The sequence below is a fragment of the Lycium barbarum genome, chromosome 10 (genome assembly GCF_019175385.1).
Source record: "Lycium barbarum isolate Lr01 chromosome 10, ASM1917538v2, whole genome shotgun sequence".
Taxonomy (NCBI): domain Eukaryota; kingdom Viridiplantae; phylum Streptophyta; class Magnoliopsida; order Solanales; family Solanaceae; genus Lycium; species Lycium barbarum.
This window is the reverse complement of record NC_083346.1, coordinates 74141905-74213993: the sequence shown is the minus strand read 5'-3', so window position 1 is coordinate 74213993 and position 72089 is coordinate 74141905. Positions and strand designations below refer to the sequence as shown.

The following is a 72089-nucleotide window of genomic DNA, read 5'->3' as shown; positions in this document are numbered from 1 at the left end:
AAAAGTATCAAACCTCTTCATCACTATAGTTTAGGATCAATTAGTGATGATGTTGGATACACGTGCTTCCTGTACTCACTCTACACTTGCTGCACCTTTTGTGTCCAGGTTCGGATCCGGATACCAGAGTAAATTGAGGTTCATATTTCCTTGGAGTGCACTTCTTGGGGTTAGGGTGAGCTGCTGACAGTTCCACGGCGCCAGACTCCTTCCTATCTTTACTTTTTGCCCTTTAGTACTTCAAACAATATTAGTATTATTCAGACTTGTATTCATATTAATGGCTCTGTAGTTGTGACTTCCAGATTTTGGGGAATGTTTCAAACTTAGACATATTTTGTATATATGTACTATTAAGACTTAAGTACTTGGGGTTGTTTTGACTTTATTTTTGCATTTACTTTATGTTATCTTGACTCGTATGGATTTGGGGTTTTTCCTAAGGGTTGGGTTGGGCGCCCTAATGGCACAAATGCAATTTTGGATCGTGACAAATTTGGTATTAGAGCTCTAGGTTCAATGGTCTCACAAGTACATGAGCGGTGTCAAGTAGAGTCTTACGGATCGGTACGATGACATTTGTACCTACCTTCGAGAGGTTATAGGGCATTCAGGAAATCTCACTTCTTCCATTCTTATCGTGCGTTCTTGAACTTATCGAATACTGAGTTTCTTGTTTCACTTTTTCTCATAGATGGTGAGGACTAGATCGACCGCGGCTGGAGAGCAGGAGCCCGCACCTGCACCTATGTTGCTAAGGTTGTTATTCAATACAGGGTAGGGGCAAGGCAAAGGTAGACTTCAAGTAGTGGCACCAGCCCGAGGCCGAGCACCAGTGGCACCTCAAGCCGTGCTAGAGCAGTATCTCCCAAGCATGAGGTGATTGAGGAGGATGAGCCAATTCAGGCTGAGGAGTTTAGACCAAGACAGACACCTCCGAGTTTCATTTCTACACATGTGCTTCAGGACACCTTAGTTTTCATGTTGGTCTTCTTAAGAGTATGGCTCAGACGGGTATTCTACCGGCTACTTCTGATGGATCTCATACCAGGGTGGGAGGATAGACTCCCAATCATGTAGTTGCTCCCGGATTTTAGACTCTAGGCGCTAGGCCAGCACCTGCTGTGGCTTCCCAATTCTTAGATGTGCTAATGCCAGGCCTTTCTCTACCCCCAGACACTCAGCCCACCATGTCTGTGGAAGAGCATAAGATGTTTGAGCGTTTCAAGAAAATGGATCCTCCCAATTATGATGGAGACCCCGAGGATGACGCGTATAAGTTTTTGATAAGTTTTATGAGAGGTTGCACAACCTTAGGTTAGTAGAGTATCGTGGGGTGGACTAAACCACTTTTCAGATGGTTGTACCCGCCAAGAAGTGGAAGAGGTCGTTTGTAGAGACTAGACTAGCAGGGTCCCTACCTTTCACTTAGGCTTCGTTCACTCAGGCATTCTTAGATAAGTTTGTATCGCGCAGTGTGAGAGAGGGGAGGAGGCTGGATTTGAGAGGTTAAGCCAGGGGCATACGTCTGTGACGGAGTATGAGACCCAGTTCCACACATTGCCTCGCCATGCTTTGATGATTCTTTATGATGAGGCTGATAGAACCAATAGCTTGATTTATCCATATCATTTGATTACAACGCAGATGGCTGCCACAGGGTCTTCTTTTTAGCAGATTGTAGATGCGGTTCGGGAGGTTGAGTTTATTAGGCATGAGGACTATGAGGAGCGGGTGATCACGATGCCCCATTTTGTCACACATGTAGGTAACTCATTTGGATGTAGATGGCACTTTACTGAAGGCCATCACCGTCTAATTGCTAGGCCAGTTGTTACAGCCATGCCAATATCTAAGAGGAGTCAGTCATCACGTACTTTTTATGGTTCAGGACTGTTGTCTCAGAGTTCTAATAGGCCATCAGGTCTTGGTGGACATTCAAGTGCCAGTTCTTTTTTTAAGGGAGCCACGATTCCCAATGGTTGTTTTAAGTGTGGAGACATTGGGCATTTCAAGAGGGATTGTCCCAGACTTAGGCGCGGTGATCAGTATCAGAGTTCATTGACTTCCGTGCCTACGATAGTTGTACAGTCGACTAGAGGTGGTACTTAGTGTAGTAGAGGTGGTTCTTAGGCAGCTAGGGGTGGTACTCAACCCAAATTAAGTAGTGGCCGGGGGGTACTCAGACTTTGGGTGATCATGCTCATTACTATACTTTTTCGAGTTGACCTGAGGTAGAGGCCTCTAATGCAGTTATCACAAGTATGCTTTAGATTTTCCATCATTTCACGAAGGTATTATTTGATCCAGGCTCTACCTATTCATATGTATCTATCTACTTTGCTTCGAGTTTGGATATGATGTGTGATTCTCTAGACTTTCCTATCCATGTTTCTACACCTGTTAGGGATTCTGTAGTGGTAGATCGAGTGTATATGTGTTGTATAGTTACCTTGATGGGGTATGATACCCAAGTTAATTTGAAGGTTTAGGATATGGTATATTTTGACGCTATCCTTGGGATGGATTAGTTATCTCCGTATCTAGCGATCTTGGATTGTCATGTCAACACAGTTACTTTAGCCGTGATGGGTATTCATATATTGGAGTGGAAGGGTGCTCTTAATTAGTATCCGAAAAAGGGTTATATCATCTGTTAAGGCTCAAAGGATAGTGGAGAACTGGTGTCTCTCTTATTTGGCATATGTTCGAGATACTAGTTCAGAGACTCCTCCACTAGAATCGGTTCCAGTGGTGAGGGAGTTTCCAGAGGTGTTTCTAATGGATCGTCCAAGCGTTCCACTTGATCTTGATATTGATTTCTATATTGATTTGGAGCTAGAAACTCAGCCCATTTCTATCCCGCCATATTAGATGGCACTGGCCGAGTTGAAAGAACAATTGCAAGATTTATTGAACAAAGGGTTCCTTCGGCCTAGTGTTTCACTATGGGGTGCTCCCGTGTTGTTCGTGAAGAATAAGGATGGATCTATACGCATGTCTATTGACTATCAACAGTTGAACAAGGTGACCATTAAGAACAAGTATTTGATTCCTCGCATTGATAATTTGTTCGATCAGCTTCAGGGTGCTTCCATCTTTTCTAAGATTGACTTGGGATCTGGTTATCACCAGTTGAAGATTAGGGTCGAGGATGTTTCTAAGATAGCTTCCGGATGTGTTATGGCATTATGAGTTTTCTGATTTCAGTTGAGTTGACAAATGCTACCACAATCTTCATGAATTTGATGAATAGGGTGTTCAGACCCTACTTGGATTCCTTTGTGATTGTCTTCATTGATTATATCTTGATTAACTCTCATAGTAGGGAGGAGCATGAGCAGCATTTGAGGATTGTACTTAGGATTTTGAAAGAGAAGAAGCTTTATACCAAGCTTTCAAAGTGCGAGTTTTGGCTTAGTTTGGTAGCATTCTTAGGTCATGTGGTGACTAAGGAGGGTATTATGGTTGATCCTAAGAATATTGAGGTGTCTCGTGATTGGATTAGACCTGCTTCGGTCACCGAGGTTCGTAGTTTTATTGGTCGTACGTGCTATTATCGGTGTTTTGTAGAGTGGTTTTCAACATTTGCATCCTTGTTGACCAAATTGACTTAGAAGGAAGTGACATTTCATTGGTCCGATGAGTGTGAGGTGAGCTTTCATAAGCTCAATACTTTGTTGACTACTGCTTCGATTTTAACCTTACCCATCGAGGGAGAGAGCTTTAAAGCCTATTCTTATGCTCCGAGAATGGGTCTTGGGTGTGTTTTGATACAGAAGGGAAAGGTGATAGCTTATGCTTCGAGGCAGTTTAAGGCACATGAGAAGAACTACCCTACTTATGACTTGGAGTTGGTGGCGGTAGTGTTCGCTTTGAAGATTTAGAGGCATTATCTTTATGGGGTGCATTGTGAGGTATTCACAGATCAGCAACCTTCAATTTATTTTCAATCAGAAGGATCTTAATTTGAGATAGCGTATGTGATTGGAGTTGCTCAAGGATTATGACATGACCATTCTTTATCATCCGGGAAAGCCCAATGTAGTGGTGGATGCCTTAAGTAGGAAGGCGATGAGTATGGGCAACTTAGCATTGTTGCAAGTGGAGAACGTCCTTTTGCTATGGATGTTCAGTCTTTTCCCAATCATTTTGTGAGACTTAATATTTCGGAGCCTGGTAGAGTTCTAGCTTGTGTGGTGGAACGATCTTCCTTATTGGAGCAGATTCGAGCTCATCAGTTTGATGATGTGAAATTGTGCAAAATTCGGGACAAAGTGTTGCAAGGTGTGGCTAAGAAAGCTATTCTTGATGGTGATGGTTTTTTGAGGTTCAAGGGCCGGATTTGTGTTCCTAGAGTGGGGAATTTGACTCGATTGATCATGGAAGAGGCCCATTGTTCGAAGTACTCCATTCACCCAAAGGCCACACAGATGTATTGTGACTTGAAGCAACATTGTTGATGGTGTCGAATGAAGAGGGACATAGTGGATTTCGTATCTTGGTGTTTGAAGTATGAGCACCAGAAGCCCAGTGGTGTGATTCAGAGGATACCCATACCCAAGTGGAAGTGGGAGCGGATTGCTATGGACTTTTTGGTAGGATTTCCACGTACTTTGGGCAAATTTGATGCTATTTGGGTCATTGTGGATAGTTTGACCAAGTCTGCCCATTTCATTCCAGTTTAGACTACCTACGATTCAGAAAAGTTGGCCAAGATTTACATTCGAGAGATAGTTAGATTGCATGAAGTGCCCATTTCTATCATTTTAGATGGAGGTACTCAGTTTACGATCATTTCTAGTGACCCTTGCAGAAGGAGTTGGGCACTAGAGTGGAGCTTAGTACAACTTTTCACCCCCAGAAGGATGGTCAGTCTAAATGGACTATTCAGGTTCTTGAGGATATGTTGCGAACCTGTGTGATTAATTTTGGTGGTCATTGTGATTAGTTTCTACCTTTGGCGGAGTTTGCTTACAATAATAGTTACCATTTGAGTATTGAGATGGCACTATTTGAGGCATTGTATGGTAGGAGGTATCGTTCTACAATTGGTTGGTTTGAAACTTTCTAGGTTAGGCCTTTGGGTACAGATTTGTTAAGGGATTCTTTGGATAAGGTGAAGTTGATTCAGGGAAGATTTCTCACAGCTCAGAGTAGACAAAAACATTATGCGAACCAGAAGGTTAGTGGTTTGGAGTTCATGAATGGGGAGCGAGTTTTGTTGAAGGTTTCACCCATGAAGGCTGTGATGAGGTTTGGGAAGAAAAGGAAGTTGAGTCTAAGGTTTATTGGTCCGTTTGAGATTGTTCAGCATATTGGGGAGGTAGCTTATGAATTGGCTTTACCTTTGAATCTTTCAGGTGGTCACCCAGTCTTTCATGTTTCAGTGCTGATGAAATACCTTTCGGATGGTTCTCATGTGATTTTGTGGGCTTCGGTGTTGCTTAATCAGAATCTGACTTTTGAGGAGGAGCCGATAGCTATTTTGGACAGACAGGTTCGGAAGTTCAAATCGAAAGAAATAACTTTAGTGAAAGTGCAATGGATGCATCGTCCAGTTGAATAGGCAACTTGGGAGACCGAGTCAGATATGCGATCTTGATAACCCCAGTTTCTTAAGGATTTAGGTATTTTTCTGTCTTTTACTGTTCGAGGACGAACGCTATTTTAAGTGGTATCTGATGTAACGACTCGATTAGTCGTTTTGAACTTTTTACCTTATTTTCCCCAAAATATCCTTCCTGTAGTTTCATCTAGGTATTTATGACTTCCAAAGATGCGTGATACAGTTCCCAATTCTATCGGGTGGGTTTTGGATTAGTGTTAGTGAAATTAGAGTTTTCTAAGTTAAGGAAATGGAGATGTTTGACCAAAGTCAACATCGAGGGTAAATGCATCATTTTGAGAGTTTCGTCGATTCCATTAGGTCCAGAATGTCACTTTTCACTTAGTCAAGCCTGTCCTGAGGTGTTCGGGTGTGATTTGGGGCATTGGTTGGAAAGTTAAGTTTTTGATACTTTGGAGTTGACCTTGGTCAACCCCGGGTCAAGACAACCTCTTTTGGGAACTTCGAGTGCGAGAGCAAGTTCTTAGCGTGTTTTATGATAGAAATTCATATTTGATTTGTGTTCGGGGGATTCCGAATAAGTTTTGGGAGTTTGATCAGAATTCAAAAAACCAGATATTCTGGTTTTTAGCTGTTGCTGGTTTCCTTGTATGTGTTCGCATAGAAAGATCGTGTTTGCGAGGCTTTGTGGCAAAGATAGGGCGTGTTCGCTAGCTATGGCTCGCATTCGTGAAAAAAGAATGAGATCTGGGCTGGGTTAGGCTGACCTATCGTGTTCGCGGTGGCTGTGTCGCAATCGCGAGGAGTGGGCCGGGTCAGGGTCGCGTTCGTGTGACTGGGCCGCGTTCGCAATGAACAAATCAAACCTGGACAGGTTTAAAACCCCCATTTCATATTTTATTTTCCTGAACCCATTTTAGAAGTTATAGAGCTCGAATTAAGGTGATTTCAAGTGCTAAATTCAAGCTTCATCATTGGGGTAAGCTCCTAACCTTAATCTAAGTGATTAATAACGATTTCTTCCATTTATTTATGTTTCTAATCATGATTCCTAAGTAGTAAATTGAGGGTTTCCATGGAAATGGTCTTTGATGAGAATTGTGAAATTGAAGGCTCAATTGGGATTAAAACTTCATGATTTTTTAGGATATGGACTATCTAGGCTATGGGTAAGACGAATTTAGGCTAAAATTCCAGTATTGCCCTTGGGGGCTCGGGTTGCCTTTTTGGGTTAATTTTTTGGTTCCGGACTAAAGTATAACAATATGGGTTTTTTTGGATTTGTGTAACCTAATAGAGTACTATTTTTTACCATGATGAGCTCTTTTTCACGATAAAATTATTGTTTTGACCTTCGGGGTTTGGGACAAGATTTTGGGTTGACTTTTTGGACCCAAACTCTTTACATGGCAATATGGGTATCAATAGACTCGTAATCTCATGTAAATACTGTATTTGAATAGATTGGGCTCGTTCGGAAGCTCTGAGTAAGGGGAAAGCCACAGAGTGACTCTTTGACTTCGAATTCAGACAAGTCAAGTTGAGACTTACTAGACCCTTTATGTAGTGTTATGTGTTGGTTAATCTAAATAAGGGGCGTAATAGGGAATTGGGGTCCCGTACTCATGAGTTTACGAGCACTTTTGCGGGTACTGGTGTATCTTTATTGGCAACTAAAATATGAAGTAAATATGAATTGTGATAGAGGTTATATGTTTAGCCTTCGAGCCATGAGGAATGGTGGATAAATCCATTTAGGTTGGTATGTTTTTTATTTACTTGGGCTATGATGGCTACAATTGACTAAATACTTGTGAATATTGACTTGAATTGCATTCATCAGTCCACACCTCGTCTAATATATGAAAAGGGCATGTATACTTGACCTTGACTTGATATTGTGCATATTCATGTTGTACGCATATCCATTCATAGCTTCATGATATCTTTAGTATTTGACTGATGAATATACAAGACAGGGGCCTGGGAGGCGGATATTGGATATGGTACATGGAAGGAGTGATGATGATATTATAGCCACACAACTGAGACCTGTTGTAATCTGGGAGACCTGGCATTCCGGGTAGGTATATGGACCTCATGGGTCACATGAAACCTACTACAGGAGTGTGTGTACACCATGCACATGGCATTGCATTGCATATTATTCACTTGCAATTGCATGCATTCCTTTACATCGCATACCATTTGTGCTTTTTTGACTTAATTTCATGCCATATGTGCTTAAAGGATACAAAGATGAGATATTTATGTTGGTACTTGTCGTAACTACTATAACGATGGGATCTTTACACTTATACTTGCCTTAACTAAAGAATATACTGAATCTTTACGGCTATACTTAGAAAGAAACGGACTATACGAACTGATTGTGTGTATGCACCTTCTTTGTTTGTTGAATGCTTAAAGATTGTGGACTTTGAAACTAACAAAGCAAGAAGAGGAGTATCGGAAGTACCAACCCTCATCATCACTATAGTTTAGGGTCGGTCAACGATGCTGCTGGCTACACGGGCTTCCCGTACTCACTCTACACTTGCTGCACTTTTTATGTGCAGGTTCGAATTCGGATACCAGAGTAGATCGAGGTTCATCATTCCTTGGAGAGCACTTCTTGGAGTTAGGGTGAGCCGATGATAGTGCCACGTCGTCAAACTCCTTCCTATCTATACTTTATGTCTTTCAGTACTTCAGACAGTATTTATGTATTATTCAGACTTGTATTAGTGGCTTTATACTTGTGAATTCCAGATTTTGGGGAGTGATTCTGACTTAAACATATTTTCTATCTATGTACTATTAAGACTTAAGTACCTTGGGTTGTTTTGATTAAGTACCTTGGGTTGTTTTGACTTTATTTCTGCATTTACTTTATGTTATCTGGACTTGTTTGGATTTGGGGTTTCGCCTAAGGGTTGGGTTGGGAGACCTCAGGGCACAAATGGGATTTTGGGTCGTGACAGTATTAGAAAAGGGGACCCCATGTCCCCCTATATTGTCATCATATGTATGCAATTGCTTTCAAACTATATTATTTACCAAGTAGATATTGGGTTATGGGAACCTATTATATTATCCCCTAAAAGGCCTCCCCTTTCTCACCTGTTTTATGTTGATGACCTTACGATGATGGCTAAAGCTAATTCTAATACTATCAACGTGATTAGGAACTGTATTGATTTGTTTTGTGAACTATCTAGCCATACTATTAAAAAAACCAAATCTAAAGATTTATTCTCTTGGAGTTGTTCTGACCAGTTCAAGTAATATGCAGTCTCCTTATTGGGTATTTCCACTACTAACAATTTTGGTAAATATCGTGTTTTCCCATCCTTAACAATAATCCTAAGGAAGTTGACTTTCACTATATTATTGATACCATGCAACAAAAGTTGGCCAGTTGGAAGACTAAGTTTCTTACTCCTTCGATGTAACGACCCGTTTGGTCGTTATTGCGTTTTCGGCTCTTTTGACCATTTCCCGAGCTTGGCTAGCTCACTTTTGATCCAAGGGTACCGTTGACATATTTCCCGAGGTATCTAGATTCTATTCGAGCGACTTTTTGTGAAATATGGGTTTTAAGCGAAAAAGAGTTGACTTTTGTTTACTTTTGGATAAACGGACCTTTTTTGGAAATTCGTCGATTCCAAGAGGTCCGGATGGTCATTTAGAACTTGTGTGTGTATCTGGTTTGGTTCCCAATGCACTCGGATGCATTTTGGGACTTGGATTGAGAAATTGGAATTGAGATATCGAGGGTTGACTCGGTCAACGAGACCTCTGTTGAAAATTTCGAGGCCACGAGTGCGTTCGTAGCATATTTTTATGTGGGTCTGTGTATGTGGTTTGTGAGCAGATGGCCTCGGGAGTGGTTCAGGATTTCGGTTGAGACTTAGAAAAATTATTGGGTTTCTAGTACCTGGTGTCCGCCAATACGGAACCAGTGCAGTCCCAGCGGCACCGCTGTTGTGGTGGGATGACCATTGGGGCTGCAAAGTCCATTTCTTCCCAGATCGCCTCGACGCCGTGGCGGTTTGGGCCTGTTATTTCATTTAATGAAGTGTTATAAGCCATTAGTCTATCATTTAATACCATTTCAAAAATAGAGCTCTTGGGGTCTGTTCTTGGAGAATTATTGTGAAGATTCTTGGTGGTAAGCTCTCCTAACCTTCTTACTAATTCATTGTTCCTAATCACCTTAAGGATTCCCCTTTCCTTGATTAGCTCCTAATAATGGAAGATTAAAAGTAGGTTTTGATGGATTCTATATCTAGGGATATTAATGATGAAATTGATGGAGTTTATGCTAGATTTTGATGAATCTAAGGTTGTTAATCATTTATCTTCCATTGTTAGTGTTGAATTCTTGAATCAAAGAGTTAGGGTTTATACCCAAAATTGGGGGTTTTGCTTGAATTTTGAAATTAGGTGAATCCATGAGTTAATTTAGCAATTAGTTATTGGGTTATGATCACCTAGTACTTAATTTGATATTTTACCCTCGAGTTTATCGTTTTGCCCTTGTGGGGCCCGTTTTCCCAAATTCTAGGGTTGGATTGACCTAAATTGAATGATAGTAATATTAGTATCATTCTTCATGATTTCTAATCTAGATTTTGAATATGCCTAGACTTCTTTGATATTGAGGCTCAGCAGAAGGGCAAGGCTATAAAGTGATTGTTGGTGTTATTGTTTGGCCATCCAGGTAGGTTATGGCTTATCCTTGGTGAGACTTCATGTAGCGAAGCATATATTCAGATGATATTGTCAGAGACAGCATGTAAACCTTCGGGTATGAAGTTGGGTTGGATATTGTTTTAGGTTGGGCCCTGTTGCGTGATTGGGTCTAGCCACACTGTTGTGTTGTGACTTGATTGTTCTATTGTGTTAGCTTGATGCCACGTGTTGTTAGTAGATACTGGAATCTGTTGTTCCATCTTGATTGTGATATTATAGTATCTTACGGGTTGATGTTGATACGAGGATAGAATTCTATATGACTTGTGTAGTTTTTTATGATATTGTTGGTGTACCCAGGGTGGTACTTGTGACACTGATATATTGTTGGCGTACCTATGTTGGTACGTGTGACATGATATGTTGTTACTGTACCCATTGTTGGTACTTATGATATTAAGCTGATTCTTGATGTTGACATATACATTGCACTCATTCTCATTCGTCATGATATACTGTTGATACACTGTTCGTACTTGATGAAACACTGTGATGAGCTCGGCTGAGTTTTTAAATGAGAGTGATGTGAGAGTCCGATATCCGATGTTAGTACTGGAATCGTGGATGGAGAGAGTGCATGGACTCCGCGGGTCCCCTAGGGTGGTGCCGGTGAGAACCCCTGTGGGCAAAGATCCGGATCTCGTCTGTCTGTTGGGCAAAGATACGGGACGAGTGGCACTTAGACTTCGCGAGTCACCTTGGGTTGTGCTACCGAGATGTTGATATTTTTGTCTGGAGCACATGTGTACATAGCATTTGCATGGCATTGCATTGCATTCATACATTAGTGCATTGCATTGCATCACGGCTTATATTGAGATGATTTGGTATTTTTACTTGTGATGTTGGATTCGGATTGGACATATTGAGACTTGGCACATTTGGGATTAGATGCTCTATTTAGGCGATTACGTGTACTTGGTTGATCATGTTTGACTTATACTTGTTGATTTATCTTCCTATCTTGCTTTATAGTCTGAATTATGTTAGCTATACTTAGTCGGCCTATGATACCTACCAGTACTGTGGTTTTGTACTGATCTGCACTTGCTGCATTCTTTTATGAATGCAGAGTACCAGGTTGGGTCTTCCTCCATCTCTCGTGGCTGATAGTCGCCTTCAGCATTAGCATCGAGTTTCCAGGGTGAGCACGAGTCGTTCGCCGCCTTGAAGACTCCTCTTATTATTATGTCTTACTTTTCTACTCTGAGACATAGACAGATTGATGTATTATTATATTCCAGACTTGTATTATTTCATTTAGATACTCTTGTATGACTTAGACCAGACCCTGGGGGTATTTTCCTTATTCCGCACTATTTCTATTGTCTATTATTGTGAGACTTACGTAAATATTTCTATTCCGCTTACTTGATTTAATTATTTATGTCCTTACTTATCGTTGGGTTGAGGGTTCGCTTACCGAGGTGGGAAAGGTAAGTGCCCACACGACTTAGTCAAATTGGGTCGTGACATTCGGGTAGGTTAACCCTTATAAATACTACGCTTAATGCTATCCCCGCCTATACCATGCAAGACATTACGTTTCCCTTAAAAACCCATAGTTAGATTGATAGGATTCAACGAAATTTTATTTGGGGCACTACTAATGATAAGAAAAGACTTCATTATCTTAGTTGGTCAAAAATCACTACGCCTAAGGAGTAGGGGGTTTGGGAATTAAACAGACTTCACATAAGAATTTATCCCTTCTTACTAATCTTGCTTGGAGACTGTTGACCAATCCTAGGAGTGCTTGGGCTAGCTATTTAATCAATAAATATAGTACTAGGTTTTCTTCCAATAATTGTTCGTTTATTTAGAAAAATATTCTCAAAGGGTGGAATATTTGTTCACATAGTATTAACTGGGAAGTGGGGGATGTCACTACTATCAACCTCTGGGAATACCCTTGGATCCACCGAGCTACAAACCTTAGGAGTTTAATTCAGGGGTCTCTTAGTCATACTGATATTAACCAAACCATTTCCTTCTATCGAGGCAAAATGATTGGGACTGGGACAAGTTCTCTTTTCACTTGCCAATAGACATTAAGGACATGTTGGAAAATGCATACCCTAAACATAATAGATTCCCTACAGAAACTCCAATCTGGGCTCTATCCCCAAATGGCTTATTTTCATCTTCTTCTACTTATACCATCATTAATTCCATGGAGGAAAATATCCCGGATACTAATTGGATCTGGGACTTGGATACCTTGAATAAGATCAAATTTTTTCTTTGGCAATGTTGGCACCAACGTTTACCTACTAAAGAGTATTTACATAAGCTTACTGTCACCACCAATAATAAATGTTATCATTGTCTCAACTCCATTGAGTCCATTACTCGTGTTATTGGAGTGCCCTTTAGCTTCTCATTTCTGGCAAGCTTTAAATGTGACTATTATCACAAGTGCTTCTACTAAGCATTGGCTTATATATCGCAGGGATAGTGACTTTCCAATCCCCGCCACCCCAATAGGATAGAAGATCTTCTACACTTCTGCATTATGGTACCTCTAGAAAAACAGAAATCACAATGTGTTTAATAATGCGTCCAGCACTGCTCAAATTTCCTAGGTTGTTACTCGGGCCCAAGAATATTTTTTTTACACTACTAACCCCAACCCCAATTGAAAAATCTTTAAATCCATTAGGGTCAAATGGTTTCCTCCTAACAGAGGAAGTTACAAGCTGAACATAGATGGTGCTTTTAAATACAACCAACAAGCTGGAGGAATAGGAGGTTTGATCCGGGGTTGGACAAGCAACTAGATAGTGGGCTTTTTTGCGAAGGCATATGCTATTAACAATATGTAAATGGAACTTAAGGCACTGGTACAGGGCCTTAAATCAGCAGTTGAACACCGGTGTTTTCCAATGGAGATAGGAACTGACTCCACCGAGGTGATCAATAGCATCCATTCAAATTCCCCACTGTATAACGATCTCGTCTCTCAATGCAGGTTATGGATGCAGAAATTGGAGAATCCGCCGATCTGCCACTCCTTTAGGGAAGGGAATCAGGCCGCTCATGTTTTTGCACAGCAAGGTCTGAATGCAGAAGAAGAGGAGGATCAGCAAGTGTTTTTGTGTAGTCCCCCAGCTTTTGTAATGAATCAAGTACTAGTGGACATCGAAGAGAAGTTTACTACTAGAAAAGTCTCTTCCAATGCTTGTAGTAACCTAGTTAAGTTAGGTAACCTTAGTGTTACCAGTGCTAATATAATATCTAACTAGTGGTTGTGTCTTGCCATGGAATGAAGAATGGAAATGGGTCAATGAGCAGGCTAGAGGTAAGCATGCTAGAGGGAGGATATTGAAAGCTGGCCTTGCAACTGTTGTCTATAACATTTGGATCGAAAGGAACACTAGAGTATTTCAACACAAGAGCAGGAGCATAGATGACATCCTCTTAGCCACTAAAACTGACTTGTGTTATCGTTTTAGCAGTAATATGAAGTTTTTTTATTTTATCTGTTCATTGTAAGGTTTTCGGTGACATGGGTAGTTGTTTAGGAAAGTGAACTAGAGGTTTCTGTTTATAGAGATGGGCTTGAGTCTGGATGATTCTCCCCTGTTTTGTAACTCCGATACTTAGTAATGAATGAACATACGATTTAATTGCCAACAAAAATAAAATAAAATATAAATAAATAAAACATCGTTTGACAATTCAAAAAAAAAAAATCCAGTTATATATAAATAAAGGTAAGTAATAAGATACATGGTATTGATGGACCCCTTTAGTTTTTCAACCGTTCTTTTTCAAGGAAATACAATAGAAATAAATAAAGTGACCCAATTGCTTGGGGATCGTAGTTTCTAACCATTCAGGCAACGACGTTAATGTTGCCAACTATAGATTTCCCGAAGAAGTGAGAATGGAGGGTTCAAAAAAGAAACAAATCGCCGCAATAAAATGTTTACTATTCTGTTTAAAGTCTATTTTCACTAACAAGGTAACATGTGATTATACAACTTCACTGGTTTTAAGTGTTAATTTGCAGATAAGGGATTCAAAATCTAAATATCTCATTGTATGTATCAGGAAGGTCTACGCATTTGAAATGTGTATAATGCAATCTTAGCACAAAGAGTATCAAGAGTCTTCTTTTTTAGGATAAGTGGTTGGAATGGGGAGAAAGGATCACGGAATTTGCTTATTTGAAGACATTCACTTTATATATTTTATGTTAAAAATTATACTTAAAATTTTAGTGATGATTTGTTCTTGTTGATTTTTTTTATTATGGACCATGTTTGTCTACGACGAATTCCATGACTTAAATAGTCATCATCTTTGATAACCATCTGGTCGACCTTAATGATCCTCCCACTTCTCGGTTCTTTATAATGCCGGAATCCCTTTCGTCGCATGGTTCGAATTATTTTCCTTTCTGCTAGACGAAGTCCGGTATCAAATCAAATGCTCGTACATCTCAGATTCACTATAAGTGCTTCCTTTATTGTCTTTCCACTTCTACCTTTTGTGACTAGTAATTCCCTGGCTAGTGAATTAATGGGGACAACGAAATTCATTACGCTCCTTTATGGAGTGTCCGATCATACCTCGCTCCTTCAACCCTAGTATTGTTCCATAATCATCTTCTTAATACCTTTGTAATTCTTTTTGCTCTAAGTTCCCAATTCCGATTCACGTCTATATTATACCATTAAAAGTTAATATTCCACATATTCCTTCCTACGATTCATTCTTTCATTTGCTTGGCTCGTTTGTCCCGTAACTCACCTTAACTACTTGTCTGCATCACAGCTATGCATCGTAGTTCTTCCAGTGTCCTGCCGCCTGTTCCTATCACGAAATCCTTATAAAGTATACTATTTCCCTTCTTCTTTTGGTCAAGCCTTCATCTTTCTTTTTGCCATGACGGCTAGTTCATATTTATAAATATCCCTCGTGTATCATTATTTCCTTTATGACCGGATCTCTATATTCTTACAGCGGTTCTTATCCCATGTAACTGATATATTACCTTTTGGTCAGCTTTGTCAACTTATTATCCTCTCTCTTGTCCTTGGTGATTACTCGAATTCCTTCAACCAGTCCGTTAGTGTATCCTTCCTACTTTCATCCTCAGGGATTTTGAGTTCCTTTACTCCTGATACTCTTCTCCACTTGCCATTTTATCACATTAACCCTGGAGTTCGTAGAATATCCTTTTGGAAGTGTAAATCCGTTTTATCTCTAAGTTACCTTTTGGAAGGGCTTCTTCTTTTTCGAGGTAATTGTGGCGTTTTATTATAACTAAGCATTCACCTCTTTGGGTACCTCTCCAAGGCCAGAAACCCTTTAGCATCTTCGCAAAATCCTGCTTATTCTTCCTCAATTTACCTTACTATTCGTTGTTACTGCCCTTCAGTCCCACCTATCAAAATCTGTTTTTGGGCCCTATACATTCGTCCTTTCATCACACACTACTATACTCTATTTTGTCCGTATTCTTACTTTTGAAATTCATCCAAATGGTTCTCTACCTCCACCATCGTCCTAAACTCTCTCGGAAGCTCTATTTGACCCTAGTTAGTAACATACTCCTCTTGCTCCCACTTCTCCTTTCTTCAGGGTGTCCTACCCTTCTTGCTCTTATATACTCACTTTCTTTTTTTCCTTGATGTTATTGCGTCAAGCTTATCCGACTCTATCCCTTAGAGAAAATAATGTCAACTTGCTCTGTAGCACTTACCACTCGAACTTCAATACCCTGTGCAATCAGTACCTTTCACATATCGCAACGTTGATTATCAGAGCACACCCACTGACTACGTAACCACGCTTAAGATATCATGTACACCTTTTCTTAACATCTTACTTACAAGGTATCCCCGATACTACTCAAATTCGTCCTAATTCTGTAGCTGTAATACGTCTTCTCTCTCTTTACCAAGCAGGTCCGCCTTATCTCTTATAATCATTTAAAGCTTCCAACCGTAAGTTTCACATGCTTCTAATTTCCCTCAAGCTATTCTAGTTCCTCATCCTTCTCTTATTTCTGAATTTATAGGACTCCTTAGCACGCATCCTAGGGGGTCACCCATCCTAGTATTACTCTCGTCCAGGCACGCTTAACTTCGAAGTTCTGATGGGATCTGGTGCGTTAGTGCTGGTATGATTGCATCCATCCTGCTGCGTGGCCTTTCTCACGTGACCTAAAACAAGCTGAAGTTCTAACGGATCCCAATAAAATTCCCGTACTGCGTCTCCCTCCGGATTGGAAAGGTCTCTTACTCTCCTGACCGAACAAATGTTGGCTTAGTCTTCGGAACTCCCAATAACAACCACCAATCAATACACACAACTGTCTTCCATTCCTAATGGTGGCCAAACATCTTAGCCGCATTTATCCACAAATACTTCAGTTATCGGGTTCTCTAAAACTCCCATTTGTTAACTATTAATGATATTATGCCATAATGATACACACATACGAATTCCAATAAAGGAAAAACTCATATACCGGTAGCCAGCCTGTCCTGCTCTTGGTCTGGAGGGCTGTAAGGTGAAGTATCCTCCTCAGCGTCCTCTCGCCATCTACTGGTCTGGCCCTCCTCATCGCACCCATCCGAGTCCGAGGGGTATGAATATCCTGGCTATTCCTGATTTAGCGAAGGCCAAGATAAAGGGTTAGAATAATCAGTGACACTCACAGGCGTATCTGCCCTAACATAATGCTCCACCATAGGAGAAGCTGGAGGGGTCAACTCTGGTACAGCCTCGGGAGCCTCCTCCACCGGCGTCTTATACGAACCCTCGGATAGGTCCGTCTCATATCTATCTTCCGACGGGTCCTCCTCCATGGAAGTCAGGAACTCTGGGCGGATCGTCTCGGGGTCCTCGGAAGGGTCTATCTCAATGGAATAGCTGGGAATCCTCCTGCTCGGTCCTGGAATCTGGGGTCGCGAATCCACCCTGGGGGCCTTCCTGGCACCCCCTCTATCTGAAGCCGATCTCTTCATCTCTCGTCAAACTGCTCCTACCTACAGGGAAAGAAGGTCAGAAACGATCTTTCCTAGATTCTGTCTCTATCGCACGATCTAAGATAGAAAGAAAGGTCAATGATTCCTAAATGCCCTGCAACCTCCTATTTATAAATGTGGCCGGCTTCACACCCATAAACAGGACTCTACCGGACACGATTTGTAGACAACCCTAGGACGAACTGCTCTGATACCACTTTTGTCACGACCCAAACCCATGGGACGTGACGAGTGCCCGACCACTATTGACCAGGCACCCCTAACCTCGTACTTGCCATATACTGGATAACCTGGTGGCCCATTTATAACTTATATCTGAATGATAGCATCTGCTGTAAAATTTATGCAATAAACTCTACCTCAACAACTCATAAACAGTCCATATGGATATATATACATAGGCATGCGTGCAAAGGATGACACCGCAGTCCGACATGGCCACTGCATGTACTGTACATAAAATAAGGGACCACAAAGCTCCATGACACTCCCATTATATACAACTGTCTACAGACCTCTATGGAATATCAATTGTAGAAAAAACAGGACAAGGCCCTGTCGTACCCACATATCTATATACCAAAAAGGGCTGCAGCTCCGGACCACTGGAGCGCACTGACTACGGCTGAGGGGAGATCCTACTGGTCTGGATCGTCTGGCTGGCTACCTGATCCTGCGGGCATGAACACAGAGTCCACAAGAAAGGACGTCAGTACGAACAGTGTACTGAGTATGTAAAGCATGAATAACAATATAACAAGAGGTATGGAACATAACATGAGATAAAGAAATAACCTGTACATATGTTTGCCTCTTATGGCGGATGTCATGCATACTAGTTTTATCTTCTTTTAAACAACATCATAAATACATACAAGTAAACTGCCCGACCATATAGCTGCGGTGTTATGCTGCCCGACCATTTAGGCACGGTGTTATCATCATTAGCCCGCGTCCAGGCCTCCCGCGTCCGGGGTACAAGCTGCCCACTGCAGTGGTGTGTCTGCCCAGCCGCCTATTGTGCGGAGCGGTGTTATACTGCCCGGCCATGTAGGCACGGTGTTATTAAAAATACATACATATTTATAAAGCATGCATGAGAGCCCAAGTGAAAGCCACAACTCTATCGGAGTGACGTAAGGTCGTAACCTCCGATTTATCTTATGGAATAATCGTCATTGTTGTATCTCACCTCGAAGGAACAATTCATAAGGTGGGATGGCCAATAATGGATAACATCAAGGAAATTATGAAATAAGATCATTAAACTCGTAATAGCATTACTTCATAAGCTTTGGAATTTCTGAAAAATAGAATCATCATCATTATTATCTTCGTAAAGTATTCTCATCTTTATCATCATAAGAAACTCTTAGAATCATGAACCTCTAACTTTTGAGGATAAGGACATTATGGAAAACATCTCATCTTAGTATCATAGGAAGCCTTTAAGAATCATGAACTTCTAGCTCTTGGAAGTAAGAAGGTCATGGAAACATAACATAGGAATCATGCCTTTTGAATGAAAGGGACTAGCCTTAACATACCTTTCGGTCTCCTTAGCGACTCAACGATTATCCTTCCAAGCTTGTAAATCTACATATAAACCATTCATACTCTTGTTAGACTCAAGGTCATACGCCCATCTCAATTTCTTAATTTAATTCCATTTAGAATCTGCCGAAATTCGGGCAGCATCTCCCCTGTTTATATGCGTAGCCCGAAATCACAATTCAACAACCAACAACATCAGCAACATCATTACCAACACCAATAAACGTCGTAAAATATCTCTCACGATGTTTTCCAAATTCCTCAACTAACCAACTCATTATACGACTGTTTCATGGTTTTTCCTTCGTAAATAAACGGAAACTAATATTAATAAGAAGAGATTCATACCTTACTCCCTCTATTATTGCAATATCTTCACTTTCCACCTTGGATTTTAACCAAAACTCGTCGCTATACGATTTTATAATCACAATTGTACGCTGTCTGGACCAAAATCTAGGGATTATACTCGATTTGCGTCAAAATTTGGTGAGTGGAAGTTGGTGGAAGTTTACAGAGGTTTGGGATGGCTTAGAGGATGTTTTGGATGAGAAAATAAGGGGGTAACCCCTTTTTATAAAGTCTGAGGATCGGGTTGGACCGACTTAAAAATTGCTCAGCGCGTTCGCGTCCCCTAGTGGCGCGTTCGCACTGAATTGGCCCTTGGTCCTCTGCGCGTTCGCGCCACTCCCTGGCGCGTTCGCGCAGACCATTTTCCTGGCCTGCCAGCCCGACTTGCAACACCCATATCTCCTTACTCTGATGCCGTATTGATGAGCGGTTTGTCGCATTGGAAACTAGACTTCGTGAACTTCACTTTAGGCTTTTGCTCTGCCTCAAAACTCCTCGTATACTAAAAGATATTCTTCCTCCAAGTTGGGGCCAAAATTGCCCTCCTATTTTCTCCGAAGTCCAACAAACTTGGTTTCCCATGATTCACTTGCTCTCTGATCTTCCCATGGCTTATTATATGAACTAAACCTTCATACCCATAAGATAACCGCGAATAATCTCATATGCCTCCCAGAAGGTAGCTCGAATCTCAACATGCAAACTACAGGGTGTAACATTTGAACTACTTTGCAATGTAAGTACTGCAATTAGCACTAGCAACAAGCGATTCAAGATTTGCAAGAAACAATATTCAGATGCAACCATTGTTATTGTCACGACCCGACTAGGGGGCCACGACGAGCACCCGGTGCTACCTCACCCGGGCACCCCGTTATCATGCATATCATAACATCTAAGTGAACCATAATTCATTTCATGCATTTTAAATCATTAATCAAGCTAGTCCCATTGGACGATCATCATCAATTAACATATCATGGGCATCTATGCCATGTCAAATATACAAGGCCGACGAGGCCAACAAAAGATATACAAAACATAGGCCGACATGGCCAAACATCTCTACCCACATACACATGACTACGAGCCTCTAAGAGTATGACATATCATGAGCGGGACAGGACCCCGCTATGCCCATAGTTATATACACAAAAGAATGAGTACCCAAAAGATATGGCTCCGAAGGAAATGGAGCTCTCTATGAAATCTTCAAATAGGCAGCTATGGGTCAAGTCTGTCTCCCTGTGCACCTGCGGGCATGACGCAGCGTCCACAAACAAAAGGACGTCAGTACGAAGAATGTACTGAGTATGTAAAGCATGATTAACATTGATATACAACATAATGAACAATATATGGAATAGCATAGGAGGGGAGACAATAATATCATCATCATCATGTCGCTTACTTACTCACATCGTCATTCGTGCCCCATAATAAAACTCGTACCATGCTTGTGCTCGTATTAGTGTACATGTCCTCATTCGTATTCTTATACATAGTCTCATCACATTCTTTTACATAATATATACATACATAATCATTTCGTATACATGGCATTTACATAACGTACCCGACCTCATTGGATCAGTATTTCATATACATACTTGGCCAACCAAGGCTCAATGTTACTCATACCTGGCCCTACCAAGGCTTCAGGGTTATCCGTACCATCTGCAGATGTGTGCGCGCGTTTCGAAATCGTATACATATTCTATACATATTCATACCCATATATTCTACCCGGCGTTATAAGCTCGGGGTTTCATTATAGCCCTTCAGGGGCACGTATGAGCATAACAGCCCGTAGGCACTCTTAGCATCATTATTATCACCATCATCATTACTATCATTATCGTTATTGTTACTTCTATATCGTAGTCCTACTCGTCACCTGAGGTGCGTAGCGCATTCGTAGTACCAATCAAAGATAGTGAGCTTATGAGCTCGGAATGTGAAACATTTGTAGTCAACATGCTCATATAGAGGGATTAGGAGTTTGGCCAAAGAACCATGCCTTATGAAAGAAGGGTTAGCCTTACATACCTCTTTGTCGAATTATTCTACACTTGCACGTACTCCTTCGATGCTCACGTTTTTACCTTCATTAAGGCCATACTATCATTAGTATCGATAACTAGTGCACATGGCTAGAACTAGAGAAAATTGGACAGCATCTCCTTTATCTATACAACATTTGTCCATATCATAATTCAACCCCAAACGTCAACAACACATTTATAATATCATTTCCATGGCCATTAATCATCTACATTATCCACATTCTCAATTCACTTCCATTTGTCCCTATTTAGGGTCACAACACCCAACTTCGTTCATCCATATACAATGTTTATTTCATGATCTTAACGTCATTTATAACACACTCATATCACAATACAACAACAATCATGATTCAATTCAAACTGTGTCTCAAAAACGTCACTATTCATCATTCATGTCCTAGTGGACCATGTTTTCTACAATCCATGCATTTTAATTCTCCAATACCGTAAACATCATATAAAAATCATGAATCTTACCTTAGAAGTTGTAGGGACAAGCTTTTGTTGATAATACTCCACTTTGAGTAAAACCCTAGTCTTTCTCCATTGGGTTTCTTGACTTTAGATGATCCTTGATGGGTTTCTACCTTGGATTTACTTGTTTAATGTGGTTGATGGATTAATACCCTTGAAAACTTGTACAAAAGTTGTAGAGAGATGTTTTAGAGAGAGAGAGGAAATGTGGAAATGATTTTCATGAACTTGGTCTTTATTTATTAAATCATCACCGAACTGTCGGGTTCCATTATACGGTCCATTATACGGTCCGTATAATGGTTATACGGTCCGTATAATAGACCGTGAAATGGGTCTGCCCAGCACCCCTTCACTGTGACTACTTGACGGTCCGTTATACGGTCCGTAAAACAGTTTTACGGTCCGTATAACTGACCGTAAAACGTTACTAGTGAGCAACCTTTCACTGTGACCATTCGACGGTTCGTTATACGGTCCGTATAAATTTTATACGGTCCGTATAACTGACCGTAAAATTACGGTCCACTATACGGTCCGTATAACATTATACGGTCCGTATAATGAGCCGTAGAACTCATCAGTCACTGAACTTAGTTTCGCCACTTCGTTTGATCTCCGATCCTCATGGAACCTTCTTAACACTTGTTTAACACTTCAATACTAATCTAAGGGACGTTATAACTCTTTCCCAAAATGCCCTTAAGTCATCATTAACCCGATACTCGTATTTCGCTAGTTCATTCACTTGCGTACCAACGGAAGATTTTTCCGAGGTGTAACAGTTATAGTGACTATTCTCATGCCTATGTGGCTTTTATGCAATGCTAATATCTCATAGTATCTTCCTGAGTAGTTTGACTATTCTCTTTGCTTCAGTAAAATTATTTTTATATACATATATGAAATTTGCAGAATTTTATTATTTTAATTTCGGTGCAAAATGTTTTTGTGGAATCAAAGAAATTTTGTCCTCAACCAACCAAGTAATCGCATTAGCTAAGAGCCAGAATTGTTCATTTAATTGAAGACTTAACTAAGAATCATTGGAGCCAGAATTGTTCATTTAATTGAAGACTTAATTAAGAATCATTGGAGTTAATTTCAAGTAGTCTGCACTTTTATTTTATTTTCGTTTTAATCAAAATCTTTTGATTATATATTTGATGTATAATTGTTGGAAGACATTATCTTTGGCAAAATAAAATAGAAATGTTAATATGGATCCTTGGTAATGATTCCCTATTGGATAATGCAATTAGTTTTTAAATTTTTATTTCACCAAAAGATAATTCTATTTTGAATAAAACACTAAGATGTATAGAATTTACCTAATACTTAGGACTTTAAATTTAATAGAGGAGTCCAAGTCAAGATAAATAAGAATAGAAAGATACAAACTATGGAGTACTTGGAGTCATATTTTCATAAATGACAAATTTAATAAGGGACTAAAGTCATAATAACATAAAAACAAAAAAAAAAAATAGAGGTGTCGTCTATATGAGACTTTCTTTTTATATCCAAATTTATTTCTTAAATGATCATCGAATGTAGTGTCTTTCATTTAAAAAGGCAATGCCCCTAGCAATAGGGGAAGAGAGGAAATGCGGGCTTCTTTCATTCACTTGAGTTTTGTTTTTGCAGAGGGCATTTGGGCAGCAAAAGGCATAAGGGGAGTCGATTGAACAATTGAAAATAGGTGGGCAAAATTATTATTTTCATTTACATAAAAAAAATTCACTTATGTTTTGTTATGTCACTGAAAATTCTCACTCAAGTCGAAAAATAATATATATGATCATTTTTATTGACATGATACCAAATATGTTTTTGGTCATGTCTTTTTTTTTTTTCCTTGCAACTTGTAGTCACTTGTTTACAACATTTGTATTAGCTCACTTAATTGTCAATAAACAAGCTCTCGCGATAAACAATTAAGTCAACAAACTAACACATAATGCATTCATAAAAATTTAAGTATTGTATTGTATCAATTATCTATATTTCCTGCAAAAAAAAAAAAAAAATCCCAAAAATCAAAAATCATCCTAGATATTGCTTCCGAACTTAAAATTAAACCATTTATTTTAACAATATATATACAAGTAATATTTATCATGCTAATATTTTTCTAACAATGGATAATGGGATGTACATGCAAAGCATGTACATACTAGTTACTATAAAGACACGAAAATCCATTAGAGGTGGGCGTTCGATTTTTCGTTTCGGTTTTATCAAACTTCGGTTTGGCTATTTCAGATTCGGTTTTTTGAAGGTGGACACCGAACACCGAACCAAACTAGTTCGGTTCGGTTCTTTCGGTTTCGGTTTTTTAAAGTTCGGTTTCGATTTTTTCAATTTGGTTTTTTTGATATAATATTATAAGCGATTCCATTGACACTAATTCATATTCTCAAAAGCAATAAAACATAAAACTGATAAATTGAAATCAAAATCAAACAAACAGGATACACAAGAACAGAAAACTATAATCATGATATAGGATTACTAGGTGTCTAGGTGTTATATACATACCGTAAGAATAATTAAGAAAACACATAAAGGACATACATTAATCCTAAAGACACATCCTAGTTACCTTTCTTTGTTAAGGATATTTGATTTTCTCAATTGAAGTGAAAAATTAGGGATACAAATGCAAAAGAGGACTTATTACAATTGGGTTTTTTTTGCTTTAAACTTAATGGGTCTGGACTATTTTAATTTTTTTTTGGGTAATGTATTAAATTTCGGTGCGCGTTCGGTTTTTCGGTTCAGTTTTATCAAACTTCGGTTCGGTTTTTTGACGGTGGACACCAAACACCGAACCAAACTAGTTCGGTTCGGTTTGTTGAAGTTTCAATTCGGTTCGGTTCGGTTTTTCGATTTTCGGTATTTATGCCCAGCCCTAAAATCCATAGCGGAATGTTGATAGACTTCTTAACCCTTTGAAAATGCATCTCATGCTGAACAAATTTGTAACTACAATCAATAGTTTTTTAATTGCATTGATAATTGTTAGGAGTGTCTTTATACTTTGAAGACAATTTCATTCCTTCAGGAAAACGGCCTTTTTTATTTTCCTTTAGGTATGATTTTAAAGTTGAAAACAATTTGATTCTTTCTTGAAAATATACTTCTCTTTTATTTGTATTAAATTTTATGAATTGAAGATTATTTGATTCCATCTTCAAAAGCCGTACCAAATGGTAAAAACTTGTCCGCACCGAGTGTTTACACCAAGATAGTCAAGTTAATAATAGAATACAAACTACAACTTATTAGGAGTCTATTTTAAATTTTTAAAAAATAAAGAAGTCAGTAAATACTTTATTAGTTAATTTTTAACGGTAGACGGAAGATTATAGTAGGGCTGCCGTAACTTCTTTGTTCTTTAATTCCCTGCACACACCTGCTTCTAGGTTGTGTGACTTGATTCTCAAGTTTCTTGCCATTTATTCTTATTTTTTACGTAAATTCAAAACAACACACGTAATCAGAAGTTCAGATTAAGAGCCAATGGCGGAACCAATATATACCTAATGGTGAACATTATCCTAAAATATGTTTACCTCTATTCCCTTGATTGAGTTACCTGATTATGAATATGCAACCTGTATCTTTTGCTACACATGATGTTTTAACTTATAGTTAAACATATAGTGTAATTAGGTGATAGGCTAAATATTGTGACCCCTTTCTCTCTGGCCATGAAAACAAATGGTTAGGTTGCGTGAAGATTTCTCAACCAAATGTGTTATCATGCAACTGTGGAATTTCTCAAACAATCATTTCCTTACCTTCTATTTGGAATTTCATCTTATGAGTTGTGGTTCAAAATTGTGTGCTAGACAATACATTGCAAATTTAAGTCCCATTCAAATGCAAACTTTTAGCATGCTAGATTGTAAGAAAAAATAATTTTTTCAGCACTTCTCATCTTTCTCCCTATTTTGTAGTATTATTTATTATTCGCGTAGTAGTTTATTCTTCAAATTTATTACTACATATTGCGTCATTTGTTTATCTTGCAATTGTAAAATTCACGCAAAGTATTCTTCCCCAAGAGACCAGCGGACAGTATACTATGGGAGTCGAGTTTCACAAGTAAACATAGGAACTTGTAGCTAAGCAGTAAACAAATTACAAATATAATTACGATAAAGTTTATAATTCTTTCATGACGTGTAACAGTGTAATTCTACAAAACAAAGTGTAATCTTGTGAAGTTTTTCATCTGTTAATTTCATATAAACTTTGGTATATAAAGCTAAGTGCTTTTTTATAAGTTTAAAATGTATATATATATATTTTTCAAAGTTAGCTAAACTAAAGTAGATATAGATGGTGGAAGGAACTTTTGGTAAAAAATGGACAGTTTTCACATCACTATTACGATCGGGTAAGTGCTAGAATGTTGAAGGTATTTAATTATTATTTTATATATGTAATATATGTAAACTAATACAATAGTTAACTATGGTTAAACATTAAGAATTATAGTTAAGCATAATGACATATGTTGGGTGTTTATTGATTAGGTATAAACACCTGGTGTGTTAGCTAAGTTAATCATAGAAGACAAACTACAACTTATTAGGAGTCTATTTTAAATTTAAAAAAATTAAGAAGACAATAAATACTTTATTAGTTAATTACCTAACGAAAGATTATATTAGGGCTGCCTTAACTTCTTCGTTCTTTAATTCCCTGCACACACCTTCTTCTAGGTTATATGACTTTTCAAGTTCCTTGCCATTTATTCTTATTTTTTGCGTAAATCCAAAACAACACACACGTAATCGGAAGTTCAGATTAAGAGCCAAAGACGGAACCGACATATACTGAATGGTGAACATTATCCTAAAATATGTTAACCTCTATTCACTGTTAAGACCGGATAAGTGCTAGAATGTTGAAGCAATTTAAACATTATTTTATATATCTAATATATGTAAACTAATTTATATATTTAATATATGTAAAACTAATACAATAGTGGACTATGGTTAAACATTAAGAATTATAGTTAAGCATAATGACACGTGTTAGGTGTTTATGATTGGGTGTAAACATCCGGCGCGGGCAAATTTTTACCCGAATGTTTACCCTTTTTTACTTGCATGAGGAATTTTTGGAATGTTTCCTTTACCTTTTCTTTATTTACATTAGGAATTTTACGATTTCTTTTTTTTTTTTTTTTTTGACATCGGGTACAAACCTTAGAAAATGGCAAATTCATTTAATTCTATGTAGGAAAGAACTCTTTGCTTCTTTACATGAAACTTCTTCCGGGTATATGCATCTAAATTTCAAAATTGATCGATCTTATTTTCTATTATTTAAACTTCAATATTACAAGATGATTGCATTTCTTACAAAAGAAAAAAGAAATAATTCTTTTATAAAAAAAAATTATAATGTCTCCCTTTGCTTTACTTTGATTTTGTAAAAAATTAACAGAAATACACGTAAACTCTGTACGCGCAGAAAGACTAGTCCACGTATAAACACAACTGCTACGTGTCATCTATCAAGGTTAACTAAAACAATAAAATATGAAAAGAATGGCAGTCCACTCCAGCAACAAGAATAGACAATAACGGCAGAACCTAGGAATAAGTAAATGACCATGAACGCAAAGTTTAAGAAGGGAGGATGACTAAAATGCAATATAGCAAGAACAATAACGTCAAACCTGTATATGGTGCGCACTCTTCTTTACACGACTTCAAAGAGGAAAATAATGATGGATGACAATAAAATAGCTTTAACATAATTTTTCCATAAGAAGGTTTTCTTCACCCTCCCGCATTTTACTTCAATTCCTATGTACATAAGGTTAAGTAAACCAAAAAAAATCAATAAATAACAAGAAGTTTTTCCTTAAGAGACTCATCAACTACCGAATACTCTACAATTTCTACACGTCTGTCGATACAATTACAGCCTCCTCCCCTGAGTCCGCACAGTGCACTTTTCTCTTGTGCACTACACACCTTAGGTTGCCATCTGCATTCTATTCAGGATTTTGGGTGGCATGAGTTTCTTGACCAGGTGATCCTGCAAAAACTTGAGCATGGTCTCGTACATCTCGAAATATAGAGAGAAAGGAGTTTAGACCTTCAGAAGAAGCACCGCCTAATATCCACAGCAACAAGGAGCTGAATGAATTCATAGACCCCGGGTTAGCTCCAGTTTCAGACTGGCGGGTATCAGGTTGCCCTCCAAGTTGAACAGGATTACCAAACTCATCTTGGTTTCCATTCCCTTGTCGATCTGGATCAATTCTAGGCCCAGGACCAGGAGGCATATCAACATTAGTTGGAGCCCCAGGGCTCCTTGCATTTAATCTTGTGATGTGCAAAGTTGATGCGAGAATCGTAGAGGAGGTGATATGAAAGTCAGGATGCTGCTGAAAATGTGAGCGTCTGCTTTGCATAAATCTCTGCAGAGCTGGAACCTGAACAACAAACATACAGGGGACAGATCCCAAAATATATTAGTAGAAGATTATTTTCCTTCTTTTTTTTTTGAAACTTGTAAATTGTATTCCTCAGTATTCAGGATATGCTGGAGACCATCAAAAAGATTTAAACTGAAGACAGAAAGAGTAAAAGAAATACTTACATTGATCTTAATAAATCTACAAACTGATCTATATCTTCTAATCCTATTTCTTTACACCAAAAGTAGAAAGATACTATACAATTCCATTTGACTTTCTGAATGAAATTTGATCTATCTTCAAAACACCTTTCATTCCTTTCTTTTCAAATAGTCCACCAAATACGATGAGGGATCATCCTCCACCATTTTTTCTGGCTCTTGCTGCCTCCTCTTCTCATCCAACAAGTTAGTAAATCTGCAGTATGCTCAGGCATAGTCCAGTTAGTCTCTGTCAGGTTGAAGAACAAAGACCAAAGCTGTGCTGTGAATTTGCAGTGAAGAAAAAGATGGTTGTTGGTTTCATTTGTTTCATTGCAAAGACAACATCTGGAAACTATGATGCATCCCTTTCTCCTCAATACTTCATGTGTTAAAGAAGCTCTCTTTGCCACCAGCCAAGTGAAACATTTCACCTTGGTTGGGGCTGGACACTTCCATATTTTGATCCAAAATTTTGGTTGCTCCCCATTCTGCACCATGTCCTCCTTTTTGTAAACCCTGTTTATAGTGAATTGCCCATCAATATTGTGTCTCCATCTCAAAGTGTCTGGATCAGAGGTAGTGCCATGAAAATTCCCAATTCTATTCAACAGAGTAACCACCGTTTCCACCTCCTAGTCATTCAAAAATCTTCTAAAAGTTAAGTCCCATGCCGGAGCACTCAAAACTTCATATATAGTGACCTCCGGATTGTCACTTAAAATGAATAGATCTGGATAAACTTCCATAAGAGGGACTTGTTCATTCCAAGCATCTTTCCAGAACTTTGCTTTTTTTTCCATCTCCTACTTTCATCTGCAAGTTCCTTTCCAGCTTTGGCCAAAGAGCTCTTAGTGTTTTCCAGACTCCAACACCATAAGTATCATTACTCACATTAGTACACCATGGATTGAGTTCCCCAAATTTGCATTTAATAACCTCCTTCCACAGTGTATTTTCCTCACTATTGTACCTCCATAGCCATTTCATCAACAAGCTATTGTTTTGTGATCTCAAGTTTCTGATGCCCAAACCACCCCTCTTTCCCCTGCATTGCTATCTGACATTTCACCAAGTTGTAACCTTTGCCCTCTCTATTCCCATGCCACAAGAACTCCCTTCTGAGTCTATTTAGTATTTTCTGTATATTGGAAGGTAAAGGGAACAAGGACATAACATAAGTAGGCAAAGAATCTAGGACAGAGTTGATAAGAGTCAACCTTCCTCCTAGAGATAAATATTGAGCCTTCCACCTAGCTAGTTTTTTTTCTGTTTTCTCCACTATACCATCCCAGATTTCCCCTACTTTGTATTTTCTTCCTAGAGGCATGCCAAGGTAAGTTGTTGGCAAGTTCTGCACTTTACAACTTAAAATGTGAGCAAGATTTTGTACGTTTGGCACCTCCTTTATTGGAAACAAACTTGTTTTCCCCCAATTGACTTTCAATCCAAAACAGGCCTAAAAAATTGTCAAAATCATTCTACTGTAACCAATCTGCTCAACCTTAGGCTCACAGAAGATCACTGTGTCATCTGCATACTGCAAATGACATATTTCCTTCATCTGCCCCCTGTTATTACCTAATTCAAAGCCTTTGATCCACCTGTTTTGCATAGCTATCCTTATCATGCTATCAAAACCCTCCATTGCTAGTATAAACAGAAAAGGAGACAATGGATCACCCTGTTTGAGTCCCCTTTCGGAAAGAAAAAAACCAACAGGTTCTCCATTCACAAGAACAGAGATTCTGACAGTTTTTATGCAAAAATCTATCCATTTCAACCATTTCTCCCCAAAGCCCATTTGTCTCAGCATGTTGAGCAAGAATTTCCAATTGACATGGTCATAAGCTTTTTCTATGTCCAGTTTACACATGACCCCTGGTTCTCCACCTTTAAATCTGAAGTCCACACATTCACTAGCAATAAGTGCAGCATCCATGATTTGTCTCCCTTTTATAAATGCCATCTGATGCTTGTTCACCAAACTGTTAACTACCTTCATAAGTCTTTCAGCCAGTAATTTTGCAATAATCTTGTAAATACCACCAGTGAAGCTTATAGGTCTAAAGTCTTTCAACTCTGAGGCACCTGCTTTTTTAGGAATCAATGCTATGAATGTTGCATTGAAACTCCTCTCAAACTTCTGATTATCATGAAAATACTGGATAGTTTTCTATATATCAACTTTTAAGATCTCCCAGAAAGCTAAATAAAATGACATAGGAAATCCATCAGGCCCAGGAGCCTTCTCCATAGCACACATTTTAATGCTCTCCAAAATCTCTGCCTCTTCAAATTGCCTTTGCAACCACTCTTGCTCCTCCACAGAAATCCCATTGGCTTCATGTAACACCAATTCTGGCCACCAGTCTTCTGTTTCCTTATAAAGATTCATGCAGAAGTTTTGGATAGCTTCTTTAACATCCTCTGAGTCTGTCACCTCATCCAGAAAGCTAAATAAAATGACATAGGAAATCCATCAGGCCCAGGAGCCTTCTCCATAGCACACATTTTAATGCTCTCCAAAATCTCTGCCTCTTCAAATTGCCTTTGCAACCACTCTTGCTCCTCCACAGAAATCCCATTGGCTTCATGTAACACCAATTCTGGCCACCAGTCTTCTGTTTCCTTATAAAGATTCATGCAGAAGTTTTGGATAGCTTCTTTAACATCCTCTGAGTCTGTCACCTCATCCCCCCCCCCCCCCCCCCCCCCCATTTAGGCAATCGATGGAATTAACCCTTTTATGAGCTGTAGCAATCCTATGGAAGTATTTAGTGTTCTTGTCTCCTTGGTTCAACCACTGTATCCTGGACCTCTGCTTCCATGTTATCTTCTCATTTCTAGCTACTTCCTCAAATTCCAAGGCTAAATTTGATTTCTGGATTAACTCATCATCTGTGAGAACTCTTTGTTCTTGAACTATCTCCCAATTGGCCAGTTGATTGAGAATGTTTTCCTTTCTTTGCTTCCAATTGCCCCTGTTATCTTTGCTCCACTCCTTCAGCTTTGCTTTTAGCATTTTTAATTTTTCAGCCAAAACAAAACAAGGTCTCGCATTGACATTGAAAGAGCCCCACCAAAGTTTCACTTTCTTCCCTCTACTCCCATCCACCAACTTTCAAATTTGAAGTAGGACTTTTCGAAGTTCATCTCTCCATATGATAACATGATGGGATTATGATCAGATCCTATCTTTGGCAAAATTGTTTGTTTTAAAAGGGTAAATTGTTCCTCCCAGGTTGATGAATGAAGAAATCTATCAATTCTTGAGGCGCTTCTATGATTTTCTCCCCTCCTCCATGTATAAGATCCTCCTAATAAAGGAGGATCCACAAGCTCCAATTCTTCAATGCATTCAGAGAACTCTGACATTGCTCCATTGATTCTGAAACAGTTTGCTCTCTCATTGGGATACCTGATGACATTAAAATCACCACCCATCACCCAAGGCCCTTCACACCTTCCCCTCATTGCATACAATTCCCACCACAATTCCCTTCTTTCAACTTTTTTACAGTCGGCAGTCGGCATATACTCCTGTCAAAAACCAAGTGAAATCAGAATTTTGATCAGACATTTTACATGTTATGCTTTGGTTGCCACATTCAACCAACTCCCCTTCCCAAACCCTCTTATCCCAAAGAATTAATATCCCTCCACTCCTACCTACAGCCTCCATATGCACCTCCCCTACCCATCTATTATCCCAAATACTATGGATAAGGCTATTATGCTTCCCCTCAACTTAGTTTCTACTAATAAATACACATCTGCACCCCATTGATTAATCATATCTCTGACTAACCCCCTTTTGCTATTCTCATTAAGCCCCCTTACATTTCAGGATACAATTTGTATCCTCATCGATATGTGATAGCTAATTTCCTCCCTCTAACTCCAGGTTCCCCATCCTTGAATTTCATATCAAAAATAAGATTTTTGAGTTCTTTTAGAACTGTGTTTTTGCTGCTGTTTGAAGCTTTGTCCTTTCCTGCTTGTCTCTCCATGTACCTCTTTTGGTCTAGCTTCATACACAAAGCATATGCTTCCTTCTCGCACCCCCTAATAGCTGCTCCAAAGGCATGGCCTAGTTTGATCACATTGAGATGTACCCATATAGTGGCCCTTGTCTCGATCATCTCCTCTGATAGATTCTCTTCGATGATCAAGGGAACTGGGTTATTGAAAGACACCAATTGATTGTCGTAGATTTCCAGAAACGAATATTCTTCTCTGTTTGTATCCCTATCAACTATCTCCACCTCAATTGATAGAGAATCTTCCCCTTGCACCAAATTTTCTTTTTGAATCTCCTGGATGTTTTGATTCCATGAGTTTTGAGACTCAGAAGCCATTCGCATGTTTTTTTTCCAGTATCCCATCCAAAATCGAATGTTTAAAAGGCTGATAAGTTTCTCCCCAGTCCACATTAATGAATTCTGAAAAAGGCTCTGTAAAAATAGTCTGCTTGGGCTTAATTGAAAGGCCCACTTGTTGAGAGTCCTGGGCCTGTGAAGAAAGTTGCTCATTCAGACCCAAATCAAAGTTTGTGTGCCCACTTTCATTCAGAGTCAAATTGAAGTCTGTGGCCCCACTTTCATTCAGATTCACATTAAATACTTTGACCCCACTTACATTCAGATTCAAATTGAAATCTGTGGCCCCACTTTCATTCAGATTCACATTAAAGTCTTTGACCCCACTTTCATTTAGATTCAAATTAAAGTCTTTGGCCCCACTTCCACTTGCCACGTGACTGCTGGTCATCCCTATTACCTTTTCTATGTTAACATCGATATCCGATGTTTTCCAGTTCTTTCCCCTTTCCTCTTAAGGATTGAGAGTCTCTGTCTTTTGCAGGCTCATCTCTGATCTCTATCTCAACAGCTTCATGCTCGCTGTCACCTCGAAGGACGTTATCCTCCCCCCGATCTGTACGTTGCCGGCGCCTCGCACCACACCGGAAGAGAATATATCAATCTGTCGTCCTCTATCTCTATCTTTGTCGGAATCTTCTCCTTTGGCCCTTTAACTTTAATTCTTGCCCATCTCAAGTGATTTTTAATTTCAGTCTCCTCTTCATTTTCTAACCACCCCCACATTCATCTCCTATTATCTTCATCACCTCTTTATTCCATAGCTGTAATGGGAGCCCTAGTACCCTAATCCAAAACCAATCAAACCTCGTTTCATCTGGGAAGGCTCCTTTTATTGGTGACCACCAGTCAAGCTTCAAAATCGAACCTTATCTCTTCCACTCCCCCATAATAACATGTTCAGCAGCCTTCCAGAAATTCGAATAGAAAGAGATACCCGTCCATGTCATAAACCTGTATATTTTGTGCCCCTTTCCACGTCTGTTGGGCCCATCTACGAACATCGTTGCGAACTGGAGCATCTTCCCCTCCACAGAACCTGCCGACAAGACATCTGCGCAAGAGGTTGTTATCATCAATGTCTGATGAAGTCTTCAGTTTCAAGTCCTCCTTAACTACTACCAGTTCTTTTTGGCTCCATTTATTGTTATGTAAAGCTTCCTTGTAATTCCCCTTGCCAATGATTGTATTGAGATTTGCCTCCCCTGTTGTAATAAGTACACCTTTTGTCTCTGCATTCCTGTTAATGAATGTTTCCAATTTTGGTACCAAACTCCCCCACCCCTCATTGAATGCATTTTCTGGGATAATAATCACTGATCTACTCTGCCCCTTAACAGAAATAACCAGTGTTTTGGACGGCGTGCGGCGACTAAAGGCGACAAGGGCCTGCCTCGCCTTAAGGCGCGGCGCGCGGCGAGGCGCTCGCCATTTTGAAGGGCGGCGCCAATAAATACCAAAAAATTAAAATATTTAATTGCATATGTAAATAATCAAAATCTCACTAGCAATAACAAATTAGCAAATATTTCAATTCAAAAATTAAAAGTAGATAGTAGATACTAAAAGTCCATAACTTGAACGAGTCAATGACTCAATAATTCATAAGTGACAAGACAAGCAATACTAAAATTAAAGCAATAGTGCAATACTAAAAGTCTATTCAAATTCAAGATCTTCAAGATTTCCAAATTCTTGATATCCAAGATTCTCAACATTATATTGCTCCTCATCTTCTTCCTCCTCGAGCTCGGGCTCGGTCTCGGTCTCGGTCTCGGACTCGGAGTTTTCATCAATTAAGCACCGAGACCGAAGTGAGCTTGTAGCAATAGTAGCTACTCTTTTGCCCTTGTTATGTGACCTTGAACTTGAAGAACCACCCCTAACACTATAGATATTCTCCTCAACTCCAGACGCCCTAGAAACAGTACCCCAATCAAGATCACATCCCTCGTATACTAGTTCCTCTTCTTCATTTTGGGGGCATCCAATTAACCATTCATTTGCTTCGTCAATATTATCCAACAAAATTGGATCAACGGTATCGCCAACATCATAACGACGTCTCAATGTTCTATTGTACTTAATGTACACTAGATTGTTGAGACGCGATAGTTCAAGCCTATTCCTCTTTTTGGTATGAATCTGCGCATAAGTTGTAGAAACTAATTAGTAGATACTAATAATAATGTATATAGAAATTAGAATATAATAAATCTTCTTTTCACATGTTCAAACACGCTCCAATTTCTCTCGCATCCGGATGCACTACAAGTTAAACTTGATACTCTTATGGCAAGCTGTTGCAAGTTTGGAGTATGATTACCAAATACCGACCACCATTCAGTTATAAAAAAAAATTAAAGGTTTAATAATTATAAATAAGTCAAATAACTTAAGTAAAGCTATAAAAATAACTAAATCAACCCACTTACAAGGGGATGTTTTGTCTCTGTTTCTTATAGCCTGAGGCATACCAAAAGTCCCCAATGCATTTTTATACATATGAAGCTCTTTGATGAGAGCATCTTGTGTTGCATTAGGGACCATCTTATTAACACATTCAAAGTAACCATTCCACACTTCTGTTGATAAAGTCTTATTTTGATAATTAGTGTAAAACATTCCCGGGTTCAAAACATGGCCTGCTGCATGCAAAGGTCTATGAAGTTGGTCCGTCCACCGCCGATCAATGATTTCGAAAACTTTCTCATATTGCTTCCGATCACCATGAAAACCCTTTTCAATAGCTTCTTTGGCTCTATCCATTGCTTCATAAATATAGCCCATTGATGATTTTTTTTCTCCATCCACCAAGCGAAGCGCTACTATCAAAGGTGAACCAACTTTAAGTGCCCTAACAACATCATTCCAAAAAGATGTAGAAGTAAGATGTCTGACAACTTCTTTTCCCAAAAGTTCCTTTGCAAATCTACTTTCTGTCCATTCGGTTGAGAAGATCATAGTTCTCAAGTTTTTCTTTTGCATGTAAAAAGATTGCAAAGTTAAGAAGGCCGTTGCAAATCTTGTCTTAGCCGGTTTCACCAAATTTCTTTGGTTTGTATATCTTCTCATCATGTTCAACAACAATGGTCTCATTGCTATGTAAGAATGTATCTTAATGGCCTTCTGAAAAACTGTAAAAGGATTATTTCAGTAGCTAAGTAATAAGTAATAAGCATATAGTAATATAGTATAAGCTATAAAGAAAGTTAGAGCTATTTTTTTTCACCTGAAGCATACGGGTTTATTTTGAAGATGTCACCAAACATCAAATTGATACAATGGGCAGCACATGGAGTCCAGTAAATGTGCGGGTACACACCCATTATCATGTCACCGGCTTTAACATTCTCGCTAGCATTATCGGTAACAACTTGTATAACATTTTCCGGTCCAATTTGCTTAATAGTCTTCTCAAACAAGTTGAACATCTTGGTGGAATTTGTAGATTCATCACTAGCATCGACTGACCCAAGAAACACACCACCTAATGGAGAATTGACCAAAATATTGATGATCATTTTTCCATTTCGTGCTGTCCACTTGTCCATCATAATTGAACACCCAAACTCTGTCCATATCAATTTATGTTCCTCAATAATCTCATCTATCTTCTCCACCTCTTTTTTTAGATGAGTAACTCTAATTTCGTGATAGGTAGGAGGTTTCATTCCTGGGCCATATTGTCCTATGGCCTCAATGTATTTATCAAAACTTTTGTGATTTACACAATTAAAAGGGAGCCCTGCATCATATCCCCATACTACAAAAGCACTTACAGCGCGATCTCTTAGCAACTTCTTGGATGCATCAGACGCTGCCGTGCTACTGCTTCCCTTCCCCTTTGATGTTTGCGGGTAATAAAGATTCATGGGACCTTTCACATTGGCAGTCCGTGCCGTGGATGATGCATTGGATGACATTTTTTGTGTTTTTGAGGGAGGAGGCCTCATTTCATCATCTTCATCAGAGAGATTAGCCAAGGATGGTTGGTGCAACATTTGAGTTTTTAACAACTGTTTACTTTCAACATACTTTTTTAATTCTTCCCTAATTTCAGGAGGACAAGTTCCACATTTTTTTACATTTCTGTAACCACCAATCAAATGTTGTTTGTGTCGAGTAATTCCGCCATTGAAAGTTTCTCGACAAAAGATACATGTGACTGAATCTTTTGTTGGGCCTTTGGCACCATAATTCCAACCTATGTCTTTTTTGCTAGCGTCCGACGATTCCATTGAATTTGAACCTACTGTTTATAATTGTATAACAAAATTTAAACAATTATTGAACAGAAAAAATAGGAGCAAAACAACCACTGTCTCACTGGTCCAAACAGAGAAAAAAAAACAGAGGAAAAAACAGAGGAGAAAATAACAGAGCAATTAACAGAGGTGAAAAAAACTGAGGGTAAAAAAACAGAGGAGAAAAAACAGAAAAAAGAAGAAGAGAATAGAAGAAGGAAAAAAAAACAGAGGAGAAAAAACAGAAAAAGAAGAAGAGAATAGAAGAAGGAAAAAAAAAACCAGAGGTGGCCGGAAATAGGCCAATTGTCGCCGGAAAAAAAAGAAGAAGAAAGAAGAAGAACAGACGAAGAAGCAGAAGTCGAAAATACAGGAGGAAGAAAGAAGAAGAAAGAAGAACTGAAGAAAAACAAGAAGGAGAAAGAGACATACCTGAAACTTTCCACTAAGAACTTAGTGGAGCTTTTATTTATTAAATAAAGAAAACAAATTAGTGTCAGACAACAAAACGGGAAAAGGGGACATGAAAAGAGTCCTCCACTTTATTTAAGTCCTCCACTTCTTTTAATTGTTTTTTTTTTTAAATTCTGGTCGCCTCGCCTTTCCAGCTCGCCTCGCCATGCGCCATTAGCGCCTTTCTCGCCATTGGCGCGTCTTTTGAAGGTCTGCTCGCCATGGCCATGAAAGGCGCAGCAGCCACGCCTTGCCTCGCCTCTCGCCAAAGGCGAGAAGGCGCTCGCCTTTAATAACACTGGAAATAACTGATATGAATCGTCCATATTTATTGAACTTCTGAGCACAATAAATATTTGTCGAGAAATCCCGACATCTCCATGATTTGAAAGATTTCCCCCTGTTCTCTGATGCTTCCTTTAGCCTTTTACAAAGCCAGAGTAAAGCTCCCCTACTCAAGACCATGCGTCTGATCGACAATCTTGAGCTCTTAAATATATAGACATAGATAAATTCCCACCTAATTTAAAATAAAGCCAGGAATTCGAACAGAGATCAAGTTTAAGCAAAAACCGTCCAGCATCAATTAGTAGTAAACCTAGTTCAAGGAGTGCTAGATTTGCTAGGACAGCCATCTAGGCAGAAAAATATGGATCAAGCATGGAATCCTCAAAGCAAATACATTCAAGCATGAGGTTATCATTATCAATCTGAAGATCGTAGGCAATATGAGCACACTGTCAGACAATTATTAGCTGTTTAAGTCAAGAGGAACAGTAGGGTAATCATCTTACTTCAATTAGTTATCCCTCTTGCGTTTCTGTCAGGGGAATTCATTCCCAAGGACATAAATTTTGATTTGACGTTTTATCTCCACGGGGAGAAGTAAGAACAACAAAGTGCGCTCAAAATGTTTAAGAAATCAGTCTTTTTTTTTTTCTCACTCTGTTTTGCTAGCACCTGCAACCATGGACATGACTGTACAGGATCAAAGGAGTATAATACACAACCTCAAGCATTCAATTCTATCACAGGTAACTTCAGATGAACTGTACTGTTGAAAGTAACAGAAAAATACAGGAGATATTCACACCCACCAAGCAGATATAAAGTAATCATAAGGTTTGCTAGTGTCTAAACTAGTTTAATTTCACATATCTGCTAAAACAAAGAGACTCTCTAACTACTAAAAGTATCAAAATTTGCATCCTACCTCAAAACGGTTCCAAAAATATAAAATAAGGTGTTGCATAAATGCAGCTGTTGTCGAGAGTGCCAGATAAGAAAAACCTGAGAAGATAAGACCATGTTGTCAGATAAGGAAGAGTAAGCAAAATCTGAACCTCAAGAAACCTCAAGTAATTTGGACATACCATAGCTATATGAAAAGAAGTAGATGTGGAAAACCAGAAAGTAAAGCAAAAAGAAGCGTGGAAAGTACTTCATTGATATTGGTGTGCGTACACTGCAAGAAATAACCAACATTTTAGAGAAAGAATGGTACATGAGAAATAGAATTCTTCGGAATAAGTCATTATTTTTAACTACACCTCTTTAAGATAGCAAAATAATTGTTGTACTCGTAATTATGATGGGACGCGCATGAGACCAATGAAAAATGAATTTATTACAAGTTAATACCGGCTAGGGGAAAAGTATGAACAGTAGGGAACAAGTATTAGAAATTGCTTCCCAAGACACCTAACTGAGGTCCCTTCGGGGCTTCAGCACCTCCTCTCTCCGGTGGACTTCTTCCATCAGAGCTCATCTCCATTTCTTTCTTTTTAGGTAATCCAGACTTCATGGATAACATATTACATTTTTGTTTAGGGGGTAAGTCATACAATATTACTGAATCAAGGTCTAAGGCGGAGACTTAGTTCGATTGGGTTGAAAGTGCAAGACATCACATGAGAACAGAGGCGTATCTAGCACTCTAGGTAGGGGTTCAATTGAACCCCTAACTTTCGACGCGGAGCATAAATTTGTGTGTAAAAAATTATTAAAACTGTAATAAATAATTGATATGAACCCTTACTTCGAAAATATAATAGATTAAATGCTAAGAATCTTAAGATTGAACCCATAGAGTTTAAATCCTGGATCCGCTTCTGCAAGAGAAGATTGGTGTTGAGCAAAGTGCACTGTTACGGATCTGAAAGAGACTCAGGAAAGCGTCTGGAAACAGGGGAAAGACCTTTAAATCTTGGCGTTGCAGAGATTATTCGACAAGTCTTTATCTATCTCAGAAATTCAATCAATATGGTAGGTCTATTTCAGTCATCTCTGTCAAGGGGAAGGATATAGCAGTAATCATCTTACCAGAGATAATGTATACAATGAAGGATGGAAAATGTTGGTCACAAATGAGTGCTTCATTAATAGGGATCTTTCAGTACAGAAAACCAGACTACCCGGGGATACAGAAAAATTCTGGACATTAGAGAAGGGGAGTTGCAAGGAAGCTTTATACAAGAATAGGTGGACACAGAAGGAGCCAGTGGTAGGGACTGAGGTGGGCTCTCTAAGAACACACTCGCAACTTGATGACAAGGATCTCCTGGACAATGTTTGATGAGGAAATTCTCCGGCGAATATGACTCTCCCACTCGTAACGATATAAGGAGATGGGCTCAACAAACTTGGAAAGGTGCTCAGGGGTCCAAGTCTATGATATGAATGACTTTAAATTCCTGTCTGAATTTCAGTCGAGGGCAGCAGCTGGACATGTCCTAATGGAATATTAGAGGAGACAAGGCCGACAGTTAAAGTTGCAGTGAAGGCCGCCGACGGCGGGTGCCTTCCCAAAACATACCAACTACGGCTGATTCTGGATTCGAGTGGTAGGCCTACCCCTGCATCTCTGGACAAACTCGATCTTGATGAAGATAGGGGAAGGTGTGGTGGGTGGCTAGAGACAGAGGAGGAAACTGAGCTCAAAATCATCCCAGATGGGCTCGTGTTCGTGTCAAAGGCCTAGTGGAAAAGATTTTGGCCAAGATCAATATCACCGATGGAGATCTTATCTTCTCGTTGTCAATATGGATGGGAGCTCCGGCGACTTAACAGAAGCTAGAGGGGAGGGGGGTTTGAGGTGAGGTCCTGTCTAAACCTACGAGGTTTGGTGGAGGGAGATGTGACATAGGAATGGAAGAGGAGCAGGTCTGTGTTACGGGCTCCAAGGGCACCTATAGAGGTGATAGGGAAGGGGTATCATAACACGTGGTCACGTGCGTGCATTTAAATGAGCTGGATCCATCAGTCTCTTTAAATCCAGGCCTTGGGCCTCACTTTTTAAAGGAAAACAAAAGGACGTCGGGCCTTTCATATTTGGACCAAAATAAGCCCAAAAAAGAAATTCCTTCGGGAGCCTTTTGTTGAGAATGTAAACAAGGACTCAGGCACAAAGGCCTCGCCCGATGCTTATTATTATAAGGGAGAAGTGGAAAACTGCTTGGCAATGGAGTGTGTTGCTGACTGTAGCAGCAAATTACCAACAGGAAGAGCCGACCAATATTTAAGTCCTGTAAGCAACATGCATGGGGATTCAAGACTTTTCTCACTGGCAAGGGGATTGAAGAGATGTGGTTGTGGAGTGTGTGTGGGGTTTTTTTTTTTTTTGGGAGGGGGGGGGGGGGGGGGGGGTGGTGGTTTTAGGGGGTTCTCACAATTGAGGCATGCGGCACTGTAATATTATCAAGTTGAGCCAGGAATCTGGAGCTTCTTTTGAGGGCAGCGAAAAGGAAGCCTATGCTTTATTTATGAAGTTGGATCAAAAGAAGACATAAGGAAAAGAAGATTGCCCTGTTAACAAAGTCTAAAAGTGACAAATATCAGGTACCAAAGGAAGTAAAGAATCTGATTTTCGATATAAAATTCAAGGATGGGGAGCCAAGAAGTGAATCTAGAAACAGGGGGAGGAACACAACCACTATGAAACCATGAAGGTGAAAATTTTGTCCAAGAATGTAAGAAGGCAGAACATGGATAGTAAAAGGAGATTAGTAAGATCCATGGTGCAGCAATGGCGGGCAGACATTTATGTATTAGTGGAGACAAAATTCGGGGGTCAGTGGGAAGCTATTTTCACCAGTTATGGAGAAATAGATGGGTAGAGGGAGCCTGGATTGATGCTATAAGGAGAAGTGGGGAATTGTTGTATTATGGGACAAGAGAGTTTGGAATGGGGAATATGTGGACAGTGCGGATCAAATGCTTACCTGCAAATTCTCTTGGATCAACCAGGATCCGAATTGGTACCTCACTGCTGTCTATGCTGACTGTGGTCAAGGGAAAGAAGGGAGTTGTAATGACCCTCCCGGTCATTATGGAAAATCTAGGATCACCCTACCAAGTAGAATCCTTCCAATGATAGAACGAGCTAATAGAAACTCAAATGTAGAAGTCTAAGAATTGAAAACTTGGCTTTTTGTGATTATTGTTTGATGTTATTGAGTCCATTGGAGGGTGACGTAGGAAATTAGACCTCCGTTGGGGATTCCAAGGCCATGGGAGAGTCTGTATGGTGTTTTTAAATTAATGTGCATGTTTTGTTAGTGTGTGAGGCCTCGGATGAAGTGTTGGGTGGTAGAGTGAAAAACTGTGAGAAAGACAGTTGCGGCGACGGTTTGACCGCCGCAGCGGTCGATGAGGGATAGTAGCCCGGTTTTAAACACTTAGTTCCGAATTCTTTATTCATAAGACTCTAAAACAGTTTCCAAGGAGCACCTAGGGTGAAATTCTAAGCTAGGGCAAGAATATTCTTGAGAAGTAAGTCTCAACCATTCCTTCCTTCATTACGCGTTTATCTCTAAGATTATCATCCTTCTAATGGGTCTACAATGGTGAATTGGGAATAGTAACCCTAGAACTTAATAGACTCTCAATAGTTGGTGAATTATGATTGTTGTTGTGGGGTCTCGCTTGATGTCAATCAAAACAAAGCGATGGGAAGGAATGAAAGCATTCGACTACTGCATGATCCCTGTTTAACCCCCTTTTTTCAACATACTAAAGGCCCCGCCTATTTCAACAATGAAAATAAAGGACTTCCTTATCCGCTTGGGTTATCACTTTCTAATCAAGAATTGAATCATTAGAGACATGAACTAAGTGAATTGAGACTTAGGGTTTCATAAAAATGGTAGCTTAACCATAGAAACTGCTTGTAAGAGATAACGTGATTGAATAACCTTATAAATTGATAATTTGTGGTTGCTAAAACCGATGTTAGGATGATTTGCGCCTAGTAATCATTCGCCCACTAGAAAAGGGGTAAGGTGGAAGGGTGTTCATTGAATTGATATTGTTGGCTAGAGTGATTGTGACTTATTTAGCATCTTAATTGCTAGACTTTGAGTGTTCCGAGACATTACGGAAGGGGAAGGCTATAGCAGAGTAATTTGCATTGTTCCAGCTCTGCAGTTGAGGTAGGTTACGGTCTACTTGAGTTAGACTTTGATTAGTTGATTGTATGTCTGATGAAATTGATAGGAGAAAACATGTCTAGTCTTCAGGCATAATGTGTGTGGTTGAATTCCTACATGCTATTGATTGGGTGATTATGTGGGCTTAGTGCCACTATTTGCTGTGTTGTGACCTACCGTCTGATGATAATTGTGGTGAAAAGTTAATATGATCTTCTTGATGAAATTGAGATACAAATTGTTAATCAATTATTGAAAGTGATGTGACAAGAAATATATATATATATATATATATATATATATATATATATATATATAGAAAGGCTCATTTGACCGGGGGTGAGGATGTGACCTAGTTTATAGGCTCGTGTTCCGAGGTTTGTTCCGGAACGAGTGGTACATGGACACCATGGGTCATGACTATTGGGCAATGACATCAATTAGCATGTGTGTACACGAGTGATTAGTGACCGAGTATTGAGAATGTTGTTGGTAGACTTATTTCCGTTGTTTGCTTCCGTTGACTTGAATTTTGATATCATTGGATGACTTGCTTGTTAATATCATTGGATGACTTGATTGTTAATATCATTGGTTGACTTGTTGTTGGGCTATCTGATTATGTGTTGTTGACTGGTCTATCTATCTTATTGATTTTATGATTCGTGCATGATACTAATCTTAATCGGCCTATGATATCTACTGGTACATAGTGTTTGTACTGATACTACCTTGTTGCATTCTTTTGAGTGCAGATTGTGATCCAGAGACTGCTACCCGACCTCACATTTAGTGTTGAGGCCATTTGCTGACAGATTGAGGGTGAGCTTCTATCCATGCCAGGCAGCCCGAAGATCTTCTTTATCTAATGTCTATTTCCATTCCAGACATTAATGGTTATTTATTTCAGACAGTATACATTCCTTAGACATGTTTTGGATAAGAGTCATTGTACGGTGACTTTCGGATTTTGGGGTTGTAATAGTTAGGACTTCCTCATTTACGTTATTATTTTATGGCATGACTATTTATTGATTACTCTTGTGCTTAACTGTTATGAATTGGTTAAATAAAAATGGACTTGAATGAGTAGATGGTTAGGCGTATTGGTTCGCCCACTAGGAGTTAGCATGGGTGTCAGTCACGGCGGGTTGGGTCGTGACAGGAGTTGTGGTGGGAATTATCAGCAATCAGGGGTTGTCAGTGTAAGGGTCTTGGGGTAGTATGTGGGTGACTTCAACGTCACTAGATTTCCTTCTGAGAAAACTGACTGCAACAGGATTACTGAAGCTATGGCTGAATCTTCTGCTTTTATCAATGACCTGGAGCTGTTAGATCCTCGTTTATTTGAGGGATCTTATACTTGAAGAAGGGGGGAAAGACACAGATGTGCTTCCAGGATAGACAGAATTTTATACTCTGCTCTTTGGGATGAGAGTTTCTCACATATTAACCAAATTGTGCTACCATAACTGGGTCTGATCACAATCCCATTATGCTAACATGCGGAGACTGGACTTTTAAGAAGACTTACCTTAAATTTGAAAATTGGTGGCTCAACATGGAGGGGTTTAAAAGTAAAGTGCAGGGCTGATGGGTTTCTTTCAATGTGACATGCAGACCAGACTTCAAACTTGCATCCAATTAAGGTTACTAAAGGGAAAACTTAAAGAATGAAGCAGGGAGAAGAGAAGTAACGGGAGGGAGAAAAGATCAGATCTTGGCCCAAGTCAGTAGCTCGGAAATTATCCAAGAGCAGAGACCATTGATGGAAGATGAACAACTTCAAAAGGATCACTTGGCTATGAAATTTGAAGATGTAGCAAGGAATGAAGAAATTGTTTGGAGACAGATCAAGGTCCAGTGGATAAAGAATGGAGATGAAAACAGTTTTTTCAAAGGGTGGCCAGTGCTCATAAGAGATTCAACACAATTGATACTCTGAAGGTTGAGGGAGAGGATATCATTGATCCTATGGGCATAAAGAATTCCATCATGAACTTTTATCAGAAACTATATAGAGAACAGAAAATGGAGGCCAGACTTTAACATTCAAGGAAACCTATGTATTTCCATAAAAGAACAGGAATGATTGGAGAGACAGTTTGAGGAGGAGGAAGTGTTAGATGGAATCAAATTATGTGTTGCTGATAAGCACCTGGACCACATGGTTTCCCGATGGCTTTCTTTCAAGCTTTTTGGGATATTATGAAGGATGATATACTTCAAACCTTGAAGAACTTCCACTCTCCGCATGTATTTGAGAAAATCTCCAATGCAACCTTTGTGGCATTGACTCAAAGAAAGTGGGAGGCACTGAGCTAAGGGATTTCAAACCCATTAGCCTCATTTCTAGGATTTACAAAATCATAGCCCAAGTGTTGGCTGAAAGATTGAAGAGGGTGGTTCATAATTTGGTTAGTAAACATCAAATGACATTCATAAAGGGAAGATAGGATGAAGGTTACGAGTAGAACGAATACCTTTTCGAGTGGCAATGGAACTCTATGTATGTAGACAGGTCCACAATAGGCAAAGAATCTGGTGTCGGGCGGGGATCGTCTTGACCGGATGAGGAGTGCAGACGATGATGATAAGTCAAGAGTGGTGGAGATGGAGGTGAAGCTAAGGAAGACGGAGTTGTAAAAGGTGGAGTGGGATGATAGACGACAGAAGAATCCCCAAAAGATGAAACTATAAAACCCCAAAGATGCCTAGATGTTCAGTAGAAGATGTAAAGTAGGGCTGCCCTTCAAAGAAGGTAACATCATCAAACATAAGGTATAGCTGGAGGTCAGGGGAGTAGCATCGATTTTTCTTTTGTACCCTCGAATAAACGAAAAAGACATTATGAGCACAAGGAGCCAATTTGACTTTCCCTAGAGTGAGGATATGGACAAAAACGTGTGCTCCCAAGGACATGTGGTGGGAGAGAGAACAAAGTTGACTGAAGGAAACAAAACAGATTATAGAACCTGATTTTGAATAGCAAAGTAAGGCATATGTTAATCAAATAACAAGATGTGAGTACTCTTTCCCCCCAAGAACGCAATGGAAGATGTGCTTGTACGACTAAGGTGCGGCAGCCTCAATAATATTCCTATTTTTTCTCCGCAACCCCATTTTGTTGTGCAGTGTCAGGTCAAGATGTCTGATGAATAATTCCATGGGAAGACACAATTGTTGAAATTGATATGATAAATATTGATGTGCATTATCACTACGGAAAGTGCGAATAGAAATACCAAACTGATTTTGTATTTCCGAAATATAGAAAATAATTCAGAACAATCGTTCATTAAGAAAATCCAAGTACACTGTGAGTATCATCAGTGAAAGTAGAGCAGACTAACCAAATGTTGATAGAGGTACTCCAAAAGGGAGATGTGTGGCCGTTTAGTGGAGCACCAGATCATTTTCAATTATTATGCTAGTAAGTACCATCTTCCCTTCTCTTAGCTAGTTAATTACCCTGCTATCCTTAGGCAAAATCGCAGGCAGTATATATGGGGACTTCAAAAAGCTTCAAAGAGGTGGTCAAGTTGTGTTCCCTCAATCAACTAGATATAGACCCGACTATCATCACCCAAAAGGTATATGACCATCAGGATATACAGCACTAGAGATGTTTCCCAAGTTGCATTAATACTAGTATGAAAGAAGGATGGAAGACCAATATCTACATTTTCCTATACAAGGATCAGCTTTTTCACTGAGCCTGTGTTGCATAGGACAGTCAAACAGCATTAGCGCTTTAGATTATCTGGAAGTTATATAACTTGGGTAGCTACCAAGTACAATTGGAATTTGTCATTTTTTAACAAATAGAGAGTAGTAATCCGTGTCTATGTGCATGAGAGCGCGTGTTACACACACACACACAGAGAGAGAGAGAGAGAGAGAGAGAGAGAGAGAGGGAGAGAGAGAGAGGGAGAAACCTGATTAATGTAAACAGTTCGCACAGCCAAACAAAAATTAACACCATGAAAGCCAGCAGCTGATCGTCATAGAACTCGAACAGAAAAAATAGGATGCCTATCATGATCTGCATGTCGAACTCTAAGTTATATCTGAATGGCCTTGAATATATAACCAACATTCACTGACTACAAACCAGACATACATGTAATCAACTGAGAAATGAGCAGTCTGCTTACCGGTACAAAAACAAGGGACTCAATTACGTGCACAAAGATCAATTGAAATGTTGGAAGCCTATGTCGAGCATGATGCTGTAGTTGAACTGCACATATTTTTACAGTAGAAATGTCTAAGAAAAGGATAAGAAAAGCTTACATCAAACAAATGTAGAAAGCAAGTAGTGGATGCTCAATGACTCCATAATTGGAGACAAGATTAACAGGATATTTGTACATGAAAGTTGAGTGCTTCATACTTTGGCAGCAGCATGACCATATCTTTCTTCCTTCTTTTTCATGTTTGACATGTAATTGTTATAACATTAGAATATGATTGTAAATTATCCAGATGCCAAAATATATGGGGAAAAAAAATCCATTTGTAGCCAATCATTTATCTAATATTTATGAATTATGGGTGAACGACGGGAATTGAACCCGCACATGGTGGATTCGTCACTGCTATAATTTCACGATATAAAACGCAACTGCAGTTTGTAGCATCAAATATACAAAAAAGAACCTACCTGTGAACTTCAGCATGCGCGTTTGGGTCTCTCTTAATGTAAATGAAACTGACATTGTCGTGGTAAAGAAAACAAAGAGTGACATCATGAGTACACCACACTTTGTGACAAGGTAGTCTGCAAGAAATATGAAGCAAATGTTCACATGGGATCTAATGATATGTTTGAAAGTGCTCATAACAAATCTAACATGTATTTGAGGTGCTCATTACAAAGCTTCATATGATCAATGTACATGCAAGTGCAAATACCAGTACCAGTATGTCAGGTGGCATATACATAACAGTTGCAGAAATTTAAATTCCGACAAAGAAGAAAGCAACATCTAACTTTCAAGAAATACAATTCTGTTCATCTGTGAATTAACTAGCTAAGATCAAAACTTCTACACCCCACCATTCCATTCTATCCAAGACTCAAACTACAGAAGACCACATTGTTCGAAGTCACTAGATGACGTACCCCTGACGTGGTTCTGGGTGAAACAACCTTGAGATGTGTACAAGGAAGAGGAACTTCCAATTTTCACAATGAAGTTCAATCAAACTTAGAATAGGATGCAGTAAGGCGCTACATAAACAGACTATGTTAAACTTGAAAGAGAATAGAAAAGAATGATAAACCTCCAAATCTCGCAGAACTTTCAGGTTGCTCATGTGCATAAGTAAGATTATAGAACTCCTTTGTTTGGTGATTATAAAGATAACCTGCAAAAAAATCCATGAAGCATCAGTACAATACAAGACAACAAAATGAAAGTAAACTTTGCTAAAGAGACTTGAATACTAGAACCTTCATAAATCAAGAGGTTATGGGATTCTCCCAACCCAAAAGTTGAGGCACTTCGAAAGTAGGGGTGTCAATGGTTTTCCAAAAACCGAATTAACCAACCGAACCGTACCGTACCATACCGAACCGGTTTTTAGGTTTTTTTAACAAAACCGACGGTTTTTATATAAATTTATAACCGTACCGAATAATTATGTTGGTTTTTAATTTTAGAAAATTGAACCGAAAAAAAATCGAATATGTTTATATGTGTAAAATATATTCTATATATTAAATTTGAATATAATAAAATATTAAAAAATTTGCCTTGAGTTCGGGATGATGATGACGACTAGAAGCCGGCAACATAATTAAGACCTAAAGTTCCTATGTTGAAACCTATTATACTACTCCTATTGAAATTAAATTGGTTCTATCATCTCGAGTAGTAACTAGCTTGTAAGTTACAAGGTATTCCAACGATCTTGGATAGAAAGCTACAAAGTATTAGATATCTTTCATATGATTTTAAATTTATCTTATTGGATATTTAATCTTAGTAGACTCTGTTCTTGAGTCCCATCTTGATTGATTTTTTCCTCCTCGTGCGATCTAAATTATAATTTTGGCTTTGATTAACATTGCTTTACCCTATCGTAAAATAGTGGGATCAATCTTTATTCTTGTCTTCTTTCATATTTTCTTGATTCATCACACTTTGAATAGTAAAAATGTCTAGAGAATTTTTACCAAAGTCCTATAAAAGTATGCATGATATTGTGTCTTTAACTTTTACTAGTGACTATAACATGTTGTTCTCTTTCTAAAAATTAAAAAAAAAAAAAAAAAAAAACGAAAATTAACTGGACCGTACCGATACCGAAGAGAAACCGAGATGATGGGACAGTTTCGAGAAGTCTAATTTTGGTTCTACAAAATCAAATAACCTAAAATTGACATGGTATAAATTTTATAAAATAACCGCCCGAACCGTACCATTGCCACCCCTATTCGAAAGCATGCAAAAGTGAAAACTAATAGATTTAGTTACATGCTTTAGCTCTGCTACACAATTAAGGGGGGTAACCAGCTGCAGAATCAGGATTTCGAATGAAGATGTCTGAAATTAACACATAATATTTAAAGTATCAGGATACAGAAAGTTCATTCGACCATAGAATTATTCGAACATATACAATAATTAACAGTAAGAAAAACATTAGCACTAACTGCATGGCATGTCAAGTAAATCGACCATGCCCACAGTTCTACAGGTTTCTCCATTATGTTAGGTGATATATAGTTTTTAATTTTGGAAAACCGTCTAGAATTTAATTTTGGTATCAAGTATTTAAAACTCACAAAATCAAACCGACAAAAGACACATACGCTCACATATATTCACATAATATTGTATGTTGCATAAATTATATATCTCTACGTAACTCCACCTTTAGAATCCCTCTTGACCCTGTGTACCACATGAACTTCTAAATCATGCTACTCTATGGAATTTGCTAATTTACAGCCTTCAGATTGTCAGCTGGCAGAAGATAAACCCTCATGGCTAGTTTGCCTTTTCCTTTATCTACATAAAATACCTGGAGATACTTCCTTATATACTTGGACTCTGACATTGTTATTTTCCACATTGTGGGATTTCACTGGGTATGTTATTGTTGTTGTTGTTGTTGTTGTACTCTTGTCCATGTTAACTTATATAACAGTAACACCGCCTCAATCTCAAACTAGTTGGGATCAATTCCATGTTTTATCAAAAGAGAAAAAGTTTCATACATGTAAAGAAACGAAATAGATCTTGGCTTAACTCAACCCCGAAAGCTAACTCAAGGGAGGAGGATTGCCCAAGACAATATAAGAAGACCACTCATCCCTTTTTCATCTGATGTGGGACTCTTCAACACCCCACCTCACGCCCAAGGCTTGACATCTAGAACGTGCGCAATTTAATATGGAGGCCCAAGATTGAGAAATAAGAATTGGGATGTGTAGATACCATGTAAAGAAATAAATCTTGGGCCTAACTCAATCCCAAAAGCTAGCTCAAGATGGGAGGGTTGTCCAAGGCCATATAAGGAGACCACCATCCCTTTTTCACCCGATGTGGGACTCTTTAATATTACAAAAAGATATTTTATTTACAATTATGTAAAGTTTGCAAAACAACTTCGCCTATGCAAGTTTCATATACTGATTCCAAGCCCGAATAAAAGAAGAGGGGTTGTGATAGGTTGACAATCACATAAAAATAACGAGTTTTTAACACATATCCATTTTGCAAGTTTGTTATTACTGGAGTCCCTAAGGATTGGACTAATGATGTATATAAACTTGGATTCTTGATATAGATGCTATATAGTTGGTTCTCATCCATAGTTCTGGTAAGTTGAGCCCCTTTTTCAAGGAAATAACCGTCATTGTTTCAAGGTCAATTTATTCACTCGTCCTGATAATATGTTTTCTCGTTCACAAATAAGTCTGCTAATTAAGCTCATGCTTCCATAAGCAATTTGATCCCACTTACGAAAAGATCGCTTGAATTTAAGAAAAGGTCGATTTGATCTATCTGAAACTTTTTGTCTTTTCTGAGTGATAAGGCAAGGAAAAAAATGGGTCAAAACAAAATGTCATTTTGGACTTAACCATTCAAAGTCCCTGGACATTCAAAAAATGCGGATTATCAGGTAAATTCAATGTAATAGGCGCCCGTTGGCATTCCAGAATTCCTTCTCCTTTCAGGGCCTATCCAAAAGAGAATTTGGTACTTCTTAATCGTGAATATCTGAACTGGTTGCTTGTTTAGGACGTTGGTAGGGGCAGAGGGAATTTCTAGCGGAGCAGTGAAATGCATAAAGATCGGAAATAACACCATCGACGAAAGAACTTTGCTGGGAGGACACAGTAATTGTCCCCAAAGGTTGTGGGTAGGTCTACTTTTGTCCCTAAAATATAAACTTGAGCACTTTTGATCTCCTTTAATTTAAGAACAAATTTTGTTTGTTGGAAAAGCCGTTACCAGACAGCAAGCTCTTTCTACATGGTGTATGTATTTCTCATAATGTTGCTCTTTATGTGCAAAAGTTGTCTCTATATTCTTGATTAATATAGAGCAGGTAGGAACATAAAGATGACCAAAAATAGGAGTTAGGTGTAAGAGTTAGAACTAGTGAGGTGGAAGAGGTGCATAGTGTAGTCAGGTGAAGAAGGATCGTGTGACACTTCGTTCTACAATGATGAAGAAGAAAGGGGTGGGTTTTTTTTCTGATAGGTAAAAGAAAAAAGGGGTGTTTGGTTATTTTCTTCAAGAAGAGCGGAGTTGAGATTATAAGAGTGACTTTCCCATCAGCTTTAACAAACGGAGTTTGACATTCTACTAAAGGAGATTAAAAGTACATAGTAGGCGTTTGGCCATAGAAACCAAATATTTTTCACTTTAATTGGAATCTTTGAAGTTGGAGTTGTGTTTGGTTATAGTTTTGCGAAGAATAGTTGGTTGTTAGAATGTGCTTTTCTTAAAAACATGAAATATGATTTATACCACCCCAATTTCTAAAAACTAGCAAAACCACCCAGCTTGACTAGGTTACCTGAATTTGACATCCTTATTATTTTCTTCCTCTATCCAAATCACATCCATTAACTCTAATCCTTATTATTTTATGCAATATATAGAACCACATTTGCTAACCCTAATGCTTATTATTTTTCAAACTGATCAACTCCAAAGAGTGTCAAGTTTTTTTTGTATGAATTTGAGAATATTGGGTAATGGATAGTAAAGCATGCAACAGCTTGTGGATAACAACTAGGGGTTAAATGGCGGGGAAGAGCTGGTTACTGGTGTTGTTTTGAGGAGGAAGAGAGAAAAATGAGCAAAGGGGTCATTTTTATAAATATAAAGAAATTAGGGTAAAGTTTGAAAAAGGAAAAATAAATGCAATGGTCCAAAACTGAGTGAAAAAGTGAAAACAGTGTTTTGGGTGTCTTGCAAACTCCAAATACAACTTCCAGTTGTATTTGGAATTTTCATGGACGAACGCGGATTTTCAAATAAAGTGAAAACATTTCCGGAAAAAAAATAGACAACTAGTGTGCAACTGTGTTGAACCATAAAATTTCATTCTACATATTGTGCACACATCTTTTCTTTAAGCTGCCTAAACCAACCACAATACGTTTCAAGCTGCTCAGACTGAGTATATGACTATATGTGCAGGTAGTTAGGGTTCTGTTTCTGAACATGTCAAATAAGATCTGGTTGTCCATTTATAACGAAACTGTTATCAATTTATTTTGCTTCTAGCTTCAAGTATGCAGATGGGGCAACCTGGTTTATCATACAGTAATATGGCGAATATAATAAAATACAACAACGAAACACAGAACCTCTGGATATGCTGTTACTCAAGTGAGAGCAGATGCATAGACAAAAGGTTGCTATGATCTTGAAACTTAATACCTTCTCCAGGAGAATTCAACAAACTATTCATCAAAATAGTGTCATATCCCACAAGTCTGTTTATAAGAAGCTGCTGCCACCTGGATAAAAATAAAGAAGCTTTCCATTTAAATATGAAGTTTTACCTAAATAAGTTATCAATACTCGACTGTATTAATATCTTTAATGTAAACTGAAATCAAGAAGAGTATCCAACTTTAACCAACCAAGTCCTAATCACAAATAAGAGGACATAAGAAAGAAAAAGAAGTTTTTGGGTAAAGGAATCCTTGCAGTCATAATGTGTTGATGAATGACTGGTGATACAGCAAAAGTGTACTCATAGGAGTGAAAGATTTGCTAATCAAGCAAGAAGTTAAAAGAGAGAGAGGGGAAGGCAAGATTATTTGCATTGTAAGTCAGTCCCATGTTTTTCCACCACGTCGGTGCTAAGAGGAAAACAAAACAAGCTCAGAAACATTAAATCGGAAATAAAACGGAAAACAATAACAAAGATGAGAGGTCACTTCAACATATGAAAACCTTGATTCAAATGCTACAGATATCATAGTCATTGCCCGTATGACCGTAAGTTCACATCGAAAGGGCAACCCGGTGCATGAATCATCCCGCGTTCACGCAGGGTCGGGGGAAGGACTGAAGTTCACATCATGAAATAAAAATTATAGAACACAAATTTATGTATTTAAGTGATACTTTTAGTGAAGGGTACCTGTTACCAAAGCAGGAATGTCGTGCAGAGATGCTTATGTTTATTGTGCGAATGTTATGGCGCAATCTAGCTTCCTCAGGCAGTAACAAGTAACCCTAAGAATATAGCACTCAAAACTTTACTAACAAGACAAACTTTAGCAGTTCAGCAACAGCTTAGGAAAAGATGCATAAATGAACAACAGTAAGGACAAAAAAGCAACAGTAGTACCTTCTCTTTGGTGTATAAATAAGTAGGTTCAAATGCCTTGCTTCTTGTCTCAAGCCACTGCACTACAAGATCAAATAAACATCAACAACTGTTAAACAACTAACTCATGAATTTGATCTCTCAAAAACTACAGCAGTTTCATTCAGCTCAAGCAACAAAAGTAGTCTTACCAGCAAGCCTTTCACTTATATAGAGATACATAAATATCAAGGAACCATAGCCGTCCATTAAGATTACAGGTACTTAATGGAAGTTCCGACAGGCAATGTTCTTTAAAATGTAGGTCAGCCCGTGAACATAGTCCAATTAATATATGTCCTCCCCGAGTCTTTGCTCATTCCTCCACCTCTTCTCCAAACAGTGATCTTTTTTAACCTTTTCCAACTCCTTTATATTTGTGATGGTTGGAGTGGGAACACCTACCTTTAGTATTGTATTGACGTGAACAAGGCACAAGGAAATAGAGATACAAGTACAAAAACATTTTTTGGCAGAAAACATCTAATATATCATTAGAAAACATCTAATAGTTTAATCAACCCTTTGGTGTTAGCACACAAGCATGTTAGAACACCAAACAATTGTTAACACCAGTAATCAGAAATGCACCAAGCGCCATAATCCAAAATGAACAAAGACCATCCACCACAAAGCAATGTCGATCACACCTTCTTCATAAGACATCAAAAAGGCAAACGCACTCTTCTTATTGTTTATGTGGATCACATAGAAATGATAGGAGATGGCAAAGAGGAGATGACCCGATTGAAGAAGCTGTTAGTACAAGAATTCGAGATTAAAGATCTAGGGAAGTTGCAGCATTTCTTGGGGATGAAGGTTGGTAGATCAAAAAAGAGGAATCTTTATTTCTTAGATCTCTTAAAAGAAACTGGTAAACAGGTTGCAAGCCAGCAGAATCGCCTATTGAAAGCAATGGCAAGTTACAAATAGGGATTGGAGGGTAAGTTGACAAGGAGAGATACTAGAGGTTGGTCGGAAGACTCATTTATCTCTCTCACACTAGACCAGCCTTAGCCTATTCAGTCAGCTTAGTGAGTCAGTTATGAATGATCCTCATATGTAAGATGTCTTTTACGTTTTGCGATACTCGAAGTCGGCTCTGGAGAAAGGTTTGCTTTTCTCTAAAAATGATCACCTCCCAATAGAAGCTTTTACATATGCGAATTGCGCTAGATCTTTAGATGATAGAAGATCTATATCTGATTATCGTGCTCGTAGGAGGAAACCTTGTTACTTGAAGAAGTAAGAAGCGAACTGTAGTTGCAAGATCAAGTGAGGAAACAGGATATAGAGCTATGGCCCAGGTGTTTGTGAGCTTCCACAAAAATTACTAGAAGAATTGAGATTGTCTAAGAAAGGAAAGTCATGTATTGGACAACAAGGTTGCAATCAGTATAGCTCAGAATCCTGTTCAACATGACCAAACAAAACATATTGAAACTGATAGGCACTTCATCAAGGAGAAAGTTATTAGTGGCACCTGGAGTTTGCTTCATGTACCGTCAGAAAAACATAGCGAATGTGCTTACAAATGGCCTCAGCAACAGGACTTTTCATAATCTAGTTTGCAAGTTGGGCATGTGCGACATTTTTGCCCAAACTAGACAATTTGAAGGGGAGTGCTGATGGTGCTAACTAATTTGCATGATTTTAGGAGACTTTATTTTTCCTTTTGCTAGCGCAATTATAGGATACGATGCGGGAAGTGAGGCTGAGATGGTTCGGGCATGTGCAAAGGAGATGCACGAATGCCCAGTGCGGAGGTTGGCTATGGACAGTTTCAGGAGAGGCAGAGGTATGCCAAATAAGTATTGGGGAGAGGTGATTAGACAAGACATGGCACAGGTCCAACTTACCGAGGACATGACTTTAGATAGGAGGTTATGGAGGACACGAATTAGGGTAGAAGCTTAGTAAGTAGTTGAGTGTTGTCTTACTTATCATTTCATACTAGTAGTCGTAGTATTATTCTTGTAGTTAGGGTCTTTCGATTTCAATTACTATTTGTTTTTGCTTGTACTTCAATTATCGTATTATTTTGTGGTAGTTATGGCTCCTTTTTGTTCAGTCAGCTTTATCCTGCTTTCTATAGTATTTCGCCATGCCTTTTATGTTGCTTTGAATTGCTTGTTCTTCTGTCGAGGGTCTACCGGAAACAGCCCCTCTACCTCCCAAGGTAGGGGTAAGGTCTGCGTACACTCTACCCTCCCCAGATCCCACTTTGTGGGATTTCACTGGGTATGTTGTTGTTGTATTGTAATCGATTGTCTTCCCTTAATTGGTTAGGATTCACTTTTATAAATACCCCTTGCTTTCTCAATTTCTACAGAACTTCCAAAAAAGGAGCAGTTAAATACCAACTAAGTAACCTTTTTGGCCATCCAATATTGGAGAGAAATGACATAAAAAGAAACTCATATTTTTACTAAGATTAGCTCATGATGCAGGCCACTGCACAGAATTATTCAAAGGCAGATAGATACCAGCATAAGAGTTTAGCCTGTCCAAGTGAAGCGTCTTGAGCAACTTAGGAATGTCAATATGTAGATGTATACCAGCAATATCCTGCACATGGAACTTTAGTCTGAGAACCGCGTTAAAGCAGCAACATAATGAGCTTGTCTCTTAAATTTACAAGACAAAAAATGAGGAAAAGAAACGAAAATGCGTTCACTTATTAAATCTGACTAAAAATCTAACAGCTCATTAGTAGAGGGTAGAAGTAAACTTGAAGTGAAAGCATCCAAGTTGGATGTCCCCTATATATAAGAGTGTACAGGATAAGTAATGCATCATTGCTTCTGGAAAAATATCAGGTCTTTAAAATCTAGCTCTACAATGTATCAAGCCCAAACTCTACCATAAAGGTGCTCAGCAAAGTAAACCCTAAGTTAGACGTTCTTATCAGATAGTAATCATCGAACTCAAACAAAACTTCCGCAAAACATAATTAGGTGTTTGCAACACTAAAAAATCTCCTAAGAACAACATAGGGCAAACATTGGCACTAGTCTGCAATACAATCAATGACCTGCGACAATGCAGAACCCAAAATATGCAGAAGAGAGCAACCTAAACTGAATGATGAAACAAAACATTCATATATTTATAATGAGAAATTCTAAAATATATTCAAACTTCAAATGCATATCTTATAAAAAAACTCAATTTATGTTGTGGGTAACTTATTTTTTTTGTGATTGAAGGGGCCACATAACACCTGATCTCCTCAGTTCCTTAAGTATAATTAACAAACACAATAAACCTTCCAAAAGATAAGCACAGAGATACATAAGACTGCAATGTTATAACGCAGTGAGGAACATCATTAAACATCTGGGTAATAGAAGTAGGCAGGTATGTGAAGAAATCTTAATTAACTCCCTTCAATACGAGGTAACTATACCCAGTCTACCAAGTACCAACTTAACAGTGCTTCCTCATTATAAGCCAGAAAAAAATGTCCTGTGGTAGAAACAGCAAGTTCAATGGCAAAAGTTGCAGGTGAAGCAATAAATACATGGGAAATCCACAAGTAAGCTAGTCTTCCTAAATGTATTTCAGTATTTCTAGTCTAGCAATAAATACATGGGAAATGTTACAGTCTAGGATTACAGATCTTCATGTGCACCAAAAATGCTAATAAAAGATGGCATAACGTGAAGCACAAACAAGATGTTAATACTTTATAATACGATTCACTTTGCTAGCTTTGTTGTTCCCCAGATAAGGGAATCCCATAATATGCCAACATAAAGTATCAGAGAAGATGCACAGATTTCCTCCGAGCTAGTTTGACACTTTTCCGAACTTACCCACAATCCTCCAAGGACTCGCTTGGAAACTCTCCAAATGAAAGACAAACGCCCATGCCATTTTTGGCCAATTTGAATTATAGCTGCTTTGAGTGATTCCTTCGGAGAGATGAAAAATCGTGCACGTGAAACTTCCTTATTGATTTTAGGGACCACATCACCACCCGCTGACTCACAGTTCCTTGAACTTCCCAATGAAGATTCAGAGGACTCACTGTTTGAATAAAATAGAGATTTCCCACTCTTAGCTCCATCACTTAACCAGTCCAACCATGGATTTGTAGCTGCAGTTACTGAACTGTCTTCATTCGCATGTTTCAGGTTCTCACTAATAGGTTCTTTATTGGCAACATTTACTACATCATATTTGGTTTGATTATGTGACCACAAGCCAGCACTGGTAATCTGTAGGAGAAAACAGAATAAGCTTAATTTTACAATATAATTTAACTGGCACATGTAAGTGATCAGAAATTTACAAAACAACCATAACAGGTAACAGCTACAATAGTGCAGTTGATGTACTAAATAGAGATATAATAGATTCATGAAAATGCCAAATGTTCTATGATGAATCATCCTTCGAAATTAGTCAACTCAGTTTATCATCTATATTAGCTTTGAACCACGCCATTTTTTCATTATTCATATTTCTATCAATTTTCTTTTAAACAATTTGTTGAACTTTTATTTGAGAGAGGTAAAATATATTATATATCAGTTGCACAAAGGATGTGCAGAACATATTTACATTCCAAAAGAAAGCAAAAAGATCTCCTTGCTCTTCTTACAATTTGTTGAACTTTATTAGCACACTGTGAACCAGCTCCAATGAGGCAAAAACACAAAAGAAAAGATAACCAAAACAACAAAAGACCATAGCTTCTTAAGATGCTTTTTTTTTATGACAAGGGAACCCGCAGCGCTACCCTTCAGGTGCGCACAAGGTAACCCCACTCTTGTGCAATAGCCCACAAACCACACAGAAAAGATAACCCGCACTAGGCAAATCCATGCGCCGAGCTCGACCCAGAAGGCAAATCCCCTGCTGTTGTGGCAGGAGGTTTCAAACCTGAGACCTCCATTATGGAAGCCCCATGCTCAACCAACTGAGCCACCCTTGCGGGTACTTCTTAAGATGCTTATGCAAATCATTCAGTCGTAAAAGATCTAACGTCTTTTTTTTCCTTTTTCAGGAAACAGGGGCGTCTTGGCCGCCTAGTGCACCAGGACTAATACACCGATACCTGTTACCTTCCACCAACACGGGTACCGGATAACTCTATCCACCAAGGTTTGGCCAGATGAAAAATAATCACCTAGTGTTGTCTCTGCCCTCTGCAAGGATTTGAACCTTGGTTCCTGTTGAGTCTCACATCGATGGGATGAAAAGAATTTGGACTCTTTATATGGTCTTGAGCAATCCTTACCTCTTGAGCTAGCTTTTCAGCTTTGGGTTAGGCTCAAGGTCCATTTCTATAACATGGTATTAGAGTCAGGCCCATCCCAATTCATGGTTTACAAATGTTGGGCCCCCATATTAAATTGTTCATGGTCCAGATGTCCAGCCCAAGGCGTGATGGGGGTGTTGAGTCCCACATCAGTGGGATGAGAAGAGTTTGGACTCTTTATATGGTCTTAGGCAATCCTTACCTATTGAGCTAGCTTTTGAGGTAGAGTTGGGCTCAAGGTCATTTCTTTAACATGGTATTAGAGTCAGGCTCATCTCAATTCATCGTTTACTGATGTTGGGCCCCCATATTAAATTGTCCACATTCCAGATGTCCACCCCTAGGCGTGAGGGGGGTGTTGAGCCCCACATCGGTGGGATGAGGAGAATTTGGTCTCCTTCTATGGTCTTGGACAATCCTCACCTCTTGGCTAGCTTTTGAGGTTGAGTTAGGCCAAATGTCCATTTCTTTAACAGTTCCTTATGTTGTTACTCCAACTTTTCGACCATAAGCAATAGATTCGTGACCGAATGTCCAAATAGAGCACGACCAGAAGACCCAAGCCTACATGACATAACCATCAAGTCCTACAGATGAAGACAAGGCTCCATCTGGTAAAACAAAAAAAAAGGTTCCAAAATGAGACACTATTTAGGTAGCGTTTCACTATAACTGCAAAATAAAGAATTAGTTGTAGGAAATATATCTATTTTTGAGAAAAAATATCAATGGAGCTTTTATAATATCATATTAATAAGGCCCAAAAAAGGAGCGAAAGTCATAATGGAAATCCAAGTCCCATTCTCATTTATAGCAAATGGTGAAAAGGGCAACCATGCCCAAGACAAAGTGAACTAAAGAAAAGGTCTAAACAAGGTCTAAACTAAAAGTTGGAATCATAGCCATGTCATGTAACTTTAAGGCCCTGGTAAGTTTGGGTTAGCCTATCAGGGTGAATTTAAGTAGTGGATGTAGCTTTTAGTTTCAAAGCATCTTCGTTCGTAACATTTAATAAGTTCTCAACATAACAAGAGGAAGATTATTTATTTATTTGAGTTTAGCACAGTGATAATCTATTAGTTTACATCACATTTCTAGATGCAGATACTTTAAATATGATCCCACCTGGGGCTTTGCTTTGCTTGCTTCCAGGCTAAAAACTTGCCAACTTAAACTATTACTTCCAAAATCCGAAATCCAAACACACAAAACACAAAGAGTTTTTTCAGCTTTAAGTTTTATTTCAACAACCCAAAACCTAAATGCATACAAAATTATTGAGAAAACAAAAAGGGAATAGCAAATAGATGAGTGACCTTGATTTGAATAAGCTGTGCATCTGAGATGTTGACTCTAGAGAGCTCACTTGAACAGCCAGGCTACACCCAACAAATTAAGTCCAAGAGTAAGGCGAATTGAGATAAAGCATAAAAAGAAAGACAGAAAGAAGAGAATAGAGATTGACCTGTTGAACGTAATTGGCGTGCATAACAACGAGAATAGAGAAGAGAGTGAGAGCGATAAAGAGATAGAAATACTCGAGAGTAGCTCTGATCCTGGGAGTCAGCATCTGAGCAAATCGTTCTTGTACCCGTATAAACGTCTGCTCTGGATCCATCTATCTATATATACCCTATACCTATAGACACATACAACAAAACGGCCGATCAACCTTTCCTATCAACAAAACATCAGCCTTATTTGCAACTCACAGAGAGAGAGAGAGATGACGATGTCAAATTTGGCGACCCCAATATTTTACTCCTCTTAATTTGTTTCTGTCGACAATGATTAACTAATAAAACACAGCAGAGGAGTATATTTGACCCTTTATTTATTTATACTCGACAAACTCCTGAAATTCAACTATGAATTAGTTTTTTATTGGTACAAAAACAAATACTAATAAGAATCCCATTGCAAAGACCACATCTATTAAAACAATAAAATATGGTCAAGAGTATTAATTATTTCTTAGAAAGCACATATAAGAGTGTTTAATATGGTATTTCTAAACTTGATAATGAGGAACATACTAATTTTGCACTAAAATACAGAAAAATAATCAATAAAAGGTATATAAAGGTACATGCTTAATATTTCAATATGCCGTTAATGCTAAATTCTGAACAAAATCAAAATTTTAAGATTACATTGTAAAGAGTCGATCCTGATAGAGGAAGATTGGTTTTTGTAGATGGACTTGAAAAAATGAGCGGAGAAAATGTTTATAGAACAAAAACCTTATATCGATTACATATTGTGTAGATTACTTATATTTTTAGTTTATCGTTTATTTTTTTATTTTTAGGTAAATAGAGAATTTTATTGATACCCAAGTAATAGTTACAAAGCTAAACAGGGCTGACCACCTGTTTCTCAAATTATAGACCAAGACTCAACTGTAGCTAACTACAAACTATAGGCAGTACTATAACTATTAAGGCAACAAGAATTAACTGAAAAGCAGAAAAAAGTCCAGCAATCTTCATGGCATGGTGTTCAGGAGTGTCAAAGGAGGTTGCCTCTTTGAAATCTGATGTCATTTCTCACCTTCCATGTCACGACCCAACCGGAGGGCCATGGCGGGCACTCAGAGCTAACCTATCGAGCACCTCTTAACATACTTTTCATAATCACATCTAGGTGAGCCACATGGCTAACTCATAATTACCACAAACTGAGGAGACACAAGTTCCATCGAACATATGCACGTCTATATAAACATCATCAACTATGCCCATATGTACAAGCCGACAAGGCTGCCAAAAATGATATACAAAAGTATGAACCGGTAAGATTATGGAACATCTAACTATATACATCTGTCTACGAGGCTCTACAAGGAGTGCATAACATCATAAAGACGGGACAGGACCCCATCATGCCAAAGTATGTACACAAAAGAATAGTACCAACTAAATTGTAGCTCCGGATCGAATGGAGCACTTCTATGCAATCGCTGATGAAGCAGCCTAGGAGTCTGGTCTGTCTCCCTGTCTACCTGAGGGCATGAACGCAGCGTCCAGACAAAAAGGACTTCAATACGAATAATGTACTTAGTATGTAAGGAATGAATAACAGCACAATGCAAGAATGCGAATAACATAAGATAAAGAGATCATGTTATAATTCAGAAGGCGGATGTCGTACATACTTAACCTTTATCTAAAGAAAAAGTTATCATACATACATACATAATGATACCGTACCTGGCCATGTAGGCTCGGTGTCCTTCGTATCGGGCCATAACAAGGCTCGGTGTTTTCCCGTACCCGGCTATAACAAGGCTCGGTGTTATCCGTACCCAACTACAGTGGTGTGCATAATAGGTGTCGTACCCGGCCGATTGTAGCGCGGCTCGGTGTGAGAAAATACATACATATATATATATATATAAGCATGAATGAGAGTCCGAAGGAAACATTGCAACTCCATCGGAGTGACACAAGGTCGGTGAACCTTCGATTACAATTATGGAATCATCATTATCACTATATCTTCTCATTAGGGCCAACTATTATACGATGGGATCAACAAAGAGGAACAAGATCAATAATATCATAAGAGCATCAAGAATTAGCACTTCTAGGAAGGGAGTCATCATGGAAGACATTACGAATATCATGTATAAGTTCGCGACAATGGAATCATGCCTTAAGGAAGAAAGGGTTAGCCTTAACATACCTTTACGTCTCCTTAATTACTTAACGCTCTCCTCCCAAGCCCACAAATCTACATTCAAGAGGATTCATATTAAAGTTAAGTCTTGAAAATACTCTTAAGTCCAAGCTAGAGTAATTAGCGAGCTAGCGGAATTTGGGCAGCACTTCTCCTATTTTATTGACTTCCACCAAACTCCAAAACAACTCCTAAACATCAATAATAACATCAAAAATACCATAATCAAGGAATTATATTCAATTTAATCTTAAATCCATCCAAAATCCCCTTTCAAGTTAACCTCATAGTCATCAACTTCAATTCAACACTTTGTGACTCCTCCACTTTAATTCTTTTCCTTTCCAAGAGTTACTAAACCTTTAAATCAACTCAATCATGTAAATAAGATGAGAAACATACCTTATAATATAAGAAATTCACCTCACTCAACTCCTTCCAAGATCAAGTTCATCACAACATTGAAGAGAAACAAGAACAATCATCTTCCAAGGATTACCTTGGAGTTTTTGATGTTTGATCTTCTCTTTTGTTGGTGTGGAAAGTTTTGGAGTATTGTGGAACCTTCAATAACTCCCAAAAACTCTCTAATAATGTGGGGGAAAATGTGGTCCTTTGGGGTTTAAATAGAGTTGAAATTCGCCCCATCGCTCCGTGTTGCGGAGAGTATGCGGCCGCATACTCCCTCCACAATATGGGGGTGAGGTTGAGAAGTGAGCCCAGCCAAAATGGAGAGTTTGAATCCAATATGCGACACAACATACTGAGTATGCGGCCGTATATTCACCTTTTTTCCCATTTTCGCGAAAATGCGTTCTTTCTAATTCGTTTGACCTCCAATCCTTATGGAACCTTCTTGGCACTTACATAAAACTTCATTAACCATCTTAGGAGCCCTATAATTCCTCATTAAGGTAATTCTAAGAAATGTATAACTCAAATAACATGAAATCTTCCCAAAACATCACTCAAGTTTCCATTCCATCAACGAACTCACTTCCGCCAATTCATGTAACTCCGAAACTTTAAGGTACATACTTAAAATTATTAAATACCCTTCTTAACCTTGCAAGGGATTCATGTCCACTTTAGGCTTGCGTTAGTTTACTCATAACGCAAACGACACGAAATTTCCAAAGTGTAACATTCTTCCCCCTTAAGAACATTCGTCCTCGAATGTTAGACCCTTAGGGATTCTACAAAACGTTTGCCAGAGTTTCCCCTGTAACTATACCGCTATCATCCTGTCACAACAATCCAAATTATAAAATGCCTCACAGGGCTACAACAGCAATAACAATAATGGCCCCACACAACCAAAAAATCATAAAAAGAAAGCATTACACACCCGAAGACAATGGTGGCTCTGTCGGAACCTCCTCTGGAAGTGGAAACAAATGTGGATATCTGGACTTGGACTTTATATATTTCTCAGCTTCCCAAGTCATTTCTTCCCTATTATTGTTTCTCCATAAAACTTTAACTGAAACTACATCTTTAGTTCTTAATCTCCGAACTTGTCTATCTAGAATAGCAATGGGAACTTCTTCATAGGATAATTGCTCGGTGACCTGAACATCATCCACAGGTACAATTCTGGAAGGGTCTCCAATGCACTTGTGAAGCATTGTTACTGTCACGACCCGTCTAGGGGCCGTGACGAGTACCCGATACTTGTACCGAGCACCCCTTGTCTATCGTTTTACCTTTACCTCTTAGCAAGCCATGTAAACAGAGCCTTTTTTTTTTTAACATTAACATTAGCGGCGTCATTCTGAACATAGACTAATAAACTTCGTTATCACTTATACATCAACATTAGCATGCCAAAACACCATATACCTAACTATACTTAACTGACTGTACATATCTGTCTACGAGCCTCTAGACATAGTACGTTTATACATAGAAAGGGCTGAGTACTGCCGTGCCCGAATATATATACACAAAATAGTACCAAGGAAGTGAGGCTCCGGAATAACTGGAGCACTGTCAACACTGCTGGTAGAGCTTCTAAGGATCAAATCCGCCTGTCTGCTGACCTGCGCGGCATGAAACGCAGCGTCCACAAGAAGGGACGTCAGTACGAATAGTGTACCGAGTAAGGCATGAATAGTAGCATACGGAAAGTATAAAACGGAAATAACGACATAAGAGAATAATAGCACATGTCCTGAGGTAGAAACATAACCTGTATATATATATACCCTTGGCAGGTGCTATGCGTACTTAGCTTTCCTTTAAGAATCTTTCCTTGTTCATATACATATACATATAAAATAGGACATCTCATATTGCCGAGGCGTCGGCAGCCGATCCATTTAACCATAAATATACACATCCCGCGTCCGGGCATCCCGCGTCCGGGACGATATCATATCATGTAATGCCAACTGATCAGGTGGATATGCGTTCATAACGCTCTGCCCTTACCTCCATTTTCCCCGTATACACATGCATATATCATGTACATATATCAGCGTCTATAGCGCTCTAGCTCTTTTATCATATACATATACGTGTGTCGTGTAGGTACATCAGCGTCTATAGCGCTCTAGCTCTTTCGTCATGTGCATGTTTTAAAAATATATACACATATCTTACATACATTTACATGTCTTATATGCATTTACGTATCCTATATACATATGTCTCATAGGCACGCAGGAAAGCCCAAAGAAGAATCATGTAGTCATCGGAGTGACGTAAGGTCGGTGACCTCCAATTATATTATAGAATACTCGTGATCGCTTTGTCTCACCTTGAAGGAACGAGTATTTTAAGGTGAGACTACCAACGGGGAATAATATTAAAGTAAACGTAGAATGAAATCGGGGCATCATAGATGACAGTTCATAGACTTTGAAATCTTTTAGAAAATAAAGTCATAGCTAGGAAATATAAATAAGATTCAAAAATTAGTTTATCATTTTCATGTTTACATAAGATACTTAGCTTAGTCATCTTAGTCATAGAGTCGTTCCGGTAGTACGTATCATAGGCATATTCTCTTATCTAACATCATTGTTATCATTATCGTCATGGAAGTGCCCTCGTTAGAGGAGTCATAGTATTTATCATTTGGTAACGAAATCGGGATCAAAGGTTCCCTTTGGATTCACTTCAAGTAAGTCAAGCAAGACTGTAAGGAAAAATTCGAGAGTAGCGGGCCCACCTCGGGCCGGATGGGGTGACGTATATGATTTACATATATTACGTGTCATGTCATTACTTGTGAGGGTCCTAGGGTAATCGGGTCCCACTTATGCAAGTTCTAGGGGTTTAAGAGGTCTTTCCATCATTTGCACACTTTCTAGTTCAATTCTATTGAACAAAAAGTGGAAAACTTTGGATGCGGATTCCGGGGAAGAGAGTTGTCCCCGAGGCGCGTACCCAACTTATTCCGTCTAAGACATGCCATAGAAAGAAGGGTGAAACCTTACATACCTCTTTCCGCTTCTTTTGCTATTCCGAATTCACGTTGCAATCTCGTCAAAATCTGCAAATTGGTCATGTTTACCAAAACTCTTATTAGGATACTTAGAGTTGAATTCTTAAGGAAACATTTGGCTACCGAAATTTCGGCAGCACTTCCCCTATAAATACTCCATCCCACCAAGTTCAACTTGGCTAATTTCAATCAACAACAATCCCGGGAATTCAAACCCGGCCAAAATATCAACCACAATTCCAACAACAACAATACTAACAACTTCCATATTCAATCAACTTACTACTTCTTCCAAAAACTTTCTAACTTTAATGAAAACAATCACAACCTCATGATCTATATTCCAACAACATCATACTAACCACATTACCTTCCATGCATGCAAGAACATTACATTCAATTCACATAACTTCTAAAACAAACCTCCACCTACTTCAACTTCACAAGATTATTATGCATTCATTAGCAATCTAGCATCCACAATTCAACTACAACCAAAACATTAAATAGAATTGACTCCTTTTCTTCCATATTACTCTACAACTACACGGCCAACATCAAGCATACACACTACAACCCCTCCAAATTTATTCAACTTCCATTTTCCGCATATCATTCACAACAATAACAACCAAACACTAGATAAATTAATTAAAACACAACTTCTACACACATATACATGTTCCATACCTCACGGCCACACCCCTATTTTTATCTCTTTCATGAATTTCATCCATTTTAACATACTACAACACATATAAACCATTCATAACACATAAAGAAAGATCAAAACTCACCTTTCTTCTTCAACTTCTCACTTGACTACAACTTGGCAACTTGTATGATTTTGAATCTTTCTTGCTCCAACAACAACTCCACCTTGTTAAGCACCCTTTACTTGGTAGGGATTGATTTTTGAAGAATTTTTATCAATTTTTCTCATGGACTTTCTCTATGGCCGAAATGGCCTTAATCTTTTCTCTCTTCTTCTCTTGTTCTTCTTTTCTTGAAACCTCTAGAACTTATTGTGATAAGGATGACTTAGTCATCCTTTTATTGACCAAATTTTATTTAATATTGGCTTGGGCCATAACCATGGCCGGTTGGGCCTCACAAATTTGGGCCTTATTATTTTTTTTGATTTTTTTGGGCCAACTCGGTTTGGTCCCGAGTTGGGCCTAGCCCACTGACCTTTCGACCTTAAAACGTTCATATCTCCTTGTACCGACGTCACCTGGGGACCCACGACCTATGGTGGGAAAGCTAATTCAATTATCTACAACTTCTATTTCTTGGTACTTTTCCAAATTCCAAACTTATAATACCGGTTTCGCCCCTTGAAGTCAGATCACCCGAAAATGTTTTCTTAAAAATATTCGTTTGGAGGACTTCCACTTTGATTTGGCCCAAGGGTCCTTCTTGAGTCGTGTTTAACTTCTCATATGTGATTCATATGAATTTTTTTTTTAGATGTCCCAAAAAAAAATCTCGATGTGTGGGTCCCACCTCAGCAAATAATCTGACGTTCAAAATTACGGGATATAACAGTTACATGGAAAACCGGATAAACTAACTCCAAGTCTGAAGGTAGATCTAACTCATAAGCCACCTGGCCTACCTTGCGTACAATCTTGTAAGACTCAATATACAGAGGACTAAGCTTACCCTTTTTACCAAATCTCATGACGCCTTTCATCGGTGACACTTTCAAGAATACCCAATCATTAACTTGGAATTCCAAGTCTCGTTGGCGATTGTCCGCATAAGACTTTTGTCAACTTTGAGCTGTCAATAATTGGTCCTAAATAAGCTTGACCTTCTCCACGATTGCTGGATCAAATCTGGCTCTATTAATTTGGTCTCCCCTACTTCAAACCATCCAAGTGGTGATCTACACTTTCGCCCGTATAAAGCCTCATACAGGGCCATTTGAATACTAGAATGATAACTATTGTTGTATGCAAACTCAATAAGTGGCAAATGATCTTCCCAGCTGCCTCCGAAGTCTAACACACATGCCCTTAACATATCTTCGAGGGTCTGAATAGCACGCTCAGCTTGTCCATCAGTCTAGGGATAAAATGCTGTGCTAAGACTCACCTGAGCCCCAAACCATTTTGGAAAGACTTTCAGAAATTAGCTATAAATTGTGCGCCTCTATCTGAGATAATGGATACCGGAAGACCATGAAGTCGTACTATCTCTTTGATATAAAGTTTCTCATAATCTTCAGCTGAGTATGTACAGGAAGGAAATGAGCTGACATTGTGAGTCTATCCACAATTACCCATATGGAATCATACTTACTGTCACGCCCCAAATCTGGAGGGCCGCGACCGGCACCCGGTGCCTACCTGGGCCGGGCGAACCAACATTTAAACTTACATTCAGCTAAGAACGTGGATAGGACTAAAGTGGCCACCTGCACTCAGAAAAATCCCAACACGGATATATACAAAACATAACTGTATGCGGTCCGGCCGCCTCATAGAATATATGCGAAACTGCTCAAACCACTGTATGAGCCGAAACAGCTCTCATAAGTAATTATGCATCAAAGGATGGGCCATAGGGCCACAGATTGACTGACTGTACTGTACATGTGTCTACAAGCCTCTAAAGAAGCATAACTGAGTCATGGGCAGGAAAGCCTCTAAAGAAGCATAACTCCACTTAGACTTGGAAACTCCGAACAAAAGGGAGCTCACCACCAGCGGATGTCAAGTACTGTCTACTGAGGAGTTCTGTCAATCTGTACCTGCAGGAATGAATGCATCGCCCCCCCCCCCCCCCCCCAACAAAAGGGACGTCAGTACGAATAATGTACCGAGTATGTAGGGCAGAAGAGTAACATACACATACACATAGGAGTCATGAAGACAATCTGAAAGTCATAAACTAAACTGACTGACTGAATACATCTGTATGTCTGACTATCTGAACATATCTGTATGAATGCATCTATATGTCTGACTATCTGAACATATATGTATGAATGCATCTGCTTACTGAGAATGCCTTTGAGGGCGTATGATATGCATAGGGCATAGTGCCAAGGAACATACGACTCGATCCCTGTCCCATATAGGCTAGGCCCCTTCGGGTATGATAGCATAATGGCCCCTTCGGGCATAATAGCATAATGGCCCCTTCGAGCATAATCATCATCACTGTGCACCAGCTGATCAGATGGTAATGTGTATATAACGCCTCGACCTTTCCCTATACCCCATACATATATATAATGTACATAATATACACGTATATAACGCCTTCTGGTCGTGGGTCAATATGCATGTATGCAAATAAATGCAATACATAAATGTGAACTAACATAATCATGATATAAAACTCAGGACCCATGAACAAAAGGAACAATCGTAATAGAGGGGTATAGGATCATCAAGAACTGGGATAATCCTAGTACTTTTAAGAGTAGAGTAATATGGAGACTCGATTACTCGTTGTTCGCTCATGTCATAGGATCATGCCAAAATGAAGGAAAGGGAAAGCCTTAACATACCTGGAATCTTGCTTCTTGACTTTCCAACTTACTTCTTATCTTGCAGGCTAAATAAGATCATTCGCAGTCTCGTAATCTACATATAAACCCATTCATATTGTTGTTAGTCTTATCGTCATATGCTTGTCCTAAGCCTTTAAATGAAATCCTTTTAGAATCTGCCGAAATTCGGGCAGCATCTCCCCTGTGTATATGCCTAGCTCGAAATTACAATTCAGTAACCAACAACAACAACAACAAGACCAACATCAACCATGTTATTCTCAATACCAAATACTCCATAAAACCTCCCATATAATATTTATCTGCATCTCCACCAATAGAATTATTATATAGCTATTTAACGGTTCTATCTCCGTAAATAAACCAAAATTAACATTAATAATAGGAGATTCATACCTTAATCCTGATAATATCGCTATACCTTCATTTTTTTCACCTTAAACTTGAACCGCACGCATCGCCATACGATTCTATACTCGCAACTATACGTTGCCTGGATCGAAATTCGGGAATTATAGCTGATATATGCTTGAAATTTGGGTTTGGGAGTAAGGGAGCTTTCAAGAGAATTTTGGAACAATTTGGAAGAAGTTGGGCTGAAAAAGATGGGGCAAGCCCCTTTTATATTGGGTCAAATTCGGGTCGGGGACTGTAGCATTACTGTAGCAGGTCGGTATTATAGCAGCTACTGTAGCGGTATTGTAGCAGCTACTGTAGCACGCGTTTCTGTTTTGTCAGCCGAACTTGTAACATCCATAATTCTCTACTCCGATGTCCTATCGACGAACGGTTTGTTGCATTGGAAACTAGACTCGACGAACTTCATTTTTAGGCTTTTGTTTCACCTCAAAACTCCTCATACTCTAAAAGATATTCCTCCCCCAAGTTGGACCAGAATTATCGTACGAAACCTTACCCATCTTTTCTCCAAAGTCATACTGCTCAACTTCTTCTACTCATTTCCTTATAGGACCTTCCGGTATTCCTTATATATGTCCTTTACTCATAAAATATACTTAGTAATGCTTCGCTTCATATATTCCAAAGTTATTTTACTTAGCCATAACTCGACATACTTATGCTTAAATTTAACAAGGGAGTCTTCAGAAGTACGGGGTGTAACACTTACGCTGAGAACGAGGCAAACCTGTAATGAAATCCATATTAATTACTTCCCATTTCCAAGTCAGAATTTCCATAGCTTGTAACAATCCACTAGGCTTCTGATGCTCAATCTTTACCTGCTGACAATTAGGACATTGAGCTACGAACTCCGCTAAGTCTTTCTTCATTCCATCCCACCAATAAATTAACTTAATATCATGATACATCTTCATCCCGGATGAACAGAATAACAGGAACAATTGGCCTCTTCCAAAATCTGGTGACGTAACCCTGCAACATCAGGAACACATAATTTGCCTCGATATCTGAGAACCCCATCTGCAAAAATCTCAAATGGTGAATTTTTCTTCTGGGGAAGTGTATCTCTATAATGAATTAATATGGGATCCTCATATTGGAGCTCCTTCACCTCTACTACTAAAGACGAAACGGTTGAATTCTAGATAGTAACTCCCGTATTGCCCAAGTCCATTAGTCGAACTCCCAAACTAGCTAACTGCTGAAGCTCACGAGCTAGCTCCCTCTTCTCCGGTTGGACATCACATAATCTACCCATGGATCTATGGCTAAGAGCATCGGCTACGACGTTCGCTTTCCCCGGATGATATACGAAGCTAACGTCATAATCTTTCAATAGTTCCAACCATTGCCTTTGCTGCAAATTTAACTCCTTCAGCTTCAAAATATACTGGAGGCTTTTATGGTCTGTATAAATATCAACATGAACGCCATACAAATAATGTATCCACATTTTCAATGCATGAATTACCGTAGCTAACTTTAGATCATGGGTTGGATAATTCTGCTCATGTTTCCGTAACTGTCTTGAAGCATAAGTAATGACTTTACCGTGTGATACGCTCAAATTACACATTTTATTAGCGTAAAGCGGACGATGTCAAATATAATAATCCAACAAGGTTGGGGTCGAATCGCACAAGGAATATGGTGTGAAAAGGTTACTAAAATCGTAGAATGCTTAATTTAGGTCTAATGTCCAATTATTTTGGTAAAAGTTGGCTGTTTATGACTAATTGCTTTGGATTGAAATGTATGGTAAAAGAAACCAAGGTTGTGTCCCCTTCAGATAAAGTGTATGATCATGGGTATTGATCTTGATATACTTCTAATGGATTGTTATATGAATGCACTTAACCTCTATGTGAATCTTTATTATTTCCCAATAAATAAAGATTATCTCTTTCTATGATTTTCCCAAATATAAGAAAGTTGATATGAAGA

General features: G+C 38.8%; 3 protein-coding genes and 1 pseudogene across 4 annotated transcripts; 1 reads left to right on the top strand and 3 right to left on the bottom strand.

Moving 5' to 3' along the window:
- Window positions 1-4472: 4472 nt before the first annotated feature.
- LOC132613047 (uncharacterized) lies at window positions 4473-5569 on the top strand. The gene is made up of 4 exons (XM_060327105.1): window positions 4473-4682; window positions 4817-4894; window positions 5075-5185; window positions 5315-5569. Exons 1-4 carry the CDS (start codon window positions 4473-4475, stop codon window positions 5567-5569), a joined length of 654 nt encoding a protein of 217 aa, XP_060183088.1.
- Window positions 5570-16356: 10787 nt separating this feature from the next.
- LOC132616261 (5S ribosomal RNA) lies at window positions 16357-16474 on the bottom strand (annotated as a pseudogene).
- A 10955-nt stretch (window positions 16475-27429) lies between these two features.
- On the bottom strand, window positions 27430-61001 carry LOC132615455 (membralin-like protein At1g60995). Of its 2 annotated transcripts, XR_009572695.1 has the most exons (15): window positions 60530-61001; window positions 60381-60443; window positions 57614-58018; window positions 56282-56363; window positions 53778-53839; window positions 53568-53662; window positions 52856-52935; window positions 48231-48314; window positions 47608-47724; window positions 47099-47184; window positions 46880-46986; window positions 38889-38980; window positions 38729-38805; window positions 38310-38475; window positions 28095-28248 (listed from the first exon to the last, which is right to left on the bottom strand). XR_009572695.1 is itself a non-coding variant. In XM_060330066.1 (14 exons), exons 1-14 carry the CDS (start codon window positions 60680-60682, stop codon window positions 27805-27807), a joined length of 1947 nt encoding a protein of 648 aa, XP_060186049.1. In that variant the 5' UTR covers window positions 60683-60995; the 3' UTR covers window positions 27430-27804. The 2 variants fall into 2 exon arrangements, 1 of the variants encoding a protein (XP_060186049.1); XM_060330066.1 differs by lacking the exon at window positions 38310-38475 and having other exon boundaries at window positions 27430-28248; window positions 60530-60995.
- Window positions 35151-38210, bottom strand: LOC132615456 (uncharacterized). Its single transcript, XM_060330067.1, has 2 exons — window positions 36048-38210; window positions 35151-35952 (listed from the first exon to the last, which is right to left on the bottom strand). The coding sequence occupies exons 1-2, from the start codon at window positions 37054-37056 to the stop codon at window positions 35159-35161; spliced, it is 1803 nt and encodes a 600-aa protein (XP_060186050.1). The 5' UTR covers window positions 37057-38210; the 3' UTR covers window positions 35151-35158.
- Window positions 61002-72089: the final 11088 nt, after the last annotated feature.

Coding starts and splice junctions, on each gene's coding strand:
- LOC132613047 (XM_060327105.1), top strand. CDS start 4,473: ATGAAGAGGGACATAGTGGATTTCGTATCTTGGTGTTTGAAGTATGAG. Junction 4,683..4,816: donor AGTCTGCCCATTTCATTCCA/GTTTAGACTACC, acceptor TGACCCTTGCAG/AAGGAGTTGGGCACTAGAGT. Junction 4,895..5,074: donor AGTCTAAATGGACTATTCAG/GTTCTTGAGGAT, acceptor GAAACTTTCTAG/GTTAGGCCTTTGGGTACAGA.
- LOC132615456 (XM_060330067.1), bottom strand. CDS start 37,056: ATGGAATCGTCGGACGCTAGCAAAAAAGACATAGGTTGGAATTATGGT. Junction 35,953..36,047: donor AATAAACCCGTATGCTTCAG/GTGAAAAAAAAT, acceptor ATCCTTTTACAG/TTTTTCAGAAGGCCATTAAG.
- LOC132615455 (XM_060330066.1), bottom strand. CDS start 60,682: ATGGATCCAGAGCAGACGTTTATACGGGTACAAGAACGATTTGCTCAG. Junction 56,364..57,613: donor GAGTCCTTGGAGGATTGTGG/GTAAGTTCGGAA, acceptor TTCCATGTGCAG/GATATTGCTGGTATACATCT. Junction 47,185..47,607: donor GCGCATGCTGAAGTTCACAG/GTAGGTTCTTTT, acceptor AAATATGTGCAG/TTCAACTACAGCATCATGCT.